At 36.1% G+C, this 72,089-nt stretch overlaps 4 protein-coding genes and 1 long non-coding RNA gene across 6 annotated transcripts; 4 read left to right on the plus strand and 1 right to left on the minus strand.

The window, feature by feature from the left end:
- Positions 1-15,627: 15,627 nt before the first annotated feature.
- LOC144445831 (lactadherin-like) lies at positions 15,628-22,570 on the minus strand. Its single transcript, XM_078135470.1, has 9 exons — positions 22,372-22,570; positions 20,825-21,171; positions 20,519-20,660; positions 19,690-19,806; positions 18,307-18,509; positions 17,799-17,940; positions 17,197-17,304; positions 16,298-16,632; positions 15,628-15,813 (listed from the first exon to the last, which is right to left on the minus strand). The coding sequence occupies exons 1-9, from the start codon at positions 22,568-22,570 to the stop codon at positions 15,628-15,630; spliced, it is 1,779 nt and encodes a 592-aa protein (XP_077991596.1).
- Positions 22,571-26,720: 4,150 nt separating this feature from the next.
- On the plus strand, positions 26,721-37,354 carry LOC144445965 (uncharacterized). Of its 2 annotated transcripts, XR_013481939.1 has the most exons (5): positions 26,721-26,903; positions 27,008-27,105; positions 33,602-33,687; positions 34,327-34,365; positions 36,289-37,354. It is a non-coding gene; the product is annotated as an uncharacterized LOC144445965 (long non-coding RNA). The 2 variants fall into 2 exon arrangements; XR_013481938.1 differs by having other exon boundaries at positions 26,721-27,105.
- Positions 37,355-38,211: 857 nt separating this feature from the next.
- LOC144445743 (ectonucleotide pyrophosphatase/phosphodiesterase family member 7-like) lies at positions 38,212-45,750 on the plus strand. Its single transcript, XM_078135385.1, has 6 exons — positions 38,212-38,340; positions 40,662-40,836; positions 42,565-43,172; positions 43,558-43,701; positions 44,474-44,599; positions 44,946-45,750. The coding sequence occupies exons 2-6, from the start codon at positions 40,809-40,811 to the stop codon at positions 45,126-45,128; spliced, it is 1,089 nt and encodes a 362-aa protein (XP_077991511.1). The 5' UTR covers positions 38,212-38,340; positions 40,662-40,808; the 3' UTR covers positions 45,129-45,750.
- Positions 45,751-46,667: 917 nt separating this feature from the next.
- On the plus strand, positions 46,668-47,579 carry LOC144445832 (transmembrane protein 45A-like). The gene has a single exon (XM_078135471.1). The coding sequence runs from the start codon at positions 46,668-46,670 to the stop codon at positions 47,577-47,579; it is 912 nt and encodes a 303-aa protein (XP_077991597.1).
- Positions 47,580-53,378: 5,799 nt separating this feature from the next.
- Positions 53,379-54,407, plus strand: LOC144445833 (melatonin receptor type 1C-like). The gene has a single exon (XM_078135472.1). It carries the CDS (start codon positions 53,379-53,381, stop codon positions 54,405-54,407), a length of 1,029 nt encoding a protein of 342 aa, XP_077991598.1.
- The last annotated feature ends 17,682 nt before the right edge of the window (positions 54,408-72,089 follow it).

A 72,089-nucleotide genomic window follows, 5' to 3' on the forward strand; every position in this document is an offset into this window, starting at 1 on the left:
CACATATTCGCAACCCAACCACCCCAACTACTGTGAACGTTAAGACGTGCTTTGGAGGCGGCTGCATTCTCATTCATCTCAGACGAAGCTGTTATTTGGTAGTCTTCAATTTCTCCTGATTCCATACCAAGGGAGTCTGTCCACGTTTTGACTGCAAAAGGTTGAGTTTAAATAAATGGGATATTATGTATTCATAAAGTAAATATTGAAGTCGTTTATGAAGATGTTCAGTTAAATTTGTAGTTTCTACTTCATAGTGTGCCCCAATATTATACTCATATATAACAATGTATATACCGAGTTCAGATATGGGGATGGATATTTAACTTGGAATGTTTTCTTGTAGGACTAATGAGTCACTCATGGGCAACTGCGTAAAGAACATTACGACCACACAAGTTTACGCAAGGTGTGCTTGCTTGATGATTTTGTCACACGATAACATTTCATAGATTTAAAAAGCAGCACAGTTGTATTCAAACGATTCATACAGTTTATCATGTTTTCGCCTTCACGACATTTCTAGCCTGCTGATTCTATCTGAATGTCCAATATCCTAAAATGGGAACCAATCAAGCCAGTTGTGTTGGTGGGGACCTGGTAGGATATAGAAGGATCTGTGATTGTTTTAAACATATTACTAAGGCTTACAGTTGATTGTATGTTCCAAGGGAATTGATGCCCTTGTGCCACTATAGGTCTACGCCATGGGGATTAAATGTCAAATACTTTCAAAAGTGTTCTATATTTTTTTTCAGAACTGGCATTTTGTTGTCTATTTTAAAATTGACATGTGGAAGTAAACATCATGTTCCATATCATTGCGATTCATCTTATATCTGAGAAATGACTACCCTAGTACTTACGTTTACTTTCATAAGGATACAACATCACCTCACACAAGTTGAGTTCCCATTGAAGTCTTAATGTCTGTATTCGTAGATACTTGCCAGTCATCACGCCACCACAGTCAACGCTCATATATGGACTGGTGTATTCCATGGGATTAACTAGGGTATCACCACACAGAGGATTGGATGAATAGGAAGACTCGGAACCAAAGTAGATGTAGGTATCATTTAACAGAAGTCCTAAGAAAATGAAATCATAATAACACATTCTTAAAAAAGAGCACACGGTTATTATCAACGCATGTACAGTTCGTGATGTAACTATAGCAACACATATAACAGAATAATATATTCAAACATGTTGATGGCATGACGTAGGTCATAGTGACTTTATAATAAATATGTAGAAAATGTTTTGGTTTTTTTCTTAAAGAAACCTGCCTATTTACTGAACTGGTTTTCTTTTCTTTTTATGCTAATTATTTAGTATGCATTCACACATAAACAGTCATTCCTTAATATTGTTTGGATTGTATTCTGTTCGTTGTCGAATATCGACAATTATTAGAAACTAAATTAACTAAGGAACAAAATGTCTCAAATAAAATACACTAAAATGTAATAAAATAAAAATGAAAACATAATATAATATTGATTAATTCAAATTATCAATATCTCCATCTAATCTAGTGAATGTAAATATTAAGTAGTAACAATGCACAACATGAAATATACATAGCTTAGATTATATAATTAATACCCTGCATATATAAAGTTAAATAATGTTACATTTGATGATTTTCCATATCCTATACTGATGTCAAAATTGGTGTGATATTATCAATGCATATAGATTCGACGGTAGTGACCAAAACATGTTATTTGATTAATACTTCTTGTCGAAAAGAAAAAACAAAAACAAACAAACGTGGAGGTATGTGTGTACACGTCATTGATGTAAGATCCAAATGTAAATCGATAAAACGCCTACAATTTTTCCAGCATTTAGTTGAGGGGCTAATTACCTGAAATTTAAGTACGCTTATCCAAAGAACAATCCATGTTCAACGTCTATAAGGCTTAAACTGTTTACTTCCTTCCTTCCTTGCTAGCTAGCTTGCTCACTTAAATTACTTATTTACTCACTCACTCACTCACTCACTCACACACACTCACTCACTCACTCACTCACTCACTCACTCACTCACTCACTCACTCACTCACTCACTCACTCACTCCCTCCCTCCCTCCCTCACTCACTTGACCACTGTATGTAATATTGCTATCATATTATTCTACAAGTGTTAAATTAACTTACTACAATACTCAAGACCACTCTCCGTTGAACATTCACTATCATATCGTCCTATAAGCACGACTCTATCAATCGTTATTGCTTCATTCAGTTCAAGTGTCCACCATGGATTCCCAGTAGTTCCAGTAGAGGAGCATACTCCATCATTTATATCCACTGACCAATAATCACCATCAATGGCGATGTAAGAAGTAGAAGGTCTCTTTTTTTGGCTTGAAGTTCCATTAATGGCAATGTTGATAGCGCTTTCCCCTAGGAGTCAAATAAGATAGTGTGTAATACATTTGAACCTGGTCTTTCTTTTATTAGGCAAAGCAAGTCTGTGGAAAAAACAGGGTTAAGCGCAAGTTTTCTGGCTCTTAAACTCGTAGTATCGACTTATGCTATTGCTACTCAGCTGGATGAACTAATTTTTGTTATTTGACATATCATTTAACATTCAGAGCAATCATTATTTGTGATATGTGGATCTTTTCTTGTAAATTTTGATTTATTCAAAATCGTTGTAAACAGTGGTAATAAACTCTTTATAATACAGTTATAAGCATTATGTAACCTAGCGTAAATGCAAAGAGATGGGGCAGATCAAATAATCTCTATGTGTATGTAGGTAAAAGGCTCCATTTGGCTGCAGACAATTGTTTTTGATATCATATTGTGTACACAGACAAGTACACCCACACAGACAGTCAGTCAGTCACACATACATCACACATTTATAAATATGCACACTGTTTATGTACACGTTTATTACAAACAGGGCATAATGAAGCTAATCTACTTGTGCATATATCTAAATAGTATACTCACGTTCAATGATATTACAGTATTCAGCATATATATCTGATGAATCACCTCCAGTAGTGTCAATCCAATACCAACCTGGTAACGTGTAGTTTGCATTATACCATGCTCGACAGGACGACATTGCTGTAATAACAGAACACTCAGCTGATTTTGAATTTGCCAAATTTAGCATTCTCTACAGTGCTTTGAATAATTTGATTTTAAATTAGTACAAGTTGGTCACACTGTGTCTTAAGTGATTATCGTGTCCATATAGCCTTCAGTAATTGGCATAGATCGTATCACGTGACATGGACTATTGACTCGTGCTGTTATGTAGCAACTATTTCCCTCCGGCTTTCGGCCTCAGACAATGGTTGCTACATAACAGTGCTCGTGACAATAGATGTCTACTAGTGACCTCATAGCCAGTCTATACTAGTATATAGGTACATGTCTGTGTTACATATGCAGGTATCGTATTAATTGGTACATACACAATTTTACATGTGCAGAATCTATGAAAGGAATTCGGGGCCTCGTGCCATGCAAAATGGGACTCCTGAGTGGGAATAACATAATGGCATTTGGCAGTCGATCGATATTATCAGTAGATATTAACTGTTAAAATTAACAATATTTTAATATTATCAACTTAGCATAATTAATATAAATGAGTAACAACTGTGCTTGGATCGTGCTCTAGATTAAAAACCCGTAAACGCATACATTACCTTGATAACAGCCATACAGTTCGACCTTCATGGCAATGACGTCATACCACGTCTTGGGTCTTATTCTAATGAACCGTGTTGATAGTGATTGAGACAATCTGCTTTCCACAACATCTATACTGTTCACATTTGCAATAAAAACCTGCAAAAAAGTAAGCATATTTGCTTAGCATTTGCTCCTGCTCGAAACACTGCTATTTTGCTCGATACACTTATCTTATTAGTGATGTAAACCTTCAAAATGCTTCACTTGTTATTGGTTTATATATGCCGTACCTAAACGCTGCTTTTCATGCGATCGATTTTCTGGGTTGGTATTTATAACACTTTTTACATTCTAATTTTATCATCAAAGATCATTATGGGATAGATTGCCACGGATAAGAATCCTCTCGTTACATAGATGAAACTGATTTCCAACATAAATAAATGAGAGGAGAGGAGAGGTGAGAGGAGAGGAGAGGAGAGGAGGGGAGAGGAGAGATGAGAGGAGAGGAGAGGAGAGGGGGAGAGGGGAGGGGAGGGGAGGAGAGGGGATGGGAGGGGAGGGGAGGGGAGGAGAGCAGAGCAGAGAAGAGAAGAGAAGAGAAGAGAAGAGAAGAGAAGAGAAGTGAAGAGAAGAGAAGAGAAGAGAAGAGAAGAGAAGAGAAGAGAAGAGAAGAGAAATGAAGAGAAAAGAGAAGAAAAATTACAATTACAACGGAGTTGAACGACACGGGGTATACTTATATTACAGTCTACTTTCAAATAAATCCAAGTGAATACATCAATAACAATGTTATGATATAATCGTTTGGGTTGGGGTCAAAGTGCCAACATATTATTTTGCATATATTGTCTTACTGTACTAGGAGCGTTGTCTTGGTTTACTGTACTAGTATCGTTGCATTGTTTAACTGTACAGGTATCGTTGCATTGTCCTGCTGCAATGGTAGCGTTGTACTGTCCTGCTGCAATGGTATCGTTGCATTGTCCTGTTGTAATTGTATCGTTGTCTTGGTTCACTGTACTGATATTACTGTTAATATGGTACGTCTCAAATTCTATTCCATCCATACTGTAATCCAGAGTAAATGTCTCCACACGCCATTCGTAATGTTGTCCATCATCATCTGTATAGCTGAATCCCTGAGTTGCAATCTGGATGAACACAAAGTTATAAGGCGTTGATAATAATTTATTAAGCTACACTGTTATGTAAATAACAACCAAACGTTGTTGCAATGTAATTGTATTGTCTATATGTCTATACTTTATTTTTCTAGAACGTTTCTTTGTAAACTTTTCAAATATGTTTGAATTATGATAATACACCCAATAAGTTCAATATGAAATGTTTTTTTTACTACAATAAATTGCAGTGTATATGTTATACAAAGTAGAATTAAATAACATACAAAATAAATACGATATGGTAAGGTATACAATACAACAAAAGATGACACAACACAACACACTACAACACAACACAACACAACACAACACAACACAACACAACACAACAACACAACACAACACACAACACAACACAACACAAACTAACAACAGAACACAAACTAATATAACACTACACGATAGATACAACACAACACAACACAGCACAGCACAGCACAGCACAGCACAACACAACACAATACAACACAACACAACACAACACAACACAACACAGCGCGGTACGATACGATACAACGCAGTGCAGTACAGTACAGTACAATGCAAATGATACTATACAATAGAATATAATACAATGCAATATACGCCATGTTGTGGACACCGTGTATTTATGTTTACTTACCTTTCTGACAGTTGTCATTGCTAATAAGTCAATTTGTAAAAATTGATTTGTATTTTGATCATCTGCTGCCCATGTAAGTCCTGTATAGTCAAAATAGGACAAGATGAATTAATAAATATAAACAGGCAGACAGACAAATAAACATTGACAGACACCCAGCAAGCAAGTCACACACGCGCGAGCGCACACGCGCAGGCACACACAGACAGAGGTACATTCGATGTTCAGTCATATGCATTAGTACAACAATAATCAATATCACATGCCAACCATCCATCACCATCGTTCTTGTGTTACACCAATATCTAGGTTATACTACTACGTTATAATTTCGTTCTTGTAATCAACGCGATAGTATCGGCCCTCATTGCAATTTATAAGGTTTGTGAATGTTCATGTATATCATGATCACGTCATGTCGTTAGAAAAAATACTGCTGTACGTGACATATATCAAATTGATGACGTCACTAATATCCATAAAACTCTGAAGTTGAACATTGACCTAGCAACATTCATAAATATGATAGTGATCTAGGGTTCCTATTAACCATTTGAGATCGTTCGAATATTGCGTTCTTTAAAGTAAGTTAATAATTAAACTAAGTATGGACATATTAACCATATACATGATGACAAGGTGTGACGAGGTGGGCATGTGACTTAAAAGTAAACAGCCATTATGAATAATTGAAGAAAAATATGACTTAGGTCAAACATGGAAGTAGAGCATTATATACCAATGCGGCTTATCCATTAGGCAGCAAAGGCTTGAGCGCCTCCTGTCAATTAACACCACGGTGTGAACACGGTTATAACTGAAGAATGTTCAACAACCGACTGTAATATTCTTCCATTCATACAATACGGTAAGGCACTTTTCGATCAAAGTGGTGAACTTCTTTTCAAACTTCACTTCCTTTCATAAGGCAATGTCATAAACCAGTAAGGTAATTAATACCATGTCACAACAAATAGGACGATTTGATCATTCAGTTTCTTCCTCAGAGTGTGAAGTTTCAAGAATGTCATGTATGATGTATGTCTAATTCCGTTTCGTTTCCCGTTCGACATTCATTAACGCTCGGCGACAACATGGCCATTAAATGTTTGTCGTGTTCTAATTAGTATAGTGAGTACACGCTCACTTGTAAATGTGGGCTGCACTTCAAAAATAGTTCCGCATACCTTTGATTGTCTGCCATTCACTATAATAATTGTTTTAGCCTACAGATCTGTAGGAAAATGGTCTGTAAAGAGACTGCTTTAGTTGTTGCAGTGCTCGTATTGATTTGCAAATCGATTTATGACAGCGAGTTTACTTGATAGTAAGTTTTACCGACCCGGCCAGTCAAGGAGAGTGATACACCGATCACCGTGTATTGAGCGGTGGTATACACAATGTATGGACAATAACAAGTTTTGGGACTGAAAACAAGTAATTGTGGATTAGAATTATTGTGTTTTGATTCAATGTATTCCAGGGTATGATTAGGAATTTTCAGATATCGGCATTTAAACCTCTTGCTACCTCCATATTTCAAAACAGCTGACCGTAACTGCTACAGCGTATTCTTAAGTGTAAGTACGCTAGAATGCATCCTTTGACAAGTACCTAGTTTAGATCTCGTTTCCCTGCAATCATAACCATATTGGAGTCATAATGTTCCAAATATATGTAGCCATGATTATTATGATCATTTACTCAAGCTTTCAAGTGTAGTCGTATTTTCCTAACTGCATAAGCAACTTTACATTACTAATGAAATTTGGCATTGTGATTTTAAATTGAACGTATGCAATGTTTTTCACGTGAAGTAACATCTGATATTAATCATAACAAACGTAAATTATCATTACAAAACATTTCTTACATCTGCAAGTTATTCATTTCTAAGTCGATGGTGTCACTAGGACCAACAACCTTGGTATAAGTTATTTGGTACAAACAAATCGTTTCAGTGCTATAATTGAACTGAAATACCAAACACATACTTGACATGGATAGATTGATCTTATAACATAAATCCTCTTATGTGATCGTAAATGTCAGAATAAAAGCAAGATTATACCTTTTTACGATATAAATGACAGCCATACATAAAAACAACTAATGCTTCTCGGAGCAGCCACGTTAGCTTTAGACATAGAAACCATGTATGGTTATCTTATAATGTATGTTTTTTAACGTGGGGATAGGGAAGTGGGTGTTTCCCTATTCATATTAAGTTGTAGTATACAAGTAATAAACACTATATCATTTTTATGGCCTGTTCGTACCTGTGGTAGTTAATGGTAATAAGCAAACAAATATAAATCGAGTGACCTATGTGTGTGTGTGTGTGTGTGTGTGTGTGTGTGTTTGTGTGTGTGTTTTGATGTACATCAAATGACTAGAAATAGACTTAAGAATTTCATGTTGGCATACTGATTTAAAATTGAACGTATTTTAATCTTCGTCTGGTATAATAACATGACATTTCGATTTCATGAAACAAAACATTAATAACATCTACACGTTATTCTTTTTTAACTCGATAGCATCACTAGAAAATTTGGAGCTAAGATCAACAGGTGTCGATTCAGTGATCTATTTGCACTGGAATACCAAACATATACTTGACATAGATGTGTCGTTTGCGGTCTCATAACATAAACCCTCTTATGCGATCGTAAATCCAGAATAAAGCCATGTTATGATTGTAAATGTCAGAATAAAAACCAAAATGCAATATAATTTACTGCCATAATTGCCTCCAGTCAGTAAAAACGAATGCTTCTCAGCAGCTATGTGGGTGTTAATATAGGAAGCCTTGTTGATATTGTATGTTTTGGCGTGGGGGTGTTGCCCTATCTTTATCAAGTTGTAATACCAGATTTAAACTGAATGCCTTCCGTAAGGAATTTCATGATTTATGCAAGAAATTTAGATCTATAAGCTTATCTGTGAATTGTCAAATCCCAATGAAAGTTAATAGTTGTCAAAAATGTTGTTGAAATGCCCGACACGCCTCCTATTCTCAGCACAGGAAAGCTTGCCATCCTCGACTTCATCGGCTTTCGTGATTCCCTACATACCCGGGATATGACATGTGCGTGTTGAACTTCCTTTTGTCCCACCACAATTTGCCGTATGTGGACGTGTTACTTAGCAAGTCGTCCTAGAGGGCGCGTCGGACTCCCCAGCAAAATGTCAATTACTCTTAATCGGTCAAAGTTTGTGGCATGCTTATTGTTTATGTAAGGTATGCCCTTATGACTCCAGCGCGTCCAAATAAATACGTATGTCATTGAGTGGCTTTACAGTTTTATTAATAAATTCACCTGATGTCATAGTTCTCTCGACAACCTTAAAATAATACTGTAGCCCTTACGATATATATTTTTTATAACACAGATCTGTGTGACCGTATATAATTTTACCAACAGACTTGTTACGTTTAGCTGCGAATATCGTACGAAACTCTAACCGAATGTTCAGATCCTTTACCAGAAATTGTATACATATCTCTAGATACATATATTGTATGTATATGCCTGTTCCAGTCGTGTTATCACAGCAATGTATAAAATGCCTATGAATACCAATATGAAATCTTACTAAATGTACAGATCCTGTCACAGCACGTCTTGTTTTACTTAAACACTGTTCATGTTACAAGTTCTGCACAGGGCACGTTACAGTCATGTCCTATGATCTGGCTGTCAATTTCTGGCTGTGTACTATGCCGGAAACTGTGAAACAACCTCCAAAATATATTAAGTGAAATTCCCAAATTTATACAGTGTAAGTGTCTACTAATAACACTTTCACTTTCTTGTATTTCAGGACAGCTGAAACACACATGCCATCATCTACAGAGGTGGTATCGTATTTCATGGATATATAAACATCCGGCAATAGCCTGCAGCTGTTCATATTAAACAATTATCCTGAGCAGGATGGGTACGGCACCTAGCATATCACATTGGATTGGCGGACACAGTGATTTCAGATTCAAAAGAAGCTTCTATCTTGGAGCTTTGTATAAAGATGCGGACGTTAAGGAGTCATATGACAATGCATGTCACAGTAGCAAAATGGCCAACAACAGAAGTAAAGTGATGTTCCTAGGAGATTCCCGTACTGGAAAGACTAGCCTTCGACGATTATTAACCGGTGAAGCCTTTCAACCAAATGAACCAAGTACAAAAGGAATAGAAACAAAAATGTGTGAGACGAAAGTTGACTCCAACTGGAAAGAACGTAAAAAGAACAAAAATGAATTTGAAGAGGCGGCGTCTTGGCATACTGCAAAATCTATCCTGACATCAAACCCAACAACACAAGGCGTTAATATGAAGGTATTCGCAACTCCAAAGCATCTACCGAAGGACTTTTTGATACTTGTAAAATATATGTTCCCAATAGTAATTTTGTTTACAGTCATCCAGCCATACCGAGGGTTTGTATTTCCTTTCGTATTCCTTGTGTGGACTGTAAACCTGCCATTTGTGTTGTGGAACAGGGAGCTTCTGTTTTCGTACAGATATGGCACTGGCTTTGCTATGTCAATAGCTTTTGATGTCTACTTTCGGCACCATCTACAGTTAGGATTTCTGATGGCAAACCTTGAAACTCTGTCACTGAGAAGTACATTCGTAAGCTCAGTAACGTTTTGTGCTGTGATACTGGTCCTTTCGTTTGCAATGGGTGTTTCCATGAGTATGGGTTGCCGTCAAGGTATAGCATTTGCGCTTTGTTTGTTCCTATCTCCTGACCTTCTACAAATCCCTTCAGGCCTAGAGTGGCCTTCTGCTTTTAATGTCGATTGGTTTGATTGGCACTGGGTTGTCGACACATTTCTTGCACGCTGTGGGTATTTTCTCAGCATTGTTATTCAACAGTATATAGTCACCACAAAACGCTCTTCTTTGATAGGAGCCGTGTGTTGCATGGTTGTGTTTGGATTCATATTGCAAACATTGAATGGTACATTCCCATTTGTAATTACATTCCTTTATGGCGTGCTCGCCGGCATTGGGTCTCTAAATGGCATATTCATTGGCAGACAGTTGGACATCACTTACCCCTTCAATTATTGGGTGAACAGGACTGTTGGGATATGTATAGGTTGTTTTGCTGCATATTGCATGGGCTGGAAAATATGGTGTCCTGAGCTCTCTGTGTTGTCTCTCTTCATTTATATGTTTTCTGCACTAAGTCATCCTCTCGTCGACCTATATATTTTCCTTCAGGTAAGACATGTACAAGTAAAGCAAAATATTCCAATTGTGCGTGTCAGAGATGCTATGATAGAGCATGCTAAAGGTGCAACAAACCTTCCAATGACACTAAGTCTTTGGGATTTTGCTGGGGAGAAACTCTATTACTTCACCCATCACATATTCCTAGCCAAACATGCGATATACCTCCTTGTTTTCAATATGAAAGATGCTATCGTGAATCGAAAAGCTCAGTTACAGAGAATTGTATTCTGGTTGCAGTCGATCTTCGTTCATTCAAAGCATAAAGATTCCGTTGTCTTCCTGGTTGGCACACACAGAGACAGCATCGAGAAAAGTGATGTGGTAAAAATGTCCAAGTATCTTGATAAAGAAATTAAAAAAGTAAGGAAATTTTATGACCGTGTGGTTGTGAATGGCTCCACGCAATCTCACTTGTTTCCCATTGAAAATTCTAAGCCACTTGATTCAGATGCTGAAAATCTTCGAAACCACATATTGAAATTTGCCCATCAGAGTGAATATGTACAAGAAGAGATTCCATTAAATTTCCTTCAATTTTACGAAACCATTCAACAAAAGCGGAAAAAAGGTCAGGAATATCGACTCACTGAGGTCTTTTGTCGATATAAAGACGTGCTAGAACTTGTTTTACGTAAACATAAATACTGGGATGAACATCGTGTTAAGGGTATGCTAAATTTCTTTCATAACGCAGGAGAAATAATCTATCGGTCAGATGATGATGACTTGGGGAAGTTTGTAATTTTTGATCCACAGTTTCTCATAGATGTGATGAAGAATTTCTTGCAAGTCCCAGTGCTGTCCGAAATACCGGTTGATATGAAATCATCATGGGATGCTTTGGAGGAAAAGGGGTGTGTCGATAGTCGTCTTATGACGAATCTTGCCACACTGATGGGATTGTCCTCAGAGCAGCTTGCCTCGCTGTTAATGGCCTTTGATCTAATTTGTCCAGTTCCTGGGCCATGTCATGATACTGTGCCCATCTATATCGTCCCATACCTGTTGCCAGATCACAGTACAAATCATTTCCATTGGTGGGTATCTAATACTGACGACGACACTTTCTATTTTGATTTCGAAGACTTGTTACCAAGCATTGTATTTCCACGCCTCTTAGCCAGATGTATTAACTCGTCTAAGGTGGTCGACCCTTCCGTCCAAACAGATGTATTTTCAGATACAGGATTCTTCTCATTCCATGATGACATCACATTTAAACTAGAAATCAAGAGTAACCCACCAAATCAAAATCTGATAAAAGTTACAGTCCAAAGAGCACCAGGAAGCACCTCGAGAGAATTTCTGACGTGGTTGATGACTCAGATCAACGCAATCAGAAGTAGGGATTTCCAGTACCTTAAATACACATTCGGAGTGCAATGTCCTTTACAGCATAAAGGTGCTATGTATGGACAGAGACTGCATATCATTAAGCTTGCTGCGAGTGATCAAGAGTTAATACAAGAAGATTCACTGTCTTGTCTCTGTATGTCTAGAAGGTTAGAGATTCAATACATCCCCAAGATTGTGTACTACACCATGGCTACCATCCAGCCATGCAAAGAAAAACAGGACTAAAGAGGATATAGATAGCATAGACATAAATGCCTCGAAGGAAAGGTAAACTTGTCGTGAGTAGAAGCAGCAGGTTTCGCGTAATACACATGCTTATTAAATCGACCAAATCCAACCAAGAGAAACCTGGTTGGGTGTGACGTTCACCTGAAGTTTCTGGCGCTTCCATATACCCAGCAGGTGCATAAATTCACAGACACTGTGACCAAGCCAGGTACATGTTACTCTTCAGAACCAGACCCGAAGACATTCAGATAAATCAGTGCGTGCACATATAAATTCAACCTTTGCGATTATAGTCATTTTTCAAGCTCTGAGACTGTTGTCATAGTGATCTCACTTACACTTCAAGAATGATCCTGCTAACAAAGGTATACGCGCTCCAGATTGCAATATGTATAATATATATTTAAGCTACCATTAGGCCATGTGTCGTTAAAGGAAGATCATGACATTATGTGAATGAGGCATGAGATGTGATGTCGTCCTATAATGCCATTCAAACGACATGTACTATGAGCATCACCAATTTTCATTCATATTTATACGTGCAGTCTTGGGAATAATGAGTAAACGTTATTCATAATTATCAGGAACATAATTAGATGACATTCTATTACATATGAACATGTAATTATAATCTATCTATTCAACACAGGCATCTTTAGTAAGAGTATGTTCATTGATTGGGAATTGAATCATTATTGAATTGTTTCTTAGAGTTGAGTGTGTTTACTAGTAAAAATCATTCGGTGAAAATGTGTGTTCGGCGTCATGCAATTCCCACATCATATGCAAGAGCAACAACAAGGGGGCAACACATAAGTCTAGATCTGTTCACGTACAATTAAAATTATGTCACTACCTGTCACAGCAAAACGACCGTCATGGGCAACTTTCCAATTGTACATATGCTGTTAGAATATCAATCACTTATGCAAATTGATTTTAAGTAACGACAAGCAACAAACCACCGCCAACTGAACATTATCAGTTCAGTTGTGCAAAAATTAATTTAACTTGACAATGAAAAGTTTGGCTACTCTGTGAGCAAAGGATATCACACCTACGTTACACTATCTTTATGGACATCTCACCTCTTCCATTATGAAGTCTGGCATACATTGGATCATAACCAGCCTTTGTGCTACTGGATGTTATCTGATAAAACCCAATACGTTCATTTTCCATTCCCAATGTCTCCATGCATACCTCAGAGTCTCTGGCTTCCACATAGTCAAAATACTCTGCAATACAAGTAAATAGATAAATTATGACTGTAAAACTGATGCTTTCACTTAAAAGTGTTCGAAGAGTGGCCTTTTGAAATGTTTTGATGCAAAGTACGAAGTAATATAAGCACTATTTGAGGAAATATTCTCATACGAAATGATTCCGATAAAGTATAAAGCTCGTGATGGAATACAGAAAAGGTCTGGTTAATTTATTTACAGCTTTTGATGAGATGAGTATCTTAATAGCATGTCATCAATGATAAACTTGAATTTTAAAACTAATAAAACTCTGGCAGTATTACACAGAAAACAAATATGAATTACAAAAGAAATGCAATGATTTAAGTCTAATTGTGATAAGAGATGAATCACCCTCACACACATCCACAATCTCTCACGCCATCATATGTGCACACACAGCTGTAACAATTATTATGAAAACACAGAATGTTCCTAAACCACCATATATTTTCCATTTTGAAAAAGAGAATTTGTTCTCTTCAAATTTCAGCATTATATATACCGTATACAAGTACATAATTTATTGAAGCTCAAACGTCAGATCGGTTGCAGACGGTTGTAGCTAATATAAAGGTGATGTCGAGTCAAATTGTTGTGATAAGCGTGTCCTCTAATATTCATGAAGAAGTAAAATGAAGTCGTTGATCAAATCATGTTGAAATTACTTTTGAGATTTTGTTTTATAGAAAAAAGAAATTTCCCTTACCGAAGACGTACACCTCACACATCTGGAGGCGTGCACCTCCACTGTCATCCATTTGCAACGAAACGTAACGACCAGGAAGAGCGCTAACACAGTCAAAGTCGATCGTCTCGCCGAGACCGAAATCATCTTCATACTGCTCCCCACATAAGGTGTTACTTGTGAATGCTTCACCGTCAGACGAATGTGAACCAACTCTTACTTCAACGCTGTCGGTTCTATAGGCTGTAAATATTAAAGAAAAGTTTACAGAAACGTGATCACACTATTTCATTGATATGGTATTCTCACAAACCAACGTTGATATTCCGCGACACTGTGAAATATCAAGCTCTGGCAAAATTTAAATGCGATGTATGTGAATGAAACCACGGTCTCGCGTGACGTTGTCATAAAAGAGGTCAATTTTGATATGATAGAAACCATTTTGAGAAAATATCAACAGTAATAACATCATGATTAAACAGCTATCTGAATTAAATGATAAATAATTGTAGATTGTTTTTAATGAAAGCTGTAAAAATGATTCACCACCGTACCACTGTGTGTAGTGTCCACATTTGGCAAATTCGGCTCATCAGTGGAAAATATTTTTTTTATTTAGATTGATTGAAGAAAACAGTGGTCAGTGGTCGTCTGATACAATGTTAGGATAACTGGTATCCTTGATAAGAAAATATTTTTCTGTAAGGAACTTACAGTGGGAATCTCCCCTGGCAACTACACTGACACTGATGACGTCATACGTAGCATTGAGATCGACTATCCACCATGGATACGAGTCACTTCCTGTAAACATACAGCTGTCATAAGACAATTCATTGTCTGCGTTACCATCCACTGCATATGATGCTACGTAAGTGTTCTTTGTTTTACTCTGTTCGGCCTCCTTGTATTGGGAAAGGCTGTTGCTGTAAGCTGAAACAATGAAGATAGAAACACGGAAATGGTTATTTACAGTAAGACTCCAGTCATCGTTACCCGTCAAAGTCATCATCATCACCACCACCACCACCACCACCACCACAACAACAACAATGTGCAATATTACAGTAATTTAATGATTGGCACTAAAATATATAACATTCGGGTTCTTCAGATAAACGTTATAATGTAAGTTTACTTTTACGACTCACAACGTATTAATATCGTTTTTTCTTCATTCTCTCATTTTCATAGGTTAACTTGAAAATTTGAAAATCTGTTTCCATAACAATTTTGAAAATAACTTCGGAATGACATGATTTAGGTGTTCCAGAACTTGTACGAAATAGTCCCATTTTGTCTACACATTCACAATAAGATGGTGAACTGAGAGAATCATCCCCAGAGCTTAACTTGGATTTATTTTTTCGCGATTTCATGATAAACTGATTATTTTATTATTGTTACCTGGGTGATTTATGTATTCACCATAGACTTCCACTTTCATAGCAATCTGTACTTCCCAAGACTTTGGATAGAATCTTAGATTTGTCACCATCCATATAGGTGTTTGAAGAATATGTTGAACAGCGGTGTAAGCATCAGTATTGCCATCGAATATCTGAATGAAACAAATAGGATTAATCCGGTATGAGGTGAAAGGTCACTGAGGAGGTCGAAAGGACATCAGTACATTTCGTCTCTTTATATAAGTACATTCAATTTCACTAGACATTATCGAAACTGTCGTTTTACTTTAGTGATAACTGATGTGTTATAATTACTCGTAATTTATTTTAATTTGAAATAAGTCAAACTGTTCCGAGTATTGGTAACTATACCCAATCGTGGTATCAAAAGTTAGTAGTATTATGTGAAATATCCCCACTTTTGGAGATGTCTGGTAAAACTGATTTCGTATTATCTTTTCAAATTTACATTTAAGTTTCTTGTTCTATAACAGGAACACAGACACGATTTTTCTGAATTTAACAAATGCATTTCCTATTAAAATCGCCATTTTTTTCATTGAATATATCAATACTGAAAAAACGGCGACTGGCTTTTCAGATTTAATGATGTAAGATTTAACCCACTGAACTCACTTTCCTCTCTGAATTTTCCTCGTAATCTGTCCACTCCGTCTCTTCAAAAGTCTTGTATTTTATAAAGTATTTCTTCACCCACTCATCAAGACCATCTCTACCTTGAGTGGATATCATACGAACAATTGCATAGTATCGAAACATAATCTCCAACCAATCATCCTGATCAGAACTATCAGGGACCCATGCAGGAGTTTCTACGTTACTTAGGGGGTCCTCATAATACAGACGTCCAACAGCTCCACTGTAGTCATCATTATCATTAGGATCTGATTGGGTAATATAGTCATCTGTGATGTAACCTGTAGTCATACCTAAGGGATAATAGGAGCCCTCTGGTGACAAAAACATAAAAGAGATCAGTGTAAAAAAATGTGTTGTGTAATAATTCCGATTAGGAAAGAGAAAGGGGACATTTATGGCGTGGTGTAACCGATATAACACAGTACGCTTCTCAAAATTAATCAATAGTAACAAAGTACGCTTCTCAAAGAAAGCAAAATCCTTAACATGTACTCATATATGGAAAAAGTAACGATCATTATACTCGTTATCATCTTTATTTTCCATTCGGAAAATATTCTAATAAATCCAGCAACGTCTTTGATTTTATACTTGCATGTAAGCAGCCTGGGTGTACTAGATTTACAGTGACCCCCTCCTAGACATTGATCCTACAAGGATTAAGATTAACATGTGTCGTATATCTAAATATGGTCTCATAACTTCGGTGCCGACATTTAGGGACAAGAAGCCTGTTTTGTCCTCACACAATTTACTAGTAATAGTGATTTTGATCCTTTGACGGAAGATGATACTCAGATGCTGTGAGACGAAGAGAAGACGAAGATATCTGTTTGATTTAAGGGGTTTAGCTGACGTGTTATTAGTACACTCACCACAATATGTTGGGTATGGGTTAGCACCATCATCTCCATCAGGGTCTAGCCAATAAGACATCTCATTATCATATCCCGCCAAATACCACTCAGCACATGACGTCATAGCTGACATCGGCCAATAAGATAGCAGAAAAAAACAATGTAATATGGCAATTCTAATAAGTGAACACACACACACACACATATATATATATATATATATATATATATATATATATATATATATATATATATATATATATATGAAAACTGAAGGGTTGAACTGAAGAATGACTAGATGAACTACATATATTGTATATATATATATATATATATATATATATATATATATATATATATATATATATATATATATATATCTTAAACGCACTGAATGGGTATTATTATAGACGCATCGACTGAATATTATATTCTTTCTATGACATTTAGCCCAGTCAGCAGCAATACCCTTCTACTGTATTGAAAGCCAAACGTGTACGCATGGTCCAAAACACTATATACTATGAGGTTCTCCCTTGATTCCATTACACCCACCATAACTATTTGTATTGCTTACAACATATTGTATTCTTATAATGATTCAACTGTATTTTACATACCTTCAATATAACCATACACCTCCACTCGTAGAGCTATATAATCACTCCAAGTCAAAGGATATATTCGTATAATTCTGGCAAATACTGGTTCATCAAACTTAGATGTTGCGACAGCTGTGTCGTTAGAGATGCCATCAAATATCTTGATTCAAACAATGGTGAATAGTCAAACGAAACAAGTAATTACATATTACTACAAATATAGTGTAAAAGAACAAAGTATTCATTCTCTTTAAATTAAATACGGTATTTTAACATAGTCAATTTTGTAAAATGGTTGAATTTTTCGTGAACGACCAATTGGGTCACATCTGGTATTTCACACAGACAATATAATATTCAGATGGCATCCGACTTATTCAGCCAATCAGCTGCTATACTGCATCAATGAAGATTACCGAGTTTTCATTACCAGGTTCGCAGGCCATGTAAGGAGAACGCTAGCCAGGTCGACCATCCAACTTTCTATGGAGGCCAACTTTGTTGAGCTGTACGACAGAAAGCTTACCTTTACATGACCATTTGACTCCGTAACCCAATTCTCATCACCGGACTGTTCGTACATGTATGCAACCTTATAACGTTCCACATTGCCAGTAACATTTCCTTCACCACCTTGTACAGCTAGCTGACTAACCACAGTTCGACCACGAAGATCAATTTGCAAAAACTGATCAGTGCGATTCACCATTGGTCGCCAATACCCCGCACCTGTCAATACAAGACGTTAATTTTTCTGTCAATGTATTGTATTGCATTATTGGGTGAAAATACATACAACCGGTAAAATGTACTTGTTTTCATATGGGTATCTTTGCAATGCATGATGGTTATGTAACCTGAGAAAGAAGTAGAGAGTTGTTACTTAATGTAGGATGGATGAGTAACCAATGGATTCTCTGGCAAATCTTGAGGGAAATACAAATAACCGACAGAGAACAAAGTTTCTCCATTCACTCAAGAAATAGTTTAATGAAATATACAATGGAATACAAAAACTATATAATTTACATAATAAAACTCTCAAAATAAACTTGATTCACCAAATAAGTACAGATATGCTAAATTAAGATGCATGTAATTGTGACAAAAACTTATGTAATTGACTCGCCTCTAGGTGGCGGTATAACAGTACAATCATTCAGAACAGTTGGCATACTCGGCAATCTAATTTTGCAAAACTGACATGAAACTCTATGCAAAAATACAAAAGTACTCATCACAATGAAATAGCAACTCGTAATCACCATCTGGAAACTATCGCTAAAGTTACAAATACAAAGTGTCTACTACAACATGTATCGGTTGATTCGAGTAACGGCTAAAAAATGAACATGGCGTCGCTAGCCAAGTTTTGGAGGCAATTCACACGATCAAGTTCTAGTTCGAAATGCTACACAATAAACACCATAGATAATGTCTCAACGTACCTGTGAAAGAAGTAGAGAGTTGTTACTTAGTGTAGGATGGATGAGTAACCATTCTACGGCAGGGAAATACAAATAACAGACAGAGAACCAACTTTCTCCATCCATCCCCTAAGAAATAGTTTAATGGAATCTGCTGACGTAGCAAGACCCCATGCGTGGTGTCCTCTCCCACCCTGTCACCTGGTGGCGACATACAACCCTCCGTTACAGGCTTGTACTGTGCAATACTCCACACATGTATAATTATTAACAACTAAACTTTATATTCAAAAAGTGAAAAATGGAGTAGGTTACACCATAGACCCTCCATGGTGGAGGGTCTATGGTTACACTTAGTTTGATTGAAACATGATTCATAAATTAATTCAGAGATATATACGCTGTCGTAGAGATAGAATCGTTTATTGAATTAGTCAGATTACAAGCATAGGTGAATATAATAAGAAATCATATTAGCAAACCTATTGTTAAATTCAAGCGGGCATTCGAGGGTCCATAAAGTACAGCATCGTCACCATATACCGAGGAAGCTGTCACACATTCATCGGCAATTGTACCACTGTTCATACCGAGGGCAGCTGCAATGCGAAATCAACGTATAGTGAATCATTTAAACAACAACAACAACAACAACAACAACAACAACAACAACAACAACAACAACAACAACAACAACGGCAATTCTAGTCAACATCAAAAGATAGCTTTGAAGCATGAAACTCGATGGGAGTCCAAACAATAGCTTATCGGCTGCTGTTACTTAATATGTGACCCGAATAACAATATTATTTGTCTGCACAGTTGGTGAAGTTCAGTCCTGGATTCAGTCCCAGGTTCTTACATTCTTGATATCTTATCAGTGGAGTCACAAAACCAGTAGATTATTCTATTGATCTGGATCCCAACAACGTATTTCTAAATCTCTGCCAAACAACTGTATTTACATGTACACCTTGCATTTAATCCAAATAGAAACCGGGCAGAATCCAGATTTGGAATATAACAGTTAGTGTAGAATTTCACTAGTTCAGGTTGTCTAGATGCTAAGCCTTCGATCTTAGAATACGATAAATATATCCAATTCTTTTACTGGTAGTATGGTATAATATTTCAGTGAAAGAAGAATATAACACCTCCACCACCCCACCCCACCCCCACCCCACCCCCATCCCCGATTCGAATTTATTGTGTGATATAGGCGCTGAGTAGGTTTGTGTCAACTAAGACAATGCGAAAATTTATTATGAAAAATTGAAAAATTACACAAACAAATGATAAAATGATGTTTACCGATGACAAGAATTTCAACTCTCATATTACAGCTCCACTCACAAGTCAATGGATAAAAACGTACGTAACGAGTTTCTATGACGTCATCAAGGACATGCGTAATGGCGGTATCTTGTGTGTACTCATCATGACCTGTAAACACCTAAAAGATACGATGAAGAATATTAGAAGGAATAGGGGAATAAGACATAGAGAAATAATATTAAAAATGACACTATAGCGGCAAGCCCCATATATTGACAAACATTATAAAATCTAAGGACAGGATAATGCCCCTGACGTTCTCTGTTAGCAAAAAGGGTTTACCTTGTCTGTGTACGAATCATTCAGTGGAATCTGCGGAAAGGTCCAATTAGATCCCGAGTTACTAAACCCAACTTTAAAAGTGTAAACCCATTTTCGATTGGTGGATATTCCACTTCCTTGAGTCATCACTCCAGTGATTCTTTTCGTTTCTTTCAAATCAACCTGTAACCATTTATCGTTGTCGTCGTAAGAGGGTGCCCAACCATCGGAATCAGAGTTAAGACGACAATTTGTAACTTCATTCTTTGTCGAGTCGTATACCGACGAACAACTGAATTGGCTATCTTCAAGTTCACTGTTCTCAATTCCTACTTTTTCGCCTACCGATGGATATGATGGTATTGCCGCTAAAAGTAAAATTTAGGAGTGAAAATCAATATAAGTATCATTGTTTGTAGATAAAATATCCATCGTTGTATGTGTACACACAATTACTTGGTACACAGTCATCATACGTACGTACGTACGTACGTACGTACGTACGTACGTACGTACGTACATACATACATACATACATACATACACACACACACCTACCTACCTACCTACCTACCTACCTACCTACCTACCTACCTACATACATACATACATACATACATACATACATACATACATACATACATACAAATGTCACCATAGTTACATAGAGTTCCACGCATTTCCAGAAAACAGAATTCTATATCTATCTGGGTTAACCTGATCTTAACGATCGATGAATATTGAACCTTGAATGATATCCATAAAGTACAGTGCCCAAGTGACGTCACAGCTGTCACAAACAAATATAGTCGTTGACGTAGCAAAAAGATTATCAATATTTGTTTGAAGTATTAACTGTATTGAATTGGACTAATAATCGGTGCATTAAGTGCTACTCATTTCGTGATGTAGTTTCATAATCCGTTAATGTAATTTGATAGTAATTTATCACAGGATGACAAATAAAGGGTATGCCTCTAAAACTTGACCCCAACGTTTGATAGGTCGGTCAAAGGTCACAATTAGAGAGTGTTTCCATACTCCCCGTGGATTTCAATCAAACAGTAGACCATAATACAGTTACTTGATATTCTAAACGTGTTTTTTTCCTGTCATATGAAAACCAATCAAGTGTACTTTTTAAAATCAGACATGTTTTTGTGTAGATAATGACGTTTGTCGAACTCGTATCTTGCAAGGATGAAAAGTATATTGAGGTGAACCGGGTGTCATGTGCATATACGTCTGTCTGTCTGTCTGTCTGTCTGTCTGTCTGTCTGATTGGTCATGACTGACTGACTGACTGAACGAACGAACGACGTGTATGTCTGTCTTCTCGCTGTCTCTCTGTGTCGTTATTTCACGAGTATTGTGTCTACGCTTCATTTTGACATATGTACTATAATTATATTGATTATCACAAACGTCGCGTACATTAAAGTTTAAACGATTTGTAAGAAAGACTAGAAGCGTAGATAATAAAACACTAACTTACACGTTTTATACTTGGAATGATTTCTAAGAAATCCTATATCTGTGATAGATAAATTTGTCAACTATTAACTTACAGGTTTCATAGACAGAATTACTATCATATCCACCACATATTTGAGAACTGTCACCGCCACAGGGTTGATCACACTCCCGTTCAGGAAGCCATCCATAGAGGGCGTAGTTTATACCACAGTTGCATCGGGTACTGTCTTTGAGACCAGCATACAATCTCCCTTCGTCGATACAAAGTTGTATGCAGTAATCGATCGTCATGCCGCTTGAATATTCGGCCTCTTTCATCGTTGGAGCTGAAGAAGAATCTAGGAAGCAGCCAATGTATGTGTAGTTTGCTGAAATAAAATATAATTGTAATGTTTTATATAAACAAGCGCAAGCTGTCGAAATATTACTATATTCTTTCGAAAGTTATATTTTCAACTGAATGGAGAAATTGCCTATTGTTCCTGAAGCTATGTTTCCATTGATTTTGTAAGGTATGCAAAGTGTCTATGAATAGCAAGTAGTTTCAAGGGGATTTAGTGTAATTAACGGAAAACCCAAACCCGCGTAAGACAGTAACTTTGAGTGGTGAAAATATAGTAATTCACTTGAATTGTTCATCAATACTAGTTTCTAGAAAAATGCAATCTTCCATAAACATTATACGCAATGAGTTCTGGCATATTATTCAGTTTTACGCATATATTTTGTAAGTAAGAAGCGTGGCGTTCATTAGTTTGACTCTACGCAATTTTTTCCAACCACTCCTATTATCCTCTTCATTAACACAGGTTAGTGTAACGACGTTTACTGAGTTTCTTGGGAGACAAAAACATAACCGTGTATAAATGCAGATTATAGCAGATACATATATTTCAAAGCAAGCTTACCTGACTTAACAAAACCAAAGGGAAGGACAAGACCAAGGGAAAAGACAGCACTTAATGTCGATATATAACCTGTCATCATTAGCGGATTTATCAAATCAGTCAGAAATAATCTCAGACAGATTTTCTGAACTCACATGTCTTAACGCACTCATCTTGTACTTCGTTGTTACTTTAACGGAAACTGCAGAGTGACTACTTCTATCTGTTGGAATCATTAAAGCAATTTTGAAGCATCGATTTACTGAAAAATCCTAATCTTTAATTTAAATTAACAGTACAGATCACGTCCATCTGCGTGATTCCCGGTTGTCAAGGTTACGATACAATACAAACAATGTTTGTAACCACTTCTACAGTAGTGACGTTTGATGTACTATGCTCCCCGGAATTAAAAAAACAACCCACTTTTGTTTAAGAGTAACTCTGTTCAAGAAAACGCCAATCCATTCTCGGTTAAAATAAAAAGTGCAATAAGTGTCCATAGGTGTTTTTAAAATTCAAAATGTGATATCAACATTAAGACATTTTAGAATCCAATAAGACGTCGACCGCCAAATATTTATCAAATCAGTCAGAAATAATCTCATCAGATAGATTTTCTGAACTCACATGTCTTAACGCACTCATCTTGTACTTCGTTGTTACTTTAACGGAAACTGCAGAGTGACTATGGAGAAATACAAGATTCCTGTGATTTCAAAAGGACGAGAAACAATCTTTCCTACATGTATTAGCAAAGTTTGAATAGACAAAACTATAACAAGATAATCCTTTCACGTCAGAACTGATAATATATATCTAGCAATAGCAACATAATTTTCCTTTTGATTTGCAATACTTAGACACATACAACGCTAGCCCACCCGTCACTGTCGCCATGTGTGTTTCTTCCTTGATACGGAAAATTAAGACGTACTGTCACATAAGGTACGACCATTTGTTATAACTATCCATTTTAAGATAATGAGTATATTTGTCTAACTTATTAATCACCACTGAGATAAAAATGATTTGTGTTGTTTCCATAGCAACATTAATGGATTGATCCATATCACTCAATTCAATTATTAAACAGGGTCAATGAACTATGTACAGATAAAAATGAAATAAGATAAAAGTTATATTTGCAATTGAGCATACGTCAAAACGGTTTGCATATCCTATTAGCAAGGATCCCTACGATAGTTGGCAGCTATATATTATCAGAACCCTAGCAATCTAGTATTTAAGTATTTGAAGTATATCTTATAAATATATTTGTTAAAGTGAATTTGTTTACATTATTTCATGTTTGTTCCTTTTAAATTGACCCCTCCCCCACCTAGCTGACCTCCCCCCCCGCCTAGCTGAACTTTGTACACACTCTAACAAAAAAATTAAAGTTACACTTGGCTATTTTGGCTATTTGAAAGGAACTATACACATACACATACACATACACATACACATACACATACACATGCACATATACATACATTATACATCGACATGTACATATACATATACATATACATATACATATACATATACATATACATTTTCATATACATATACACATATATACAATATATATGCATATTCAATATTCTTTCTCTCTTTTTATTTCAAATATAGTTCCTCAGTTTCCACATGAGCTGAACAATTTAATCTCTGGTAGACCACATAACCTCTAATACACGATCTACCCTGTGCTATACAGTCAGCCTATACCATGTCCTGCACGGGATAGTCGAGTCTGAGCTATAATATGCAGTCTACCATGCCCTGCACGACCCATCCTGTCCAACATGGCCGACGCATTTTTGAAAAAAAAAAAATTGTATGTCACATAGGAATAACCGTTAATCCTTTCATCTCGCCTACTAAAGAAGTTTTTTTTTCCAATCTATCAATTCTACTATTACTAAAGTAATTTGTTACAATAATAAGGTAAGAAATAATACTCATATTCAAACAAAACAATACTGTAAATAATCGAGTCTATAATATTTCACGTCATCATATAATTCATAAGTCTATGTAATTCATTAATGTGACACGTGTATATCAAATGCTGCATAACGTAATTAACCGGATGGATGTACAAACCTTTCTGACATCATATCTGTCTTACGTCATCTTTCTATTTCAGACAATTATTACATAACGCTTTACTTACTTAATCTCTTGCCAACAATATAATGAACGTCTGGCGTCTTCAGTAGCACTGATAAAAGAGCACACTTTTTAGATTATTGGTAGTTTTTTCTCCTTCCTGATTTCACGTATTATGTTTTCTTTATTGATATGCACCAATTTCATATTTACTTAGGTCTATTCCATCGCTAGTTTGTATTAATTCATATCCAGCACACTGAAAGTATACATTAATCAAGAAACGTCGAGGGAATTGCCTCCTAAATGCTGAACTATTCATTAATATTGTATTGTATTGTATTGTATTGTATTGTATTGTATTGTATTGTATTGTATTGTATTGTATTGTATTGTATTGTATTGTATTGTATTGTATTGTATTGTATTGCATTGTATTGTATTGTATTGTATTGTATCGTATCGTATCGCATTACATTGTCATTGCGTTGCGTTGCGTTGTACTGTGTGGTATTGTATTGTATTGTATTGTATTGTATTGTATTGTATTGTATTGTATTGTATTGTATTGTATTGTATTGTATTGTATTGTATTGTATTGTATTGTGTCGTGTCGTGTCGTATTGTATTGTATTGTATTGTATTGTATTGTATTGTATTGTATTGTATTGTATTGAATTGTATTGTATTGTATTGTGTCGTGTCGTATAGTATCGTATCGTACGAATACTAAACGTACAATTACAGACACTAAAGTTACAATATTGAAGGACATGACAAATAGTTGTAACAGAGCTAATCAGACGTTATGCTCCGTCAAGTGATTAAACATTAAATAGTATAGTAAAATAAATTATTGATTATGGGATTGATTATATTCCTGGTTGATAATAGATCAATGACTTGATTGATGTAACGATTTGGAATGACGTACTTGTTGCTTCGATTTATAATATTCTTCATTTTTTACGTCCTCCATTTATCACATCTTGTTTGTTCAGGAAGAGTGAACATATATTTTGATGTCTTTGAAACTTTCCAATGACGTCAGTAGGCTAATATGTAACGGACAGCTTACAGTCACTTTAACATTCCCGCTAAAATTCAAGTTTTTGTCGACCTTTCTCTATCGGTTGAAGAGTGGAACGTTATTAGATAAATTGCTAATATATTAACGTCAAATGTAACACGTTAAAGAAAATTGTTATTAAGGGGAAACTACATGACAAAGACGCTTTACAATACCTCATTAATTCATGTTTAACGCGCATACTTCAATACAGAATGTTCCTATCCATTGATGTCGACAACCTGTACACTATCCTTACCTCTGGAATAATAGAAGTGTCTGGGTAATAAGACTGAAAGGCATGGCAGGGTGACGTCATAAAAATGAATCAATCGTTCAATCATTTTGGATTAATCAGACGAAAGTGATGTACAACAAATCTGTGCATGATCAGAGTGGTTTCACTGATATTCTTGGATGAGTGATTTTGTAATGCAGAATCGATATAACGCTGACTTGAAACCATTACATAGCCGAGAAGCTGCCTACTAAAGTGAATCTTTCAAATCGTTACATAGTGGTTATACTGCCAACTAAACTATATCGTGGCAAGGTATGGTAGACAAGCTAGTACACACGTTGATCCAGTGAGTTTTCATACGTTATTCGAGGTTGTATTTGTCAGTGTCATTTACTTGTCATTTTTCGTCACCCGAGGTTATATTGTCGTTGTCGGTAAATTTGGATAACCCATCACAGACGTCTATGGAATAGGCATGTTCGTGAAGGAATAGGTCACACCTTTCAAGTAGTCGGTAAGTATTAATATTGTTAATTTCTATTTCAATGTGAAGGGTTTGGGATATTTCATATGGAACAAATCCTTGCATTGGTCGCCAGTTTCTCTAAGACCATACATTTTACATAAATTGTTACCTGAGGAAACAGATACACTTGTCAACATGTGTAATATATAGGTTACAAATATCAAATAAGGTTCACAGATTTGTTTTGGGTACCTGACGCCATGAAAAAAATATTTATGGACGTCATCCAACAGTTTGTAATAACTGTTTGTGTCTTGATTTACATCTAGACATGTAGCAAGACGAAATAAGCTTTTGGGATACTTTGAATATTTTCATAAAAATAGTTCATAAATGTCCATATTTTTAATTACAATGTTTGGAAACTGTTGATTATAAAAGCAGAAATTGGTTTTATACGTTAGAGGATGGTGAGCTGGATGGGTGAGGGGTACATGTCATCGAACAGAAATACCTAGACTATGTCATTGAGTGACATCGAATGTTGATTAGCTGATGAAGGGCCTCTCTCTGTATGTTTTATTGATCACTATTGATATTGTAGATGTGTAAACAGTTCAGACTGCAGCAAGTTTGATTTTCATCGCATAAAACATACAAGAAACAAAAGACATTACTTTCCTAGAATTCTTACTAATACAACAGTTGTAAAGTATAGTGTATTTACAAAGCTAGCGTATTCGATTGACTGGAGACATTAAGACAATGTTTCACAACAAAGAATGTAAAACAAAGGACGTGATAGACAGGCAGAACAGGCTAGGCAACATATTTCAAATTTTGACGATTGGGTTGGGCAGAATATCGAGCGAAATTCTAATATACCATTTTGACGATTGAGTTAGACAGAATAAGCTATCACAGTTCACATATAACATTTCATGATTTTGATGATAGAAAACCGACTTCTAAAATACAATTTTCAACAGATTTAGTCAAAATAGACTAGTTTATTTCAAATGAAAAATTTTGATGATTGAATTCGGCTGAAAACCGACTTCTGATATAGCATTTTGACGACTGAGTTTTACAGAATAAGGTAGGTTGTTTCAAATCTAACATTTTATCGACTGGTAGCAAAAACATCTAGATTATTTTGAATCTATTAGTTTTACTATAAGTTAAGCAGACTAATATAGCACATTTCGAAAAAATCTGTCATTGTGACGTTTAAGTCAAGTAGACTAGGCTTTTTTATTTCTTAACGCTTATTAGATCTATCCTGACATAAATAGTCTAATGACAAATTACTTGCTTAGTCTCTATCTTAACTGTTTCAAAATGGTGGGTACTAACGGTATCTAATTACACTAATTTAAGGATAGATAAAACGACATGGTTTGTTAGACTATACAAATTGATGTTATATGCAGTGGCATTCTCTAAGTCCATATAGGCTTCTATACAACGGAACACGGTAGTGGACACTACATACCTTATTCTATTCAGACGACGTCGATGGCAGCTTTAAACGAAGAGTCGTCGCTCTTTTGCACAAATTGTCTAGTTTCAATGCTTTTGACTGAGTAGCAGAATTCTGTCTCTGATATTGACAATTGTACTATTTTTAGTTGAATACATTCTTTCAGTATCACTTTTACTTTTTGTATCAAATCTATACAATTTTCGATTACTTTGATCAGAACAGTTTCAAAAGGTACGTTTTTAAGAAAAAAAATGAAACTCTGTTTAATGTCTGAAATGATAGTTTCAATTCTAGCATCAAACATTCTAGTTATTAACGTTATTGTCACATTTTCTCATCAAAGAATAATACTAAAGAAGGATGGAGAAGCATTTATAAGAATCTTTACTAAACCAAATCAAATCAGATCACGTCCGCCTTGTAATAACTGCCTCTCGACCCAACACAAAAATACCCTCAATAACAATAGATATTACATAGTATTTACCGCTAAACTAAACATGAAAACAGGATATGACGTTAAATAAAGGAATTTACAATTTTCAGGTGACGCACTTATTTACTGGAAGATGGGCCTAATTGCAACTCGGTCACACATCTAACACGTCACTATTATTTCCGCAAATTGGCATCTATGAGTCATTTAACAAAGGTGAAACGCCTAACTGGTGAAGGTCATGGGTAAAAGTGGATGTCAAGGTTAATGGTCTTTGATAAATTGAAACCTTCAATTATTCACTTTCACTACAGTATTCAATTGTATAATTGTATATTTAGTCAACCATAAAACAAGAATATACATTGATGCACCTGACACGGAACAGATGAACATAGTGCACTCACAAACAAATCATATTATATCGTAAAGCCGTTTTATAAAAAAAAGGGCATGCAATCTGGTGAGGTCAAACTCTACAAAATTACACTGGGTGAAGATAAAACATTATGACAGCCACATATGTGGTATACCACAGTGTGAGAATTTTGACATTTGACGTAGGAGTAGAATGAACATTAGTCTAGGGGAACTGCTTGATTGAAACTGAGATAGCTGGAAATTCAAGCACATAGAAGTAAACTGGATCTTTATAGCAGTATAAAGATAAAATCTAATCTCTCTGTGACTAAATGTGCTTTTCAAGGCCTCACGTATGCAATTTATTTTTCATTCTACAAGCGAGTGAATCATGTATTGTTAGAAAGTTTGAATCTAAACCATTTCATAAATTGTGACATCACATCATTCGATCACATACCTGTCGTTTTTTAATGTTTCCCAATAATAATTCGTCAAAATGTTCTAAATTGTTAGGATAGATAAGAATCATCTGATTATAGCTGATATACCGATAGCAACGTTCGTACAATTTCAAGTAATTGTATTTTCACGTCTCTAAAACCTCTAGGGACGGCATGCTTGAGTGTCACTCTCGAGTGTATATTTTTGCATATTAAGTGAGTAAGATTCATGGTCAAAGGTCATTCTGAAGGTACTTCAAATATAACACATTACGCAGAAATAAAACGTTGGCTACTTTTTGTTTTAAATTTTAAACATTTAAATTTTAAACATTGGTCTATGCTTCATTTATCGTCTGGTCGACAAAAAATCTTACAAAACACAATTTCTTTTCATCGTCTTGAGTGACTAAAAGCTTACCAATGCATTGCTACATTTTCCGTATATGGGCTCCCATAATCGTTACCAAATCACATACACATTGCAACATACAGTCCGATTCAAGTTACCGTTCACCGGTTTTATTTAATACAAATATACAGAAACCAATAAGAAACTGTATATTCTACACTAACATAGCCAGATCGCCATCTTTTGCTACATTGTGTCTGTCATGAAATAAAGCATTTAGACATACTGCAACTAGATGCAGACACGCGGGCACCAATGTTTTGATGTCTGCATTTGATATATACATAGTGGCACATTAGTTCATTTCATTTAGACAAAATGTGGCAAGAAACTGTATTCATTCAATCATGTTATCTTAAAGTGTAATATGTGCAGTTTCATACTCGTCTGTGTGATTGTATCAAACAGAGCCGCTGAAAGGTAATATGAAACGTGCTTTACTTTTCATACATGTCAATGTGAAATATAACAATTACATCAAAAGATTAGTCTAAGCATTGCAATTCGCTCCGACATGGGATGGTTTATTTGATATCTATTTTTGGCCCATCTCGTCCACGAGAAGATTGTATGTAACATATATAGGACTTTCACGAGACAAATCTCTTTCCTCTAGAATTACACAACCCTGCTGTGTTAAGCAGTATAAGTACTGATTTTTATCAAGTAAATCAACAACATCACTTTCCTAAATGATCGGCATTCATCAGAAATGTATATTGTACATAAAGGCTTCTCAGTGGTGAAAACTCACTGACACTCTTTGCTCTGTTGTAACTTGAATGATTTCTGGTCAGCTGTTTCAGGTAGTGATGATTTGTAGTATTTAATTCTAGTCTTTTTTATTGTTGTTGATCTTTTGTTGTTGTTGTTGTTGTTGTTGTTGTTGTTTTTGTTCTTGTTTTTCGATTAGGTCACTACACAAATTATTCTATGGGAACTGGTTAATAGGCGATTGATAAAGGGCAGAAGGGCACTTTTTATCACATTGTATTCTCATGTCCATTGTTTAAATGAAATAGATTATTAGAATGTAAACTTGTTTTTTTAATATACTACACATAATAATGGTTTAAATAATGACATACCCCTACCCCCCCCCCTAACCCCCAACCCCCATCCCCACCCCGTATGACTACATATATGTCAGGCTTGGTTTATTTGCTAATCATAGACCATGGTCACATGGCCATATAACTAGTTATCTTTAAACATGTATATTGAACTTGAATGTTTTATTAAGAAGGTAAATAATACGCGTCATTATAAATTAATAATATGGTTACAAAGCAAAACTGATAGCTATAAGAATGATAGTAACGTATCCGATAACTTCTAATCAGTAAATACTGAACCAGTAAAGAGCCGACAGTTATCAGAATAATGAATAATAAATGAATGCAGATCTGTGTGCAAATTCGGAATCATTCGATTGACAAGTGTGTCAACTGTAAAGGCTAAAATGTGTACAGTGATAGCTCATATGAATTATGTATCATTTTGGGCCGTCGTTTCTCAATTAGAAACTCTGAGGTACGATTTCCTTTGGTACTTTATCAATACATGGTAATGTATAACATTTTCGCTGCGTCCGACATCTTTTTCTATGCATTATTTCAATAGTATTGTTGGTGCTGCTTTTATTGTTTATTGCTACAGTTGTTGTAAATGATGCTGTTGTTGAGGCTGTTGTCTTTACTGTTGCAGTATTTGTTTCTCGTGCTGTTTTATTGCCTATTCAGGTCACACCATTATTCTTTAAACCTGCCCTTATCAAACCATAACAATTCACAATGGCACTGTCGAACACGAGATTTCATCTCAGCAAATGTATCAAGATCAGTGAGACTGATAAACAGGTTTCATGTTGAGAGATCGATAGACACAATAAAAATAACACAAGCGTCCCTTACACAATGTCTGCTCTGTACTTTGTTACATTTGTATTTATTTTTGTTATCATTAATGAAATACTGAGAATATACTTTGTAAGGGTGGTTGTGTATTATCTTTTTATGTTGTCAATTCAACATGAAACCCTGTGATCAGTCTCACTGATCTTGATAGTAGTTTAATGGCATTTTGCAAGTTAAGACGAAATCTCCAGTTTATGGTGTAACATGTATTGACTATGTGATCTCCATCTGTGTCCTTGATTGTATGTGTAGTTATGGATTCTGTAATTAAAGATTGCTAACGTAGATAATTTATTCATTCAATTCAATAAAATGTGAATTTATAGACACTGTCAGATTCAAAACAATATAGTAATGTCTGTCTGAGATAGAAAGTATAAAGTTAATCTCTGACCCAATCAAGGAAATAACGCCATTTATAGTTTTACGACATCATGGGGATTTAGTTTAGTGTTCTTGTCTACAATTGCATGATTATACCGATGCTGATACTTCCATGTCTAATGTTATATAGTTGAGGATCTTTCTTCAAAATGTTTTCGCTGTGTCCGACATCTCTTTCTATGTATTATTTCAATAGTATTGTTGGTGCTGCTTTTATTGTTTATTGTTATAGTTGTTGTAAATGATGCTCGTGTCGAGGCTGATTCCCTGAATCAACGTTGCTAAGACCGAAAAACTGCACATAATAAATTATATTATCTAAATTAGAACACTCCTCCATAACCAATTTCTTCGCAATTGCCATTATGAAAGCTTGTTCCAAGTTCTTTTGAAATACTAAACGAAACTGTGGAGTTCATTGTCTGGTTTTCACATTCCTTTTCTCCCAAAGAGTTCTGACAGAGTTCGGCGACCGTATTGGATTATAAAAAACATTCATTTTGATATGACTTCTACTTCAAATTAAGTGTAAAGTAAACCTTAAACTTGTTTCTTGATTTTAACTAGTACTGAATGTGAATTTCCTTGAGGAAAGGAACAGCATATTCCAAGGTAATATATATATATATATATATATATATATATATATATATATATATATATATATATATATATATATATATATATAGTTTTGGTAGTACTGGAACTCTTTCTTGGGTGTAACTCGGAGTTTCACGCATATTGCGATCATCAGACACTGTATATATATATATATATATATATATATATATATATATATATATATATCAAATATATTATAAATATATATTTATATATATTATATATATTAATAACATATATGGTTTATTCAACTTTTATTAGTTTTATCGTTCTACGAGGTGACAGGTAATCCTCTAGTTGCTTACACATACGATGATAAGTGCTCTATAACTCAAAGGTCGCTCCGTCTTTCAAATACATTTCAATCAGTTTAACTGAAGCCTCGTTTATGACAGTAATCTCTCCAGATAAGTGACTGTTTGAGGTTATTGTGGTTACCAAGTAACGTCATAGGGTTAAATAATGTTTCCAATTTTGTTTTATCAGGAAGAGAGCATCACAGATCATGGGTCAAGATTTCATTAGGTTCCTTGTTTTGGCTCCAACCTTTGTAGCTTCAGCTCCAACGCCAGGTAAGAAAAATAATTTCAATAATACTGCACGTCTGTTTCGCAGGCTCCTGACTCTAACTGATTCGCTGATCTCACAACATTGTTTTTTCCGATGAAATAATTTCAATGTACCAAATGATCGAACACGGAAGTGAAAAATAATAAAAGTTAAATAAAATAACTGTTAAGAATCCAATAGTAATGCAATTTTGGCTTGTCGAGTTTATCTGTACCTATGCCTATAATAAAGGTAAGTTTCAAGCAATGACACTATGCCTTGACCTTCACCTTCACCTTCGTGTCAAATGGCAAATTTATCGATATTGTTGCAGATTGTATTTCTAGAGAACACTGTTCAAACGTGTATATATATATATATATATTGTTAGAGGTAAGCTATCTATTCAGACATTGATTTGACCTTTTCCGTGTCATTAACTTTAGAAAGCTTTGAAAGTTTTGTTTAAAGGGTCACCATTCAATTGATTACATCCATGTTATCATCGGTAACATTTTTATTTATTGCACAAATAATCTATGATACAAACAATGTAATATGAAACATATTTGTCTTTTTTTTGTACACAAATAATGTATTACATAACCGACAACACTCGTTAATTTGTGCTTCACCTGTATTCTATCTTTAACTTCATCAAGGATCAACAGTAGGAAGTCCTATGGCAACATACAACACAGGTACGACAGAATTACTTGGATAAGGGTGGGTGGGTGGGTGGGTGGGTGGGTGGGCGAGTGAGTGGATGGATGGATGGATGGATGGATGGATGGGTGGGTGCGTGGAAGGGAACAAAGGGATGTATTATGTATGTATGTATTGTATGTATGTATGTATGTATGTATGTATGTATGTATGTATGTATGTATGTATGTATGTACGTACGTACGTACGTACGTATGTATGTATGTATACATGGAGACAAACAGATAGACACAGACAGACAGACAGACAGACAGACAGACAGACAGGCCAGATAGATAGATTAATGTATCTCTGAACAAGGAGCAGACTGGACTAAGCAGTCTCATTACAGGATGGATTTTATAAAACAGATATCGTTAACACTAATTGAAAAGGAAGATTTATCATTCAATGTGATACATTAATTTATCAATTGTCTCATAATAGTTTTAATATATTAAGTGCCTTTCATCCTTATATATTGTGTCAATAGTTCAAACCTATTTACATGATATATGGCCACATTACAATTTAAGATATGTTTTTTTGTCTAGACTTTAAACGAACTGGGGATACAATCCACTCTATTATGCATATTAAATAACTGCATAATGTAGTTTAAGAATACTCATATTTTTGTGTATTTCGACTGATACTGACGAATGGTTTCCGTCACTGATGGTGCACTTGTGACACGTATGTATGTATGTATGTATGTATGTATGTATGTATGTATGTATGTATGTATGTATGTATGTATGTATGTATGTATGTATGTATGTATGTGTGTGTGTGTGTGTGTGTGTGTGCGTGCGTGTGTGTGTGTGTGTATGTATGTATGTATGTATGTATGTATGTATGTATGTATGTATGTATGTATGTATGTATGTATGTATGTATGTATGTGTGTGTATGTATGTGTATGTGTATGAGTGTTGGTGTGTGTGTATGTGTGTGTGTGTGTATGTATGTATGTATGTATGTATGTATGTATGTATGTATGTATGTATGTATGTATGTATGTATGTATGTATGTATGTATGTATGTGTGTGTGTATGTATGTGTATGTGTATGAGTGTTGGTGTGTGTATGTGTGTGTGTGTGTGTGTGTGTGTGTGTGTGTGTGTGTGTGTGTGTGTGTGTGTGATTATATTTCGTATGTCTTCACTAGAGGATTGTGCAAAAATAAAATTTGATTATATAGTTAGTAATGTTGTTATTCGTAAAAGAGCTAAAGCTTACAATTCAAACACCGAAATGTTAGACCGGATCGTCTCAATCACGACACCACTCGTGTAGTTAATTCAAATATAACCATAAACATGATTATATAAGGTGATGATTGTCGCAGCAAATGTGCTCGCACACACCATATCTAGGCATTTTGACAATCAAACTTTGAGCCAGCAAAAACAGGACATTTATTTACATGTATCTAGATCTGTAAATTTTGACAACAGACAGAGTGTTTAATATTTAATCGCTACAATAACGAACGTGGGGTTATTAGATGACCCATTCCCTTGAAACGTTAAGTAAACTGTATTTAAAAGAAAATGGAATGGCACTAGACAGCTGCACCTTCCATTCATGTATTTCATTGCCGTCAATACCGTCGTTAATGACTTGCAGTTGTTTCGGAAGTAATATTGTTCAAAGCGACTCTCTTAAAATAAATAAGAAAAATAAATGTTTGAGGTAATTTCCGGCATGTTTTTGAATGATATTAAACATAGGATGTGACTGCCAATCACATACATTAATGAGGTTGTCTTTATTTAAAAACTCAATGATTTATTTCCGTTGTTTAGTCCAATTCTATTCTTCCATGGTTATGGAGAAAAGTCATTCATATTTCTAAAACATATTATTGATGGCTTACATTTTGGTGCATTGTTTATATATTTTTGATTATTAGATAAAGTAAAAGGAGGCATCCTGCCAGAAAACTTTACTTATGTGCTTGTTGGGATTGTAGTGGCTCTTTTTCTCATCGGCGTGTTCAGTGTGTTCTGTTCGTGGTACCGAAGCTCCAAAAGAAGCCGTTCTACAGATCTCTGAAACGAGAGTGGATTCAGCTGTGAACACTAGAGGGCGCAAGATGTTTCGGCTTGCCGCCTTCTCTGATGCAAGAAGTTTACATGTACGGAAGCATGTAAACATGTATTATGTCAAGCAGCGTTTTGCATTTGAAGTAAACTATAAATTGTTAATACTGGGGTTTGTCTGATCTAATCACGTATTAATCATCCCGAAGATAAGTTAAACCTACACGATAAAAGACTATAACCAGACTGTGGACATAGACTGCGTATCATATACTTATCATATTGGATCAAAGAGCATTATCCTGGAAGGCCATCGGATAGAGCATCCGAGGGAGAAACCATTCATCCTTATACTGAACAGATCACGTACTTAAACCAACGTTACGAGAAACTTGTCATGACAATAATTCTTAAATAGAAGCATAAATAATTCAGAGATTTGTATCTATGAGTTTTAACGGTGATAGTTTTTCTAAGATTTTTTGTTTTAGTTGTCATTTTTTCCATTTTCGATCGTCAAGAAACATTAAAACCTACCATTAACAATTCATCTGTGCTCTTTGCTGACTTCTTGTGATGAATTATAGTATTTTTTTAAAAATTAGAATAAGAAAATTGTAATTTTTTGTGAATGAAATTTCCTCCTGCTCCTTGTTTAGTATTCTTATTTGATTGTAAACAAAACAAAAAAATAGACGAAGCCGAGCAATCTCACTCAATAAATGTGAATTATGAAACGCACTCTCTAAGCTTGTTCTGGTTCAGTTGTATGTGTGCCATTCTAAGCCTCAAACTGGCATATATCGTACATACAAAGACCAAATACCAGACTTACATATTCTGAGCGCTTTTGTTTTATTCATTTCGGAATGTCATTGTCCATAATGATTCATATTTACTAGTACCCTTCTCATTTTCTTTAATTATTATGGTTATTCAAAGTCCGATATTTCAATAAAAATATGATACGATGTGATTGTCACAAATTATCTGAAGCATGTCCTTGTTTAGAAATTCAATGTTTTAAGTTAGTACATTTTTTTTTCACTTGAATTAGCTGTATACTTTCAAATATGTGAATAAACATGACAGGCAGACTGGACAAAATACTGATTTGCCATAATGAATGTTTCGCTTGTGCTTGTTACGTTACTAAAACATTCCCCTGTTCGTTTGAAAGAGATGAGAGAGAGAGAGAGAGAGAGAGAGAGAGAGAGAGAGAGAGAGAGAGAGAGAGAGAGAGAGAGAGAGAGAGAGAGAGAGAGAGAGAGAGAGAGAGAGAGAGAGAGACAGACAGACAGACAGACAGACAGACAGACAGACAGACAGACAGACAGACAGACATACAGATAGAGACAGACAGACAGACAGATCATGGATGTACACACACACACACACACACACACACACATATATATATATATATATATATTATATATATATGTGTGTGTGTGTGTGTGTGTGTGTGTGTGTGAGTGAGTGTGTAAGTGTTCATCTTTATAATGATATGCCCTCGAATTCGAAGTTGAACCTATAATAGTGCTCACCTTACCCTCCTTTTATTGTACCCGAAAGTATATATGTATATATTTTATGTATACACGAGAGATTACGTTTATCTATATCTAACATTTAGAATATTTCAGAATTATATATCCTCGTAGTCAGGTCCAACATCAAACCTCAAAGGGAAGCATCACTATCCACGCCGTTAACATGGTCTCTGCGATAAATCATTCGGGTCAAAGGGGAGGGGTCAGCTTCGACATCGACGTCGCTAGTATGTGCGGTTGCCTGCAGTAAAAATATGGTGTAGCATTGTAGTGTTAAATTCAGCACACGTTCATTTCATTTCCTGTTCGCTATGAAGCTGCTTGATAGCGAAGTCGTTGTTAATTTTCCTAGCGATACATAAAATAGGGGTAAGTATATATACCACAATGTGTTTTAGATGATAGTTCTGTTTTTACTAATTCATAACAGAAAGTAAATTCATCGCGTACTGTCAGGGAGCACCTTTGCTTTGTAATCCGACCTCGACCTCGATAACCATTGATGAAACGATAGTATTATGGTTTCGTTGTGGATACCAGTCTGATACGAATAAATGTTAATTTTCCCAAAATTTCACATATTAACCAGGGCTTTTCCGAGACACAATGCAACTATTGATACCCGTGCAATGATGCATTGTTAGTTATGCCGCTTATTGAACACGAAGGCGTTATGTTGACTGTCGTTGATTTAGTGAATAGGGAGGTTTAGTTCGCAAATAAAAAAACGACACAAAAGGTTTGCACTAACTAGACATGTGTGTCTGCCTATCTGCATTTGTCCTAGAAAAATGAACTGCTTCAATTCAGAGCACCATATAATTATAATCTCTATACCTAGAGATCGATATGATGTTCCAAGTAGCTAGATCATTATATTATGGCGTTGTTCAAGGACGTGTTGTCAAGGCAACAGTCAGTCGTGTTCATAGCTAGATTTAGGTGTTAAACTTCACGACACAATGGCATGATGACGTCATTATTTTGTCAACAAAGATTTGATAATCATCCATTTTAATCATATGGATAATAACTGTGATAGAATGTTATTAAAATCACGCAATTATTATCTTTGAAATATGTCAGAACAATTAGCTCTTTTATAGGATTTATGAATTTTCCTTTTCCGCTCAGTTCGTGACAAAGATTAATATATTATCTTATTGTCAGTCAAACTGACATGACATCGATCGGTCGAAACACGTAAATTCATGGATCTGTGAGCACAGAACAAAGCCATCTCTATGGAAGTCACTGTACTGGTTCAGTTCATTTGGTATCAACAAGGGTGACTCGAAGGTCAGTTTAAGAGATATAGCAAAATGTACAAATGTAGACAAGAGAAGGAGAAGCTGGTCACGCTTGGCCCTCTTCGGAGTACAAAGGGGTCTGTCAGGACAGTTACTATATATTGAATTCTATTCTTTGTTTACTGTTGATTTATCGCACACATGTATATTGATGCAGTAGGGTTGTTTGAATTACATTATATTATGAACACGTTACCGTACCATTTTGCTCTATTGTGTTTACATGCTGAAATGGAAACCATGCGTGAACTCAAGTTGAAGATTACAACTCTAATTAAATACCCGAAGGTCACGAATTCGAATCATAATCAGAGTTTCTAGGTCGAAAATGCGAACATGCTCAATCATTTTGCTACTCAATTCAGAATTTACTGGTGGATATATGATGAGCGGTATCAGCTGTCCTCGGATCATGTTTCAATTTTACGATTAAGCTCCGAGTGAAGTTCTATTGTCTGGTTTAAGTGATATGTGATAACTTAATATATATGCTATTCGTCCATCCGAAACACTATATTGATATTGAATTTGTTTTCAATGGTAAAGCTTTCCAGAGAGCAATGAATTATATATTAATGCTATATGAATGAACTCATCTACGTCATTTGTAAAAGCATTGCAATCTAATTACCAACATGAACTAAATAAATATATTAGTAACAGGCAGGTGAATAGAATATCAAATTATGCATTCCCGGCAAATAATGTGTATTGTGATAACGTAAACAGAATTACACATGTCATCGAGCATTTTGTAATGGGTGTGAGAGTCATACTGTTATACGGATATCAAAATACAATGACTAGGTGCTGTATACGATTTGTCATTATAAGGAAACTCAAAGTGGTGTAAATATGCATTGTCGTATTGCCACTAGCTTCTTTACGGCGGCCCTTAAAAGACGCCTCTCGCAAAGGATTTGTTATAGTTGCTTATTGTAAAAACTATATGCTGTGACTTGAAAGAATACGATGTTCACGATATCATCAACAATTATTGTCCCATTTTTTCAATGTTATGCTCTCTGTTTCTTACGAAATCGGGCAAGTTTATACATTCATTCTCAACTGCAGTCTTTGTTGATGTTGATGGCGCCCAAAACCAGGGACGTATACGTATATGTTTATACGTCCCTGCCAAAACTTAGCTTAGTCATGAGTAGCGTTCTATTTATCTCGCCACTGGAGGCGCTGATCATTTACAAGAGAATGTCGAAGTTGGTGTTATGGAAATGTTATGATGTGGGGAAGACCTAGCAAATTAGCCTCAATTACTCATTAATTGTTGAGTAAGTGTTTCTACATCAGAGTATTTACCGCAACACAATGAATTATTTATTCCACGCAAATTCCTAAAGTTAATTTCTGAAACCGTTACAGGAAGCAAGGGATTATGACAAACTAATATTGGTTCTCCTCGATGGACTTCGGTACGACCTGTTTGGACAATCTTTCCCAACTTTAGATCTTATAGCTCGGAATGGCGTAAAAGCAAACTACACGGTACCTCCCTTTCCAACTTTATCCATGCCATCTTCATACACAATAGCGACAGGTAAGTGACAGGTAAATTCATCTACCATACTAACGGTACTAACGGCTTTATGTTTGTGGCATGAAACACACACCAATGCAACGAATATGCGGGACTATACCATAACAATGGATTGCGTGTGTGTGTGTGTATGTGTGTCTGTGCCTGTGTGTGTGTCTGTGTCTGTGTCTGTGCCTGTGTGTGTGTGTGTGTGTGTGTCTGTCTGTCTGTCTGTCTGTCTATATTTATATATATATATATATATATATATATATATATATATATATATATATATATGAAGTCAGTTTAAGATTTGTCCGTAGTACAGTGCTCGATACGTCTGCACGCAGAGCGGAGTATATGTTGAGGGTAGAAGAAAATCAAGTCGGGTTTTTCGTCTCTACAAGCCTGTTTCGTGAGTAAATCACTCGTCAGGAGATGCTGATGTACTCCAGCATCTCCTGACGAGTGATTTACTCACGAAAAACTGATAAACTCAGTATACGTAAAATGTCTAGTGCAGGAGTAAACAGTGCTCAATACATATATGTTATATATATATATATATATATATATATATATATATATATATATATATATATATATATATATATATATATATATATATATATATATGAACCTCCTAATATTCTAACAGTGAGCGTAAAACCATATCATGAACGGAAGAGCTCATGTACTGTTGTAGTAGTACAATTTGAAAATGGAAAATACTCTGAATGCTTCTCAGTCTTCTAATCTTCTCAATCTCGATTATGAACAGCGCCACTTACGGCGATCAGTATGAATTAAATCATGTTAAATCGTTGCACATTTTCGTAGCATACAGTCACGGTTATTCATAATTCGGAGCACATGTTATAACGCACTTTTTGATCAACTTTTAAACAGTATATTTACCCACATTGTCAGTTTAATGCAGGAATTACACGGGGTGACGTGAGAAAAATACATATTAGCATGTGAACAAAATGACTAAGAACAGAACAAAATACCTATTCAACGGACCCGGCTACTTCATTTTTTCATCAAATGTTGATGGGCAATATATCTTCGTGTGGTCGCAAATGTCAGTGAAAAGGCTGCTGGACCATGATACGCAATTTGTTTCAAAAGTTATAGTTTTAGTTAAAGTTTTATGATATCTATATACAGTGCTTGGCTTTGATGATGTAGACAAGAGTGGATTGTGCGACAACTAAGCTGTTGTATATTCAACGAGCACTAAGAAAACGAGTCGAGCAGAATTTACGACAATGGGCAGGGGAGAAAATGAGGAGAAATCGGTTGGTTCATCAGAATTCCGATAGGCTGAAAGGGGAACTTAAAATAAAACATCCTTTACACGTATTTGACAAACTTCAGAAACTATTTGAAAATGTGTTGACAGTAAATCCTGCACGTTCCCGAACTGTTTTACATATCCTTGTAAGTCAAAAATGAAATAAAAGTCGACCTACCTACCCAAAGTGTTGGGCTAGGTTGCTTTATTTTTTGTCGGGCCTATTGAATTATTTGTAAAGATAATGACAAAATCATGTCATTACGACATCGTATCTTTCCGCCCTCGTCGGCCTCAGTCTTGGTCGAGTAAAGCCCGACACAGCATATCTTCTTGTGGCAAAAGTTCCTTGGACCACAGATAAGGCAGTCTGTGCGTAGATGTTGTAACTACCATCGATGAGAATATGCTTACTTCGACTTTATAATAATCTGTGTTTCATTCCGTAGGTTTGCATGTTGAAAGCCACGGCGTAGTACACAATCGTTTTTACGATAAGGAGAGTGGTGCTGTATCTACGTTTCTACAATCAACCTTTAGATGTGATTGGTTTGACTCTGGCGCTGAACCGATATGGGTGACGGCACAGAAACAGGGTCTAAAAGCAGGGACGCACATGTACTATGGTGGGTCGTGTCCTATCCAGGGAGTGCGCCCTTTACGGAATGAACACCATGAAGAATGGAAATGGTACAACTTAACTTTCAATGAACGAGTTGATGACGTCATGAAATGGCTGACAGTAGATGAGCTTGATTTGGTGATGTTATCTTATAACCAGATCGATACCTGGGGACACGATAATGGTCTGTCGTCTGCTGCGACCATAGATAAAATGCGGGAAGTGGATAAAGGGATTCAGTATTTGCTAGATAAACTCAGAGATCACGGTTTAGACGCAAGTACCAATATCATAATTACCAGTGATCACGGGATGGAACCAACTGGAGACGCTGTTGGTATTTTGGGATATTTGGAAGAATGGTGGCTTAAACTGTATGTCCCGGATGTTGCTCCTTTTGCAGTACTATCACCAACTGATGAATACGCTCACGAGGTTTGCAAATCTCTGAATAGTATTTTTCCAGTATTTTGTTTCACCAAAAAGAAATGAAAGTCCATCGTGTGTATATCGTATGTCTGTCTGTCTGTCTGTCTGTCTGTCTGTCTGTCTGCCTGTCTGTCTGTCTGTCTGTCTGTCTGTCTGTCTGTCTGTCTGTCTGTTTGTCTGTCTGTCTGTGTGTGTGTGTGTGTATGTATGTATGTATGTATGTATGTATGTATGTATGTATGTATGTATGTATGTTATCAAAGCAGTGTGAGGAATAACTTGAAACACGACATCTGTGCAAATGAAGAATGTCTATTTGACGTGTTTTTGCTAATCTTTACGATAGGTACAGTTATACTAGTTATTATTATTATTATGTCAACTTTCCCAGGTGGACAGACGACTAAAAGACACTCCTGGTGATATTCTCACTGTATACAAGAAGGAAGATTTACCTGAACGCTTTCACTACAAGAATAACGACAATGTGTTAGATATAGTACTTTTATCTAATCCAAATACTGTCCTCCAACTGGTAAGTTTTGCCAGATAAGCGTTACTTACAATAATAACAAACGTCGTACACATGTTAGCTTTTTGCAATGTATTGAGTTACAAACACAGACTTAGTAAGTGTTGTTTCAAATTGATTTTTGAAGTAGGAAGCCATGATGACATTGTTTTATCAATATTAATTGAAACTCCAAATTAAATACCAAATCCTCGTCCATATATGGTCACTTTAATTTACCCGCTTTGAGAGATATCATAAATGAATACCACGTGACGTGAATATCATCAGTAGGTATTTAGTTATGATCAGCCAATCACTGAGGGTAATACTTTCTGATTGGTGAAATCTCCATTGTAATTGATATAATCTTCAATACAATTCAACACAACACGGTGGTATATAAGATGGTTGATTGCGACTGTTTCTAGTATCACTATACCGATTTTAGTTTAAAGAGTGTGTTCGCAGGACAGAGTCCATATCAGCGAAGATAATAAGATGTTATTCCCCAATATGTTTCGTTTAGGAAAAGAAAATTCGAGTAACCTAAGGGGCTTTGTCACCACGAGTCGCTAGACGAGTAGTGACAATCCTTAGGTCACGAGTATTTTCCGTCTAAATGAAAAATATTGGAGAATAACATAATTAATGGCAATTTTAACAGCAGAACCAGTGACGTAAAACGACCTGGGTATATATTCCATATTTTTAGAGTTCAACTTGCATGTATGTATGTTTGTACGTGCATGGTATAATAAGCTAGTATTTTTTATATATTTGGCTTAATTCACAGATACCTGGCGCTCAACCGGATTACGCTACTGATGGTTTTGATCCTGATTACATAAACATGAGAACAATTTTCTACGCCACTGGTCCCAGTTTCAAGAAAGGATATGTCAAGGATTCCTTTGAGTCGGTAGGTTTAAGTAACCCCGGAGACATGCTGGCTATCTGGTATCTGTAAACGTGAAGGACTAACGCCACTAAACTATTTCCGCTATCCTGAATGATATTTCTATTTTTTTTTAAATTTTCCTTCTTCCTTCCAAGTCTACTCTGATACTCCAGTTATGCTGGTCGCGAATGGCATTCTGTCATAGAACGTGATTGGTCGAATACATAATTAGACATCGCGGTATCGATCGGTACATTTGCGACTAAAGAGTCGATGCAAACAGTACATTTTTTTCCAACTTAATGCGTCCATTTTATATATTTAAACAAAATTCTTATTTTTTTTCTCATTTTTATATATATTTCAGATTCATATCTATGAACTGATGTGTAGATTGCTTGGTCTTGATCCAGCTCCAAATAATGGTTCTTTTGAAGAAGTCAAAGATGTACTCCAAGGACATTTTGTTTCCAAAGGGAACACTAATACTATATCTATTTCCATGGCAACTGTAATGCTCACTTTTGTCATTAGTACATTGTATAGATAGGATGAATTACAGGTATAAAGTCATTCTAAATACAACTTTTCTTTTTAATGGCTCATCAACTTTTGTATTATTAATAGTTATTTTTCGTTGAAGCATATCCAATTAGCGCCCAAACTTTATAATGAAATGAATTGCGATATTCGTTTGATGTATGCACACACATTTTATATACTCGTTTTGGAAGTTATGAAGTTTTGAAAAGTATACGGACGTACCTGAGACAATTATTAAACCGCAGACTCTAGGAGCAATACTCTTAAATTTATTGATTTTTATAAAGCTGTATTAGCCAAAATACATACTGGCAATGTTTGTTGACATCGTGGAAGCAATAGAGTGTATGGGAAAGGACATACAAACAGACAGACAGACAGACAGACAGACAGACAGACAGACAGACAGACAGACAGACAGACTGACTGACTGACTGACTGACTGACTGACTGACTGACTGACTGGAAAAAGAGACAAAAACAAAGGCAACAAACACCCAGACATGGACACACCAGTAGCAAAATAGACAGGCAATAAAGAGTAGTTGAATGTAATCTTTACCTATGCATAAAACCAGAATTGACGGTAAACTGAAATACTAAAATGAAAATATCACAATCCATACACAATAAAGTAACCTTGAAAATAAACTTATATTGTTTGACCGTGAATAGTATGAATGGGCGTCTACGATTTCACAGCTTTGTTTGAATGAATGCCGAATACGTCTACTGTAAATGCATAGACAATGTACCGATTTCCATTCAGGGGTTGGGATTACGTGAGAGCACAGACCAAAGACCCTACACGTGAAGGGTCTATGCACAAACAAGCATCCTTGTCTCTGTGGTAACAGGGCACACTATCAAAGTTGTTATTTGGGTTTATTTATTTATTATAATTCGTTTATTTATGATGTATTTTAAAAAAACAAACTGAAATGTTGTGTGATCGCAAATCTTTACTGATTGCATGGCATGATGACACAAGTTGTTGACATGGTTATAAAAGTAATAAAACGTAAACCTGGTCATTGACCCCATACACCCTACACGTGACCTTAGTACATTATTATTCATGTATTCTATGCCCATTATGCAACAGTGTACCACTGAAAAATAGAGTGAGGAAAAGTTTCAAATTGGTGTTTCCTGGCAACCGAGCAAAACTTATGTGAGATCTGAGATCATGAAATAAATCTCCAGAACCCAGTTTATGAAAGTACTTTTACTCGTCAGGAGTGCGTTCCTCTCTAAAGATTTAATTTAAATATCAGACAAACTTATCAGACATGCACACCTTCCAGCCTTCTGCTTTGAATATGAATGTCTCTGTAAGCCATTCTGATCACAAGAAGAAATATCACGTGGTCCAATCAATCTATCTGACAGCCAAATATATACTAAAAGCATAGAGTCTATAACCTTACTAAGGAAAACCTTAATTATCGGGGATACCGCGGAACATATACAGCAACGTACAGCGCCCTTCTGGTGACAAATTGCCACACTCAACACTGAACCGAAGTCTTCTCAAGTTCCAACTATGGAGACACATTTATCTCGAGGCACCTTCCGTGGTCATATATTACCTGGCACTCTCTTCATCATAACAGGAATATGGTGGGCATTTCATGTGGTCAGATCTGTGGTTATTATCAACGAGAAAACTTCCCATCGTAACAAAGGAAACGGGTGCCAAACATCACGAATTATACGGATGGTGGTGTTCAATAAACCATTGCAGACAGAAGGCATGTTTATTTTGTTTGGTTGTGTTTGTGGTATTGTAGGGGGCATTGCAGCTACTCACGGTCAAGTTATTATTGATGGAGAATTCGTACATGTTAGTGACTTGCACCATATTACAATGTATATGTTCTTTGGAGTAACCGGACTGATTGAAATATCAAGTCATTACTGCATTACTTTGGCACCTAGACGGGAGAAGTTTTTTCTGTCCGTCTCCTTCGCAGTTGAAGGTTTCCTATTTTATCTACATGCACACTACAGTCCACCGCCTGGAGTTGTATTAATACACAATCTACTGGTATTTGCCTGTTTTTCGTGCGCATTTTTCACTTTCCTTGAAATGCTACTACCAAGGGAACAGTTTTTACCTCTATTGAGAGTCGGTTTTACTCTACTACAAGGATGCTGGTTCTATCAGATTGCGTTTACTTTATTCAATCCCTTTGGTCAACCTTGGGATATGGAATCCAAATCTAACATCTTTGTTCTGGCCATGATTTTTACTTGGTATGCACTCGGCATCATCATATTTCTTGGTGGGTTTTACTGTGCAACAGTGAAATACTACCACTCCCGATCGAGAATCGCAGGATACGCAGAAGGCAACGGCAGCGATCGTCATGGCAATCTAACACAATGCATTGGAAGTGACCCAGAGTCAGTGAAACTTCTGGACGACATATATGCCGTCAAATTAGAAGAGTGACTTTAAACATGAACAAACTGTATATCCCGAGATCTCTCTATGTTTAGACAGAAATGTTGTCTAACTGTTATTAAAGTATGTGCTGTTTCAACAATATGCATTTTTAATAGTCATCTCGTCACAAAGTTTAAAAAAAAAACAAAAAAAAAAACGTTTTTGAATTGTATTTCTAATTGTACTGGGTCGAGATCCGTGGTCACCACACTTGTACCAATGCCATGGTAACTATTAATGACAAGTCTCGTCACTGTAAAAATCATAAATGATGCTTTCGCTGACAAATATGGTATCACATGTGTTGAAAGATAGGTGTGGTGCAGGTATATAATCTTTAGATCTTACAATTATTTTGCAAATAGTGAAATTAAACTCACCACTTCTTCTCATTCTACATCTGTAACTTGTATTTATAGTGATGTCATATTATATTTCAACCATCATTTCGTCAATGTGGCGTAGAAAGCCAAATGAAACTTGTGAACGTATAGATTGTTTTCCATGTTGTAGTTTGCTTGGGGAGCTGGTCGTTGACAGAAACAAAATAAAAGACAAAAACAAAAAGTATGACATCTGATGCTGTCTCTGCTTGCTAATTTCAAGACGTGTGTGAACGTGGTTTTTCTCAGTGAAACAGACAAAGACTGACTATCGTAGCTGATTAAACACATTCACACTCAGCACTCTACCCATTCACCATCACATTACACTCTGTTGACGTTTCGTATACGTAGTTTGTTCTTACTCTTGTCATGTAAATCAGTGGGAGTAAAGGGAAGCATAGTCCGGCGGTCAGGATATATGAAGGACAGACTTCAAGGAACAGCAACAGTACCAGTGAAAGGTGATAATACCGATGTAGTGCTTGTTTCAGCTTACCAATTCAACAGACCAACTCGACTGTTTCACCGAAGCCTTAACTATTAACGTGATTTTTTTGCTCGTGTCCCCTTTGACTTCAAACGTCGGGCTTACAACAAAAAAGACAATATTCGGGGATGTTTTATCTTATATGTTCTGATTATGGGTTAAAAATCCTAAAAATCCTTAAATTCCACGGTTTGAAGTGTGCGCGTCGACGCCAATTACTGATGTCAAAACAGTACCGATTTCAAGATGACAACACATCACACGTCAAGCACCATCGTAAAGGCAGACCATGTTGCTTATCAGGGTACTAGTACTAAGGCTGGGGTCAGGATTTACGGTAGGGGGGCCTGGGGAGAAATGAAGGGGGCATGAAAAAAAAATGAGAGTTCAAAGGGGGGCTGCGAAAAATATGATGCTCTGAAAGGGACCCCGAAATATTTTGCTCATGATTTGAACCAAACCAAATTAAACATCAGGCCTGCAGTGGTCGTTTAATTAGTACAAAAATTGTCTAGCGACTTCGCCGCAATACTTTTAAAAACTAGATTCAATAATGTATCTGCGAATGTATCTGTGTATGCCTTCCTCTGTCTGTCTGTCTGTCTGACTGACTGACTGTCTGTCTGTCTGTTTGTCTGACTGACTGTATCTCTCTTTCTAGTCTCTGTCTGTCTGTCTGTCTGTCTGTCTGTCTGTCTGTCTGTCTGTCTGTCTGTATCTCTTTCTAGTCTCTGCCTGTATCCCTCCCTCCTCTCTCTCTTTCTCTCTCTCTCTCTCTCTCTCTCTCTCTCTCTCTCTCTCTCGCTCTCTCTCTGGAGATTTTTTGAACGTTCAAACTTGAACTTCAGGAGCAGTCGTTTACTTTCAATTTTGTACTTTTCAAAATTGTAAACTTCATTTAACATTTAATTATGAGGCAGTCAATAGCCAAGCGAATGCGTGTGTCTGACAATTTAAAATATCTCTGTATAAGTTAAAGTGTAGGTAATATAGCCATAGAGTTGCATAATTATGTATTGACTCGAGTAAGATTGGGGTATTCAAAGCCAATTTTCAAGTACTCAATGGCTTTCGATAATGTGACTGTATGATTTGACATTTTATGCTATTAAATGGCCTCCTACATGTCCTTATTTTTTAAAGTGCTTACTGTGGGAGGGGACGTCCCCCTCCTACATCTCCCTACTAGCTATTATGGGGATGCTGTTCCTGCCCAGAATCAAGATTGAAAGAGAAAACCCTGCTAGCTAAGTATCTCCAAGTATAGGTTACAGCCCAATGCGAGACCTTTTTCGCAAAGCCCACATATATTTGTAAAGAAATCTTTCATTGTTATGTATGGACGCTAAAGGTGATTTCTACCTCTGAAGTGGTGCGGGGGGGGACTGTATAATGACACATTAAAATATGTGTTGTTGGGGGGGTACGAAAATTGGGTTCATTTCGGGGGCCATGTCACTTTTTGAGAGCAGAAAGGGGGCTACAAAAAATTTTGACCAAGATAATTCCTCCCCAGACAACCCCCCCCCCTCCCACCGTAAATGTTGATTGTGTGGTTCCCTTTACACCCACTTTACAATGTTAGAAGAGGTGGGCTAGGTAGATTTTATTTTATTTTTTATACAATTTTTTTTTCATATATGTGAGTGTCTAGTTCAAGTAGTTATGTTTTCCGTTGTTTTCCATATGGTCTCTGTGTTATTGGTTTCTTCCCATCAAATGTGCAGCCATTATAGATGGGAAGAACATTTTTATATTGTCTTTGTAAGTTGATGTCAGTTTCCGCATCCACTATTATTTGCGAGACTTCACAAAAATTCGCGATTTTATTATGTTTTTTCTCGAATACGTAAAAAGAAAAGTTTAGCGCCGGCGTGATAAACTAGGTGGGGTCAGATAACTGGAACCACAGGCACAGGAACAGGAATATCCACTACACAATTTTTTTTGTTAGGCCTAATGTTGACAATATTGTGTCTAGGTCCAGCTTGAAAATATTTGAATATAATACGTAATAACTTCCATTAACTGATCGTCTGTGACGGTTTCATCGATCGTAACTGGTCTGGCCAAATCATTTCCTATCAAATTCTATTCAATAATGTACTAAAAGGGTAAATGGGAGCGATGCTAATAAATTTATCGTCAACCATATTTTGACATGTAAGCAACAATATTACTTGCAAATACATGAATTCTTTGATTGACAGGAAAAAAACTCTACATTGTATTTATTGACAATAATTCCAATGATCACTTTAAAGCTTTGCTAGCTAATTAAAATTCTTTGATCAAAAGATCAGTGAATCTACTGTACTATATGCATACCTCGTTAAAAGGTCGACAAAAGACACGGGTGCATTCGAGAGTGATGTTGTTAAACCATGTGCCATTCATCAATATAAACACGAAATATGTCCGAGTACCAATTGCCAGCAACCATTACAGCTAAAATGATGTTGGTTTGGTATTTATTCACTCAAGTGACATTACGTTTTTGACACAAAGGTAAACATATATTTCAACTCTAGAGACTAACAATGATAGAGACACAAGAAACACAGCAGGATCCTTTGCCCAATTACATTGAACACTGATAATCATTGCTATTCTTTCACAGTACAGTAGAAACAGGCTTATAATGAAAACATTACACAAGGACTTGATTTAATGACTGCAATTGTTTATTTTCTAACTGATAATCAACATATCAACTTGACTACATCTACATCCCCACTGTCACCTATATAACTGTTTCCTTTTTTATTAACCATCCAACAGGCATTGCCCAATAACAGGAGGAAAGTTCAGTGTTAATGCAGGAGGAAACCGGAGTACCCGGGGAAAACCTGCGTTGTTCGGTAGAGTCAAACTGAGCGACACTCTTCTTACTTGCAGCGTGGTAAATTTAATCAAACCCTGCCGATACCAGGCGTAAGATGTAAGAGGCGTACGAGCTAACCGCTCGGCCACCGACAACCCTGTGTACATTTTTTTATTATATTAGTACAACTTGTGTACACCTTTTGCATTAAAAATGAATGAGTGTATGTAAAAATGTCATGTTACATTAGTGAAACACCAAACCGACATCATTTTAGCTGTATCACAATAGTATCAGCTAAAACAATGACGCTTTCCCTGTACAGTATCGTTGGTTTTATCCAATATCTATATCGTTGATTCAAAATGCCAACATATGCCTTTATTTCTATTTCTACATGACATCATACATAATTGTGTTTATTATCAAAATTAAAATAAACACGGCTCTACAATTAATATAAAGTTGAAATATACTAATATGATAAAAAAATGTATTAATCATCATGATGAATATCGCCCTCTTGCGGGGAGACTACACGGTGTACTTTGCTATATTATGGCTACATACATTCATTCACCCACCTATCAATGTTGTTAATGTTAGTATTATACACGTAACATGGCTTACAACGTCTCAGTTCTTACCAACAAGTTCTAAAATTGTAAGATTTACCTGGATTTCTGCTAATCACAACTTGTGTACACCTTGTACGACGTCTCCTCTGGTGTCAAATATTATAAGTGTTAGGAGTTATAAGTAGTTATATATATATATACTTTGCACATGTACAAAGTTCATGAATGAGTTTGCACCCATTGTAGTATGGGGTGACTGAAATATATGTACACTATTGAGGTGATTCAGCAAATTAGTAATTGATTGTTTTCAGGAAAGTTGAGAATAATTCTATGTCATGATGCCAGGAAGAAATTTAGCAATATCGTTTAAAGACAACATTGCACAGTAAACAACGGTGTACAATGTAAAATAGGGTAACTGTTGTACAATTCAACATTAAAAGGGTGATTACTACTCAGTGATAATAATAATTGGTAATTAGTGTTTATATAGTTGTTATAAAGCACCCTCTCTCCACACCTTCAAACATACACATACACACCGACACACGCACCCGCACCCGCGCGCGCATGAACACACACCGTGCTATGCCCAAAACTCTTTTATAATTTGTATCCCTTACGTCATCATTATCATCATCATCATCATCATCATCATCATTATCATCATCATCATCATCATCATCATCATCATCATCATCATTTAAAAATTAATCATCTCGTTATCTGTCGAGTTTGAAAACTAACAGCCACCTTGTCGTGTGAACTATGACCTCTATCACAGTAGCAGCCAGTGACAGATTCCGCACACCCAAATGATATACTAACATGGATTGATCGATGAACCAGAAAACCGGACATATGATTAGAGTTTGCTTCTTTGATTTCAGCAAGGAGAGAGAGAGAGAGAGAGAGAGAGAGAGAGAGAGAGAGAGAGAGAGAGAGAGAGAGAGAGAGAGAGAGAGAGAGAGAGAGAGAGAGAGAGAGAGAGAGAGAGAGAGAGAGAGAGAGAGAGAGAGAGAGAGAGACGAGACGAGACGAGACGAGACGAATACCTGGACCATTGATTGGTGCAATATTTGCTGCACTGATGCATAAATGCAGGTAACGTGAGACGTTCGTGTGTATGTATGTGTGTGTGTGTGTGTGTGTGTGTGTGTGTGTGTGTGTGTGTGTGTGTGTGTGTGTGTGTCCGTCCATATCTGTCTGTGAATATTCATCCGCTTCACCATACCGTGTCTTTAGTACGCGTGTATGTAATGGTGCAAACATATTATGTGTAACATCGTCACTTTATCTGCATGACGTGTTTTAATCATATTCAAGATTTGTGATCTAGGTACTGAGATTCATGATATTATCTGAATACGTTACCCTTGCGCAAACCCCCAACGAAGTTGAACGTTTGACTCTTAGCTAAGTATAATACGCATATACATGGTTTTGAATCTCTTTGAAGAGAGGCACGTCATTGATAACATACGGGCTGTGAAAAATGATAGCTGGAGCTTTCAATGCAACGTAAGCATGATGAACTCAACAAACTCAACAACAAAGCAATTAACGACAACCGTACGACTGACACCAATATGGGCAACTTTGCTATCGGCTTCATTCGAGATAATTATTTGCATAGGTGGATTGATTGGTAATGTTCTCTTCATTGCTGGTGTTCTTACAAGAAAGAAACTGCGAACGTACAGTAACATCTTCCTGGTAAATCTAAGTATCACCGATCTGATCGCAATCATCTTTGTCTGTATACAAAGTACGGACTCTTATATCCATCGTGGTTGGCGTTGGGGTCGTTTGTACTGTATGATACACAACTATCTACATGCCACCTTACTAAGTATCTCTCTCTGGCTAACCACCTGTGTTGCTATCAACCGCTACATTTATATCGTCCACAAGTCGAGATATCAAAAAGTTACCAACAAAATCACAGTGACTCTGGCACTGGCATTTGCATGGTTACTACCTATCGTCATAGTCTGTGATGACTTCATCCGAAAACCGTCCTCTCGGTATGTACCATCTGCTTTTCGTTGTAGATCGACTGCCCTACCTGCACCTATTCTAGCCGTTCTGTTCTACGTTCCGTCTGTCATTGCCATTCTCTGTTACCTTCTCATTTTCTTGTACGTCCGGAAAATACGAAAACGCATACAAGCGCATGGTGCGACTAACCCAACTATTAACACAGCCAACAAGCAAGAAGGGCCAAGTTCACAAGAACTTCGGATGGTAATAGTGACAATGGCGGTGTTTTTAGTGGTCACGCTTGGGTATTTGCCTTTCGTTATTCTTGTCAATGTCTACCAGGCAATGGGGGAAAGACCACCCCCCTTGTATCCGGTTCTTTTTTACCCATTTTTGCATGTGTGCGGACTGATCAATCCGATACTCTACGGAGCAACCAATAGAAATTTGAGAGCGGCGTACAAAGATCTGATCAAGTGGGAGTTCTTCTGTGGTAAGACCACCGTAACACCAGTAGGAACTGTCTCAGAGGGTACGAGCAATACTTTGCAGTCGACAACTGGACGCACTTAAGCAACAGAAGTCGGTCGCTGAACGGTATTAAAATGAGAACCATTGGATGACAATAGTATATCAAAGATGATCATTCTTTATTCATTTCATAAAAATTATGAATGTGATTATAATCAGTGTAATTGCTGTCTAATACTGACTAAATATATGTTATTCAAATGTTAATGCTCAGTTCATTTTTGAAGTAGATACATCATAAATAATTCGATTATCTAAACACATTAATATCATTTAGTTCACTCGTCATAGCATAGTATGTAGCTAGTTAATGTATTATTATTGACATTAGAAATATTCCGCAATTAACATCAACAGAAGATTTAATGGTGGAAAGAAACCAAGACTTTCATTTTTTCTTTTTTTTCGCTTTCCGACACTATTCGAACTTTCGAATTTTCGAAACTTACAAGAATTACAATTGTCCTGGTAACACCTTAGTCTTATGCCTGCTGTTGTTAATACATATTATATTGGAAATACATTAAATATCTAGTATAAAGAGTATTTTTTTCGATATGTGAAATCACGTGGTGAAATGAAATGAAATGTCCTCATTTGTATATATGTGTACAGGTAAATATGTGTGTGTGTGTGTGTGTGTGTGTGTGTGTGTGTGTGTGTGTGTGTGTCCGTCCATCTGTCTGTGAATATTCATCCGCTTCACCATACCGTGTCTTTAGTACGCGTACGCGTGTATGTAATGGTGCAAACATATTATGTGTACGAATGAAATTGAAAAAATCTCGGTGAGGGATTAACATCGTCACTTTGTCTGCATGACGTGTTTTAATCATATTCAAGATTTGTGATCTAGGTACTGAGATTCATGATATTATCTGAATACGTTACCCTTGCGCAAACCCCCAACGAAGTTGAACGTTTGACTCATAGCTAAGTATAATACGCATATACATGGTTTTGAATCTCTTTGAAGAGAGGCGCGTCATTGATAACATACGGGCTGTGAAAAATGATAGCTGGTGCTTTCAATGCAACGTAAGTATGATGAACTCTACAAATTCAACAACAAAGCAGGTAACGACAACCGTACGACTGACACCAATATGGGCAACTTTGCTATCGGCTTCATTCGAGATAATTATTTGCATAGGCGGATTGATTGGTAATGTTCTCTTCATTGCTGGTGTTCTTACAAGAAAGAAACTGCGAACGTACAGTAACATCTTCCTGGTAAATCTAAGTATCACCGATCTGATCGCAATCATCTTTGTCTGTATACAAAGTACGGACTCTTATATCCATCGTGGTTGGCGTTGGGGTCGTTTGTACTGTATGATACACAACTATCTACATGCCACCTTACTAAGTATCTCTCTCTGGCTAACCACCTGTGTTGCTATCAACCGCTACATTTATATCGTCCACAAGTCGAGATATCAAAAAGTTACCAACAAAATCACAGTGACTCTGGCACTGGCATTTGCATGGTTACTACCTATCGTCATAGTCTGTGATGACTTCATCCGAAAACCGTCCTCTCGGTATGTACCATCTGCTTTTCGTTGTAGATCGACTGCCCTACCTGCACCTATTCTAGCCGTTCTGTTCTACGTTCCGTCTGTCATTGCCATTCTCAGTTACCTTCTCATTTTCTTGTACGTCCGGAAAATACGAAAACGCATACAAGCGCATGATGCGACTAACCCAACTATTAACACAGCCAACAAGCAAGAAGGGCCAAGTTCACAAGAACTTCGGATGGTAATAGTGACAATGGCGGTGTTTTTAGTGGTCACGCTTGGGTATTTGCCTTTCGTTATTCTTGTCAATGTCTACCAGGCAATGGGGGAAAGACCACCCCCCTTGTATCCGGTTCTTTTTTACCCATTTTTGCATGTGTGCGGACTGATCAATCCGATACTCTACGGAGCAACCAATAGAAATTTGAGAGCGGCGTACAAAGATCTGATCAAGTGGGAGTTCTTCTGTGGTAAGACCACCGTAACACCAGTAGGAACTATCTCAGAGGGTACGAGCAATACTTTGCAGTCGACAACTGGACGCACTTAAGCAACAGAAGTCGGTCGCTGAACGGTATTAAAATGAGAACCATTGGATGACAATAGTATATCAAAGATGATCATTCTTTATTCATTTCATAAAAATTATGAATGTGATTATAATCAGTGTAATTGCTGTCTAATACTGACTAAATATATATTATTCAAATGTTAATGCTCAGTTCATTTTTGAAGTAGATACATCATAAATAATTCGATTATCTAAACACATTAATATCATTTAGTTCACTCGTCATAGCATAGTATGTAGCTAGTGAATGTATTATTATTGACATTAGAAATATTCCGCAATTAAAATCAACAGAAGATTTAATGGTGGAAAGAAACCAAGACTTTCATTTTTTCTTTTTTTTTCGCTTTCCGACACTATTCGAACTTTCGAATTTTCGAAACTTACAAGAATTACAATTGTCCTGGTAACACCTTAGTCTTATGCCTGCTGTTGTTAATACATATTATATTGGAAATACATTAAATATCTAGTATAAAGAGTATTTTTTTCGATATGTGATCATGAAATCACGTGGTGAAATGAAATGAAATGTCCTCATTTGTATATATGTGTACAGGTAAATGTGTGTGTGTGTGTGTGTGTGTGTGTGTGTGTGTGTGTGTGTGTGTGTGTGTTCGCTACTCTCCACGTATACTGAATGTAGTATGTGCATTGGAAATAAATAAATTCAACGTTAAGCAGTTACTTTGTTAAATAAAATTGAATCACGTTCTCAGTTGAAATCAAGAGAAAAAAATCAGGATCACCGTACAAATTTTGTATGATGGGGGAAAAGATATAAAAGATATCAATGTTTTATCCAATATGGCCGCCGAATAGTGTTAACGATATGTATATGTTGAAGATATAAGATTACCAATTTCTTGGAAAAACGAAGGCGAACACCCAAACTCTTCTATTCTTTCAAAAGAACACAGAACAGGCTTTGATTTGGGTAGCACGGAATATCCTACATTGACATGTTCACACCACTATCTGTTTAATACACCAGCACTTCACAGTACTCGTAAACGTAGATAGAGACCAAAGGACAATGCGGGTATTGACATTTGATCGCTGCAGTATCACTGACACTCTTCCCTTAGTTATTTAAATTATCAGATTAATATTTAATGGCAACACCTGACGATATAGAGTGTATGTACTTCGTCAAATAAGGGTTTTATAGACGAAGTGTCATTTGTAACGCCGTTAGATGTCAGCCATATCCTTTCACTAGCAGACTATGTTTTGATATGATACTATATCATATAAAAATGTCTCAATTTTACTGGATATTAATATTTTCACAGTTATTGACTTTTCAGTCTCAAAGATTTACTCACACGTCGTTTGATGTGTATGCTATCCTTAGTCTGTTTATCAAGTCATCGGAACCATCACGACTTCCGTGTATCTGGAGGCTACAAGTGTCAATCTGATCTTACTTGTCAAGTTTCACTTGATTCGTGAAAAAATGCCATAATTTTAAGTTATAAAGTAACTACAAATTATGTTACCTTTGCACAAAGCATCCTTCGTGTATGTCCTAAAATATAAAACATCAAACATTTCAGAAAGATATTCTCTTGCAATTATAACGGATATGTCATCCGATACTGAGGTTTGATGAGGCAACATAGAAAACAATGTTTGTTTCAGATAACATGAAATCAGAAAACAGGATACTAGTTAGGTCGGAATTTTATTTTACTTTACTTAAGATATCTCTAAAATTACTTCGACACAAGATAATACAGTTGTCGGCCACAATATGTCCATGAGACATTTTAAGGCGTAAACGAAGATAAATATAGTTAAATAGAGGAATAAGGTATGTACACTATACTGTTGTAGTCTAAAAGGACTGGTTTCTGTCTGGAATACGATTTTTTACAAGTGACTACAGATGAAGCATCGGTAGAAGGTTTACACGAAAATAGAAGTGAATTGTTACCCTTTTACCTTTTTGCATGCAGAAATAATGTGTAGGGTCGGGGTTTAAACTAGGGTCGGTCGGATTATCGGCCAAATTAGACATGATGTATAAGAACCATTGATAGCAAGTTAATAATTTACCTAAGGTTTCATCTTCAAACTCAAATGTTATTTCTTCCCATATTGTATATTCATTGGGACTGACATTTTACTGTATATTTTGTAAGTGATAGCACCCTCCCTCCCTTCCTCCCTCCCAGCAGCATGTTGTATAACGTCACCTTTCATGCAACTAAGAAATTTACTTCAATTTTTTTTCCTCAACAACAGCCAGGATGCCTTACCAATAACATTATGGTTAACTACACTCTCAATAAGGCTCCTTTATGCTTTCCTCATAATACATTGACAATACAAAGCAATACAAAGCAAGTATGTTCAAAGATCAATAATTGCTATTTACCGTAGTAAATATATCTAAGCATGGGGTACAAGGACATACTCGATCGATAGAATATTTAATGCAGAACAGTTGAATGCGTGGTATGATTATTATAGATATAGGATTCAACGTCTTTAGTTGGACGTGTGCTATGATCAAGATCACATGACACACACAGACACATACATACATACATACATACATACATACATACACACATCAGTACACAACTTCTTACTATTATAAAGGCAATCTAAACACATGTAAAACTATCTTCTCATGGTGTGTAACGACTAAATATTTTTAAAAAAATGTTTACCAGGCAAATTCATCTAATCCATCAAATCTAAGTGTTGACGTGCATGCTACACATACCCCCAAACAACATAAAACTTTGACCGTTTAATAAATATGTACATAATTGCAGTATGGTATATACGTATAAGAATATTTGTCACAGTTCTCAACCAGTCGTGTATCGAGGCGAAGCAATTACTGTACAAAGAACGAACAACATATCGGCCTAAAAGGCATTTAGCTCAACCAAAATGAAGCTAGGAAAGTCATACAAGCCTTTGCAATCATTAAAACATCCTTGAAATAAGGGAAGATTGCCCAAAATGATGCACGGGTAATTATCGTTCAAAGAGAATATAATCGCCTTATCCCCGAGTAAGTAATTAAGGAGGTGTACAAATGGAAAAAATGACTTTCAGACATAGAAATGTGACTTTCAGCGGCTCCTAAATTTCCTACATTATTAAAAGAGATGTCAAAGTACAACAAACAAACATGTTTGAAGACTTAAATGTTAAATATATGGCTAGGTTTTTTCCTGGAATTACGATTGCGATAGGCAATGTAGGACATATACTTTACAAGGTATACTACATTCTGTTGAGACAACTGCAGAATATTAATTTGATAGTATGATTATATTGAATATTTAAACAATATTCCTCCCAGCCCATAATGGACGAAAGCAAACTTTGAACGACATAATGTACGCATGAGAGATTATTTCAGCGGCTGTCTTGAAGTTAGGACCTGGTACATACACCATCATAATTGTTACTTTTGCGATACAGTTAATACTTTGTAGTCATGGGATCAGACTTGCTCGTGAATGTTGAATTGAGTCGCCCACCTGTTGCTAGCAAAGACACACTCTCAACCTCCTCAGCTTTTGTCCGCTTTTTTACAGTCCCTGTCAGTTCGTGTCAGTGTATAACCAGGCAATGTTATATATGTTGTCAATATTTTCTGTGAGCCAAGTTTCGGGGAAACACAAGAGATTACCGCGCCGTAAATCTCCGTCAAATCTAACAAGGGCTGTTATCTCATCCACCTTGTTTTGAAATGATCTTACGTTGGACAAGGTGATGGTAGGGAGTGGATATCTATAACCACGTCTTTTAAGCCTTACTTTCAGTCCCCCTCTCAAACCTCATTATTTTTCTTGCCTTTCTTAAGGTATGAAACAATTTTGGAGCTTTTGAATATTTGTAAGAGTATCCTAGTAGAAAACATTGCATTTTTGCATATTTCGTTGTCACACAGAAAAGTCTGACATTATGTGAGTAAAGTTGGACTGTAGTTTGTAATACTTTCATCCTTCTGATGGGTTGATTAATCAGTAAAGTATTTTTTGTTGGAAACCTCTGGAAAAAACTTTTCTTTAAACCTAGCAATGGCACACTAAAGGTTCAATGATTCCGCGTGGTACAATTAAAATCATCAGGTTCAAGTGATTTTAAAGATCTTGTTGATTTCCCAAGTACCTGTAATTCAGGTACCATTTTTCAAGTAGCCATAATCATTTAATTACGGGCTTAAATTACCGTGGACGTTCAACGATCAGTCAGCCTGTTGTGCGTTTCCCGGGTAATTACTTGAGATCAAACTCAACCAGTGTCATTGAGGAAGCACATCCTGCTAATACAAGTAGCAATTGAGTTACAGGTCGTATGACTTCAATAAAGTACTATATTTATGTGTATGCCCTACATCTCTCAGTAATATAGGCTATTACATTTCACGGTATTACTAGATCTGTCGGGTAGTGTTCATCCCCCAACGTCTCAATTTAGCTGGCACGGGTCTGATGTGAATTGAGGTATATTATAATAAAAGGTGACGGAAATAATATAAAAAACATGAACTCGGCGAACATAAAAATCTAAGAGAAAATTCAGCAAAAGAGTAACGGATTATCCTTTAAATAAAAAAAAATACCCAAGATGAAGAAAATAAGAAAATGTTACAGCTGAAAGTGAGTATCATAAAACTTCTCAAGACACAATTTTGTCCCTCAGAGGTAACTATTACCGTAACGTGCCTATGTAATCATACAATCATTTATTATACAAATATCTCTCTCTCTCTCTCTCTCTCTCTCTCTCTCTCTCTCTCTCTCTCTCTCTCTCTCTCTCTCTCTCTCTCTCTCTCTCTCTCTCTCTCTCTCTCTCTCTCTCTCTCTCTCTCTCTCTCTCTCTCTCTCTCTCTGCAATCGTGCATTGGGAGTATGTAGCAACTGTTCAGAGACGCACTTCTGAAATGTCATGTATACGTAATCATACAATCATTTATTCTCTCTCTCCCTCTCTCTCTCTCTCTCTCTCTCTCTCTCTGCAATCGTGCATTGGGAGTATGTAGCAACTGTTCAGAGACGCACTTCTGAAATGTCATGTATACGTAATCATACAATCATTTATTATACAAATCTCTCTCTCTCTCTCTCTCTCTCTCTCTCTCTCTCTCTCTCTCTCTCTCTCTCTCTCTCTCTCTCTCTCTCTCTCTCTCTCTCTCTCTCTCTCTCTCTCTCTCTCTCTCTCTCTCTCTCTCTCTCTCTCTCTCTGCAATCGTGCATTGGGAGTATGTAGCAACTGTTCAGAGACGTACTTCTGAAATGTCATGTATAGGTAAATCCCACTTCTTTCATCATATCACGAACGTCTTTTCTTTAGTCTTCCATTGTTGAAGTTTGCCCTTGAGACACCAATCCTGTCCTATAAAGAGTCGACTAGAGATACAAAACTGCCCGAGAATAGGGGATGTTCGTTCAGAAAAAGAGTACACTGTCGAAAAATATTTTTGTCCGGGATTCTCTAATAGGCGGCCTTCTTTAAATAAAGAAGTAAGCACAAAATTGCAATATATGTTGTATTCACAGTAGGTAGCTATAGAAACGAGAAATTAATTTTCTACTGTGATCCACTTCTCAACTGGAGCAATAGCATATATAAATTATACAATTCATGCCATGTTAACATTCAAATTTGGTGAATACATTGGGATAGATTATTACTACTAGAGTATTGAAGCTCACACCTGGTACCACTAAGGTTTAACAATCTTTTCACACTATTTTGTTGGCTGTCAACGTCTTGTTGCAATCCATAGTACCAGTTAAGCTGGAGGGTTCAGACGCAAAGGACTATGGCATTATCTTTTAGTATATCGTATTACCTAATCTGCAGCTACCGATAAAATAAACCTGCCACAATAATGGTAAGGGTGACTATGAATTGATCATTTGTGGTTAAAAACACTATAACAATATTGTTCATAATAATAGTTGATTAGTATTTATTATCACATTTCCCATGATGCAACATTCAAAAATGGCGGGTTTGCAAGTTCCCTATTATTAAAGTCAATTAAATAACGCTATTGCGATAATCAGGTAGCCGTCAGCTGCCTAAGGGTTTATCATTTGGTCTTGAAGCCTCATTGAGAGTGCAGTTAAAACATAATCTTATTGTACGTAATGTATCTTGAGTGTTGAGAACGAGAAAAAACATCTCGGATTTATAGACAAGGAAGACCTTGTGACCCCTCACAACGTAACGCTGTAGTACCTACTCTCACAAACATGAAGTAAACTTTTAGTCCGTCCCAAAGGAGAAACCCTTATGTGAGAAAATGGAGCTTGACTATGGAGCATTGCAGGTAAATAAATCGCAATCATCACAACGATGTAAGTATTATTTCTAAGATATCCCTAATCATAAAATACTCGGTATTGGATGATATAAAGTTTGCCGATAGAAAATTGTTTACTCACAAATTTAGCATTTCATGTATTATACATCATGGTGGAGGAAGGAATCGGAAAGGTAATTTACAGTATGGAAGGTAAACAATCTTAAATAGCTATAGGTGCAAGTTTCCAACAGAGTGAAGCGTGACAAGTAAAAATCAGCGTTAAATGTGTGCCTTCAGAAACAAGTACAAGGAGGTCTTGATAGTCCTCACAATTTATGTATTATAGACCGCATATACACTATCCTGATAGCCTGTGTGTATATCAGAATTGAATATAATTGACATTAATTAGGGTTACAACTAACAAATTGTGCAGTTTAATAGTTAATTCCTTATATAAATTAGACCTTCTCAGGATGTTGTTTTATATACCTCTGTTTGTGTACATACAAAATGATCGTGCGCATAGCACTTCTGTTACTGTCAACTATCGTTTTTGCCAAGTGCTAAAATATTCACTGGACCATGAATTGCTCACCTCCCAGTGAATTCAGTTTGAAATAAATGTGTGACTCGAATCGTGCCTTTTACACAGTCACGAAGAATAAAATGAATTAGAATCGTGGTCGCATAAATCTTTGGAAGGGCTACATATAACCCATAATGGTTGCAGTAGTCTAGGACAATATAAGCCTGAAACTAAGATAAACTGACAACATATACGTAAATCAATGATAGAACTGAATTAAGAAGAATTCTACAACAGCAACATGGTGATGGTTGAAATACCACCTACAACTATACTATCGACTTCATTCGAGACAACTTTAGGTATTGGTGGATTGAGTTTTGTGCCTTTTTCATTGTTGCTTTCCTCACAAGGTAAAATACTGCGGGGTAAAAAATACAGGAGTAGTGTTGTCTTCAACTTGCATGTAATAGACTGTAGGATAATTTACCTAGGAGGACATAATGATATCAAAATCAACATCTCTATAATTGATGTGATTCAATGTGTGATTACTGCAATAATTACTAATAATATATGGCATTTAAACTCCATTGTCGTTAATAATAATTTTATAGTGGATACCGAGTAATTTCAGTATGTTGTGACGTCGATCAAAGTAATCTCCTATATTCATGAATACCATTGTTTGCACCTTCAGGCAAGATTGTTAAGATTTGTTTTTGATCCTCCCGACAAACTAGCACTAGTATACCTAGTCTTGAAAAGCTTTTCAATAATGAAGCTTATTGTCACCAATCGCGGGAAACACATTCGAGGTAAAATCATGTCGCATCAAAGGTAATATTTTGAACATGGCTTAAAGTAGTTTCCAGTCGAATATAAGGAAAGTAAAGTCTTTGTCATAATCACGTTCAGTATTATATTACTCATATTTTCATATTCTTCGTCGCCTTATTATGATACAACATTGATCGCGCTGAATATTATGTGCAAAACAAGTCTTGGAGAGACTTTGGAGAGACATTAACGTCTGTGCATGACATTACAAAAGTCAACCGAGAAACTACGTTCAAAAAGAAAAACAAATCCTTGATTCTGAATGTTTTCCGATGTCATATCCTATAAAGACTCCACTATTGTACTCACAGCGAGTCTCTCTCTATTGTCCTCTAGATTTCAATGAGTCTACCCTCTATTATTCTCTCAATGAGTTCCCCTCTATTATTTCTCAACGAGTCTCCACACTCTATCATTTCAATGAGTCTCCCCTCTATTATTCTCTCAATGAGTTCCCCTCTATTATTCTCTCAATGAGTTCCCCTCTATTATTTCTCAACGAGTCTCCACACTCTATCATTTCAATGAGTCTCCCCTCTATTATTCTCTTAATGAGTTCCCCTCTATTATTCTCTTAATGAGTTCCCCTCTATTATTCTCGTAATGAGTTCCCCTCTATTATTCTCGTAATGAGTTACCCTCTATTATTCTCTTAATGAGTTCCCCTCTATTATTCTCGTAATGAGTTACCCTCTATTATTCTCGTAATGAGTTACCCTCTATTATTCTCTTAATGAGTTACCCTCTATTATTCTCGTAATAAGTTACCCTCTATTATTCTCTTAATGAGTTACCCTCTATTATTCTCTTAATGAGTTACCCTCTATTATTCTCTTAATGAGTTACCCTCTATGATTCTCTCAATGAGTTCCCCTCTATTATTCTCGTAATGAGTTACCCTCTATTATCATCTTAATGAGTTACCCTCTATTATTCTCTCAATTAGTTACCCTCTTGTCCTCTCAATGTGTCTCCATTCCATTATCTCTTAATTGAGCTCGTCCTATATTTTCCCCTAAATATGTTTCCTATCTATTGTCCCTACAATATATCTCCCCTATAATGCCCCTCCAATGAGTCTCTCTTTTACTGTCTCCTAATGAGTTTCTCCCAATGTCTCACCTCTATATTTCTCCCACAACACAGCTCACTGGAGAATAATTTATTGAGTGAAACCACTACAAAACAAAGTCACCTTATTATGTATGTATGTTTCGTTTGCTAACGAGTTAACATTATGGTAGAACACTTGGGAATGATCAAAAGGTATAGTAAGAACACACTGTGTATAACATATATAGCAAGGGTCGAGTATTGACGTGGACTTCCAGATAGTCATGAAATATTACTAATATTTCAAAGTAATACGATGTAGTGTTATGTGATACCCGGAGCTGTTATATCGCAACATATTGTTTTATGAAACATTTATGATATTGAAATAATGACATTCCAGATGTTATGTTAAATGTATCAATAGTTAAGAATTTGTACACAATGTTATATGATACCACACTTACTGTATTAAATTTAAATATGCAATAGCTAGATTTTATCTATGGGTGAACTCCTTGGTACAATTCTTTGAAGACATTTCCAAAATATCTCGTTTCAGTGACTCTTATCTTTGACAGTGTTTGAGATTTGAATAGTAAGAGATCGATAAAGACACTCAACCTGAAAACTAATATGTAGCTTATAAAAGTAGTCGTGTGGATGAGAAATGGGTATATTATTTATTAGTTTATTTGTTGTTAAAACGACTGTGCTATTTTTAAAACAACAACGTGCACAGAGTATTTGTACGTCCAAACAACTGAAAGGAATTAAACTTTTACAGTGCTTTTAATCAAAGTATAAACAACAAAATAATTGCCAATTAACATATTGATGCATTACAAAAATGGGTCTATATCTCTGTGCAGAATTGTGAATGGCATTACTAATAACTTCAATCGTAACAAATTTTAAATTTTGTTTAGTACATCACTCTATACAATCTAGCCGCGATGATATGTAACGATAGACGGGCGGGGTTCATTTGCAACAATGAATATTCAGCGGCATTATCAAAGTAAACTGTTATTCAAATTTGCCGCCGAGTATACTAGGCAATGTTGTGATTACTATACTATAGCCAAATTTGCATTGATGCATCATGGTACAGCTGCGCGTATTGTTGCTTAGATGAATTACCGTTTACTTAAGGAAAATATCATACGAATTCTGCTGCTACTAATGTATCAATCTTTAATCTAGTAGAAATAACACTCACTGGTAGGAAAATATAGACAGGACGTTGTTATATTTAGCCCGTAGTCTAAGACAAGGAAACAACAATCTAAGAAACACTACATACGTCCCTGTGCCTCAGGGCAAGTTCGGTAATGTGTCAATGTGTTTTGCAGTACTTCATCATTCATACTTCGACCGTCCACGACATCAACCATAATGAATTCGAATGATCGCATATATTTTGTAACTTCCGAAATGAGATTTGATTGGCACGGTACGGATCGTGCTCGCTAGGCTGGAAAGGAACAAAAAAAGACTACGACTGCGACTGCCCAGGTGAATTAAAACAAGCGTACTATTTACGTCGACGAAATATAAGTTTTGATTTACTTTTCTAGAGAATATGAAAGACACGAGCCTTATATTAAGTTGCCAGTGAATGTCAGGCATTGCAAAATACATCCGTTCTGCTAGCATATCAATGCTTGAAACGAATATGATGACTTAATATCATATAACGGTTTCCGGAATTCTTAAATTACACGTACTACCATGTATTATCATGATACGATTATGAATATTTGATCACGAGTGTGAACTATGTACACAGGATATTCACAAAGCTAAATTATTCAACAATCACTGTATCTGTATTTCTTAACCGTGACACGGGCTTTCCATTCCACCGGCATTGCCTGTGACAAAGAGGCAGATATATAATAGTTAATCAGTATTGTGTTTCTCAAAACTCTCTATCGAAAATGGCCTTGAAACTATTAGATGAGAAAGTTTGTCATTGAACGCAATATTGGAGATAAGAAGCAACTGTTACAGAAAACACTGACGTAAAAATACAATTTTATCTGTGATATGCGTGTACGAGGGAACGCGAGCGCTCGAGGAAATAGGGGATTGGTCAGATTGTACAAATTGGTTCCATAGGAGAGCCACATTCTAGAAAGTAAAGAAGAATGGAAAGGATGTGAAGGAGCGACTATGAAGATGTGGCAACTATAACATAAGCAAGTTATGTTAGATCTCATTCTCCGTCAGATTAATTAACTGAAGGCGACGTTGCCACTAGTTACATGGTTGGTACTGCATCCAGGAGAGGAGTGGGTCTCACAGGAATAAAGAGGAGTGCAGTAACATACGAAGGGCAATGCCCTGGCGACAATCTTGAATTTGGCCATGACAAGCCCACTAGGGTTAACGTTGGTAAAAGAAATGCTTACTTTAACTTCCGGGCGAGGAGGAGGATTTATCAGGAGTGGTCATGAATTTCCTCTCACATGTGTGTGTGGTAGACAAAAATGTAAACAGCGCCCGCAACATAACATAATATGCCGATGAGTTATAATTCCTATATCAAGGTAAGCTAGCACAATTCATACGGTAAGACAGAAGTTAACATTGGTACATCATTTTAACTGACATGTGGCCTGACTTGTTACTCTTCAAATGTGGATGTTTGACTTTGTGAGTTAACTCGCGATCGATGTCGAATTCAATAATCTTTTATCCATAGTGGTGATGACGCAGTTACATATATATAGGGAAAGAGCAGAATTTAAAGCAGGGTGTCTGAGGGAAAAATATGTCATTTTTTGTGTATCCATCTTTAGCGCTCTCAAAAAAATCACTGTTTATTGTAAGGTACAATACATTGCAACCGACTTCAGTATCTATAGCTAATAAGATATTACTATACAAATAGATGTGGGCTATGCAAGGAGAAATCTCACATGCAAGCGTGGACTCAGAATAGCCTCGCTCATTTCAATACTTTACTGTGTGTAGCACTCTAATGTAGATTCACATTATGCTGGGTTATGACAGTTGGTTGGTGACTCACTTTTGTACGTTTTACACCCAATCTGTGACATTGCCCATTTCATGAAGTGGACAAGTTAAACTGGACCGTTCATGAAATAGGCAATCTCGCTGCCCAGGCAATGGGTAAAAGTAAATTGCTCAGTGCATGAAATGGCTATTTTCTATAAAACATAATAAACGTGTTTAATATTAAAACATAGCATCGAAATGTGGTGCCAGTGATATTGAGTCAAAGCAGTATGTAATTATAACACATTGAGATAGACGTTAGACAAGTCGCTATCCGATGATATTATTGCAAACAAATATCACCACTAAATGTTCAAGAAAGTAAGATTTCTCTACAAAAGCATTTAGATTTTGATACGAAAAAATATTCTTGAGTCAGCATTGATTCAGTGTCACTTTTGATACATCCTCTTAATAGTATGTTACTAAAAAATCTAAGTCCAGGTTTGAATGACAAACCTTCTAAGATTTCTTTGAGATGCAAGACGCTCCCCCCCTCCATGCCGCATATTGGGGTGGACTAATTTCACAAGTAGGAATACGTGCATCTTAAACACAGAGATAACTTGATAAACCACATGCTTAATATCTAAATGGCAATGCTTACAATCAACACTGGTATTGCAATATGGAACTCTTTACCACGGTCCATAAGGCCAAATAACAAAAAAATTGTTTGGTTTCGGTTACCCGGCACCACCTAGTTTTTCACGCCGACCCTAAACTTTATTTGACGTATTCGCGAATAATAATAATAAAATCGCGAAGTCTTGCAAGACATAGTGGGTGCAGAAACTGACATCAACTTAAAAAGACAATAGAAAACTATTTTTCCAATCTGTAATGGCTGTACACCTGATAGGACGAAATAAACAACACGGGGACAATTTTGAAAAAAATGGAAAACCTGAACTAGACACTCACAAAGAACAAAAATAATAATAAAATAAAATAAAAATCTAACTACACCACCTATTATAAATTGAGAATGTAATCGGAACCACACAGTTTTTTTACGCCTAAGGCAGTCTCAGTCTAATTTTTTTTATATTATTCGTTGTAAGAATTAAGCAATTTTTTATATTATTAGTTGTATTGTCAGATTTTAACAGTCTCTTCCATTATTTATGGTGCCTTTCTAGTGTAATCTAATCAACTCTTTGTCCATTTACCAAATTAAAAAATATCGTATTCTAAAATCAATTCCAAATGCTTATTTTAATTATTATCATTCTATGTTTTATTTCTATTCCGTGTTCCGATTCAGACAGGAATATTGTTTGAACATTATGTTTACATAATTTCTGCATGACGTGTGAATTTCAATATCCAGGTTGTCACTTATCCTTACAATTGTTCGGTTCTACAACAATGCATATTGTATTGTGCCTCGGGTGTACTTATACAACGAATGAATATTTTCATTAATGTTCATGTGCGACTCATGAAATATGTAAATGTTTGCAATCTCCGACAGATTTGATTTTCTAAACTGGTAGGGATTAACCACTTATGGTATTAGAAATGCTTCGCTGGGTGTGTTTCTAATACCACATATGGTATACCACAACCTGTTTGGAAAATAAAGCAAAATTGAAACTGCTGTGACTTTTAGGTAAGGATAACGTTAGTGCCAACAAAGGCAATTTTGACATTGAAGTATCGTTAGAAAAGGAGAAGTTATGTGGAAAAAATACTCAAGTATTAGTTAATATAGGTACAACGTGTTTTTCATCTCCTAGCTCGAATTTGTTATTGTAGCTGACTTGAACATAGAAATAACAAACCAAAATTAACCTACAATACATGAAGAACGAAGTGTAAATATACAAAAGCAGTTACCGTACATACAAGAAACAGTATCCCACTGTTATGGCATACATTATGTAAAGTATACCGCTGATGGAAATGTTTATAAAGGCCATAAGGCAGTTTCAATCTAAACATTGCTTTCAAGAAATAAGTTATGACATTTATATCAAATGTTGTGACCTCTAGAATCTATTTTCTATGTTATATTAGTTGTATTGTCAGATTTTAGTAATTCTTTAAATTATTTATTATTCTTTTATAATGTAATATTACCAACTCTTTGTCTATTTTCAATCTTCCAAATTAATAAATATAATATTCTAAAATCAATTACAAATGTTTATGTTTAATTATCATTTTATGTCTCATTTCTATTACGTGCACGTTTGATTCAGACAGGAATATCACTTGTACGTGATGTGCATATAGACACTTACTGCATGAGGTGTGAATTTCAATATCTAGTGTAATAGTCACCTGGCATTACAATTATTCAGTTCGACTATGGTTTGGATGTACTCATAAAAAAGTGTGTGACGTCTCATTTACATACATCGAGGAGGGAAGACATCATGATATTGACCGACACCTCAGAGTCTGTAAGATATGTAACTCGAGTGAAGTAGAGGATGAATTTCATTTTCTCTTAGTGTGTTCACAATGTGACGTTCTTAGGAAGGAATACCTTCCACTTGAATACCAGTCAGAACCAACCATTATTAAATTTCAACGAATTATGAGGACTAGGGACACAGATGTTCTGTACAAACTTTGTAAATTTATTCAATTGGCGTTTAAGAAGAGAGATTTTATTTTGATTTGCAACCGTGTGATGTAATATAATTTTTTTGTACTGAAACGATAATTTGTATATGGGCCGGAGGCCTTTGAATACAATAAACTATATTATTATTATATTATTATAAAAAAAGTGAATATTTTCATTAACATTCATCAGGGTTCACGTCAATAAAGAAAATCTTAGCTTTTAGGTATTATTAGCAAATGACAAAATTTACGTGGAAGTTAGTCTGGATGACAAATGTGGTTCTAACCAAAGTCTGGTCAAAGTCCCTCGATCAGCACATGTAGAAAGTGACCCACAGCTGCTACAGTGCCGTAAACAATGTAAAAGTAGCATCCTGAGCTGACAAATATACCTTATTTGGACATTACATAACTGTCCCAATAATTGACAGAGACATGATGTTAATGACTGTGTGGGTAACTGTCTTGTGATGTCTTTGAGAGATTTGTATGTGTAAATCTACTGTACACTTAAATATGAAAAGCAATTTTGTCATTTACAGTATTGGTTTTGACACTGTGTTACGATCCAAAATATCGTATTTCGGAATTATGGGAATAAATTCTACTTTTCGGCATTGTAGGCCATAGGTCAGAAATGGACTGGCGATGACGAAGCTGGGCAAGCATGATGTAAGTAAAATTCACATGATTGGTTAAAGAAAAGTACATAATATTATTTATGATGGCATGATCTTATGGTGTGATTTGCTATTTATAGTCGTTGTGTAAATTCCATTGTTTTGGAAGACTGTATACTTAAAGATGAGAATTAAAACACTCGGGTAGGTGATTCTGGCAAGCCGAAATCTCTTCTCAGTCGTGCCTAATTCCCGACTTGGACCTGAACGATCTCGTGCGAGAGTGTGATGAGTGCTAGAGTTAAACGTTAGAACTATCCATACTTATACGTTCAACTCTATGACTCGCAACAACTGTACTCACAGCTTCAGAAGCTCGTAAGTTTATAAAGAGCGCCATCGACGGTCAATTGTGGATTATATGGACAAACCATTTGAATTCAACTGACCACAACTATATATGCTACTCGCATAGATCGATCTAGCCCTAAAATGAATCAGTTCTAGCCATTACCCAAACAATTGTGTGTGCCACATTGCGTTTGAATTGAGTCAGCCGTTTTTGAGAAATGGTGATACAGTACTAGTCACGCAGAGTCGACGAATATCGAAACATTTCACTTAGGGAAGACAATATAACACGATTCAAATTTTAATTCACATTTGTCATTTTCTGTTTTTAATACAGCTTT

This window comes from Glandiceps talaboti, chromosome 14 (genome assembly GCF_964340395.1).
Source record: "Glandiceps talaboti chromosome 14, keGlaTala1.1, whole genome shotgun sequence".
NCBI classification, from domain to species: domain Eukaryota; kingdom Metazoa; phylum Hemichordata; class Enteropneusta; family Spengelidae; genus Glandiceps; species Glandiceps talaboti.

Excerpts from the sequence above, each read along its gene's own strand:
- LOC144445831 (XM_078135470.1), bottom strand. The coding sequence starts at position 22,570 with ATGACGATCGATTACTGCATACAACTTTGTATCGACGAAGGGAGATTG. Across the intron at positions 21,172-22,371 it reads TAATTCTGTCTATGAAACCT|CGGCAATACCATCATATCCA; the intron begins GTAAGTTAATAG and ends TTTTACTTTTAG. Across the intron at positions 16,633-17,196 it reads CCCATACCCAACATATTGTG|AGGGCTCCTATTATCCCTTA; the intron begins GTGAGTGTACTA and ends TTTTGTCACCAG.
- LOC144445743 (XM_078135385.1), top strand. The coding sequence starts at position 40,809 with ATGCCATCTTCATACACAATAGCGACAG. Across the intron at positions 43,173-43,557 it reads CTGATGAATACGCTCACGAG|GTGGACAGACGACTAAAAGA; the intron begins GTTTGCAAATCT and ends CAACTTTCCCAG. Across the intron at positions 43,702-44,473 it reads CAAATACTGTCCTCCAACTG|ATACCTGGCGCTCAACCGGA; the intron begins GTAAGTTTTGCC and ends CTTAATTCACAG.
- LOC144445832 (XM_078135471.1), top strand. The coding sequence starts at position 46,668 with ATGGAGACACATTTATCTCGAGGCACCTTCCGTGGTCATATATTACCT.
- LOC144445833 (XM_078135472.1), top strand. The coding sequence starts at position 53,379 with ATGATGAACTCAACAAACTCAACAACAAAGCAATTAACGACAACCGTA.